The sequence below is a fragment of the Miscanthus floridulus genome, chromosome 10 (genome assembly GCF_019320115.1).
Source record: "Miscanthus floridulus cultivar M001 chromosome 10, ASM1932011v1, whole genome shotgun sequence".
Taxonomy (NCBI): Eukaryota; Viridiplantae; Streptophyta; class Magnoliopsida; order Poales; family Poaceae; genus Miscanthus; species Miscanthus floridulus.
Genome location: NC_089589.1, coordinates 7,675,896 through 7,746,429, shown reverse-complemented (window position 1 = coordinate 7,746,429; position 70,534 = coordinate 7,675,896). Strand labels below are relative to the sequence as shown.

At 43.3% G+C, this 70,534-nt stretch overlaps 6 protein-coding genes, 1 long non-coding RNA gene and 1 pseudogene across 13 annotated transcripts; 6 read left to right on the top strand and 2 right to left on the bottom strand.

The window, feature by feature from the left end:
• Window positions 1-7,770: 7,770 nt before the first annotated feature.
• LOC136487933 (GDSL esterase/lipase At5g03610-like) lies at window positions 7,771-9,321 on the top strand. The gene is made up of 4 exons (XM_066485020.1): window positions 7,771-8,044; window positions 8,180-8,457; window positions 8,618-8,897; window positions 9,020-9,321. The coding sequence occupies exons 1-4, from the start codon at window positions 7,771-7,773 to the stop codon at window positions 9,214-9,216; spliced, it is 1,029 nt and encodes a 342-aa protein (XP_066341117.1). The 3' UTR covers window positions 9,217-9,321.
• An 8,330-nt stretch (window positions 9,322-17,651) lies between these two features.
• On the top strand, window positions 17,652-18,726 carry LOC136487932 (uncharacterized). Its single transcript, XM_066485018.1, has 3 exons — window positions 17,652-18,387; window positions 18,465-18,545; window positions 18,634-18,726. Exons 1-2 carry the CDS (start codon window positions 17,652-17,654, stop codon window positions 18,527-18,529), a joined length of 801 nt encoding a protein of 266 aa, XP_066341115.1. The 3' UTR covers window positions 18,530-18,545; window positions 18,634-18,726.
• A 3,411-nt stretch (window positions 18,727-22,137) lies between these two features.
• Window positions 22,138-23,007, top strand: LOC136487931 (uncharacterized; annotated as a pseudogene).
• A 15,245-nt stretch (window positions 23,008-38,252) lies between these two features.
• Window positions 38,253-41,403, top strand: LOC136487580 (uncharacterized). Of its 2 annotated transcripts, XR_010767303.1 has the most exons (5): window positions 38,253-38,440; window positions 38,702-38,798; window positions 40,302-40,484; window positions 40,816-40,972; window positions 41,050-41,373. It is a non-coding gene; the product is annotated as an uncharacterized lncRNA (long non-coding RNA). The 2 variants fall into 2 exon arrangements; XR_010767302.1 differs by having other exon boundaries at window positions 40,302-40,972; window positions 41,050-41,403.
• Window positions 41,404-42,693: 1,290 nt separating this feature from the next.
• Window positions 42,694-43,409, bottom strand: LOC136487930 (non-specific lipid transfer protein GPI-anchored 2-like). Its single transcript, XM_066485017.1, has 2 exons — window positions 42,854-43,409; window positions 42,694-42,746 (listed from the first exon to the last, which is right to left on the bottom strand). The coding sequence occupies exons 1-2, from the start codon at window positions 43,407-43,409 to the stop codon at window positions 42,694-42,696; spliced, it is 609 nt and encodes a 202-aa protein (XP_066341114.1).
• A 3,169-nt stretch (window positions 43,410-46,578) lies between these two features.
• Window positions 46,579-52,945, top strand: LOC136486169 (stress response protein nst1-like). Of its 5 annotated transcripts, none has more exons than XR_010766693.1 (4): window positions 46,579-48,261; window positions 48,390-49,315; window positions 51,212-51,470; window positions 52,535-52,628. XR_010766693.1 is itself a non-coding variant. In XM_066482973.1 (3 exons), exons 1-3 carry the CDS (start codon window positions 46,933-46,935, stop codon window positions 52,707-52,709), a joined length of 2,430 nt encoding a protein of 809 aa, XP_066339070.1. In that variant the 5' UTR covers window positions 46,579-46,932; the 3' UTR covers window positions 52,710-52,945. The 5 variants fall into 5 exon arrangements, 2 of the variants coding, with proteins under 2 accessions (XP_066339070.1, XP_066339071.1); XR_010766694.1 differs by lacking the exon at window positions 52,535-52,628 and adding an exon at window positions 51,577-52,434 and having other exon boundaries at window positions 51,212-51,408; XR_010766691.1 differs by lacking the exon at window positions 52,535-52,628 and adding an exon at window positions 51,577-52,434.
• Window positions 52,946-56,880: 3,935 nt separating this feature from the next.
• Window positions 56,881-61,192, top strand: LOC136486168 (uncharacterized). Of its 2 annotated transcripts, XR_010766690.1 has the most exons (4): window positions 56,881-57,433; window positions 58,368-58,637; window positions 58,815-59,036; window positions 60,706-61,192. XR_010766690.1 is itself a non-coding variant. In XM_066482972.1 (2 exons), exons 1-2 carry the CDS (start codon window positions 57,275-57,277, stop codon window positions 58,482-58,484), a joined length of 276 nt encoding a protein of 91 aa, XP_066339069.1. In that variant the 5' UTR covers window positions 56,881-57,274; the 3' UTR covers window positions 58,485-58,752. The 2 variants fall into 2 exon arrangements, 1 of the variants encoding a protein (XP_066339069.1); XM_066482972.1 differs by lacking the exons at window positions 58,815-59,036; window positions 60,706-61,192 and having other exon boundaries at window positions 58,368-58,752.
• Window positions 61,193-61,870: 678 nt separating this feature from the next.
• On the bottom strand, window positions 61,871-64,568 carry LOC136486167 (CBL-interacting protein kinase 15-like). Its single transcript, XM_066482971.1, has 2 exons — window positions 64,432-64,568; window positions 61,871-63,630 (listed from the first exon to the last, which is right to left on the bottom strand). Exon 2 carries the CDS (start codon window positions 63,323-63,325, stop codon window positions 61,991-61,993), a length of 1,335 nt encoding a protein of 444 aa, XP_066339068.1. The 5' UTR covers window positions 63,326-63,630; window positions 64,432-64,568; the 3' UTR covers window positions 61,871-61,990.
• Window positions 64,569-70,534: the final 5,966 nt, after the last annotated feature.

The following is a 70,534-nucleotide window of genomic DNA, read 5'->3' as shown; positions in this document are numbered from 1 at the left end:
TTCATATGATCTACTGTAGAAATCTAATTGCTACCTAACTGACATAGTCAGGACGGCAGTGCCGCCCTCTGCTGTATCAGCCAGAGTCTTGTGTGCTTGAACTGATATAACCTGTCATATGCATCATGTTTATTCCTGTGACACTTTGTTCAGCACCCCACAGCAGGCATAGATGTAGGGGGAGGTTCCCATCACACCTAAAATATGAATCATGGCCTCTTATGCCAAATTAAGAATTCAAATCTCCATTCACATATTTAAGGGAAGGCTCCTACATCCATGATTCGAAAATCTCAGGTTAGATTTCATATCATATGTAAGCTTTAATTGGGTTGTCATCAATTACCAAAAAGGGGGAGATTGTAATTGCAATCAAACCTTATTGTGGGTTTTGGCATTGATGACCACCAAATTAGAGGACCAATGAGGTTTGTCGAGATGACAAGCAGGGAATCAAAGAATGAGGATGATGTACAGATTACAGGTGTCCTAATTATAAAAGGTTGCTAGACCCAGCTCAAAAGAGGTTTAAATTCTTTTATGTTTTGAATTTGAGTTTAGGGAAAGCCGTACTATTAATAGGGATTTTAGGACAGTTGGTCAACTGTTGAACCAGATGCTCAAATTCACAGATCTACATCATCTCACCTAGTCAAAACAACCAACCAAATTTCAGATCATGTTACCTATTTTGGCTAGGGCGGTAGTGCTGCCCTGTTAAGAGTGGCAGTGCCACCCTTAACTGACCATTGGGCTCGGGGGTATTTATACCCTTCAGGCCCGACCCACAATGATCATCTTCTCCACTGAGTCATTCAGCTCGAAACCAGACAGAACCAAAGCTCACCTCTCTCCTCCATTGTTGCTCCTCCATCCCTCAAGCAAATCCTTGATTCCAACCATCAAAACTTGAGAGAAAAGGTAGCAAAACTCGATTGGAGAGCAGATCCACTGATTGCTAAAGTCTAAGAGCATTTGGTTCACGTTTGGCCAGCGGTTCTAGGGTTTGTTACTCTTAGAGCTTGCTCCTAGCCGGCTAGGCGTTGCCCTTGTGCTTGCCAACTCGTGTGGCAGCCTTGGGAGGTTTGTAACCTCATTCGAAAGCTAAGAAATCACCCCTCACTTCAAGAGTTCACTCTCTTGATTTGAGAACGAGGGTAAGGTAAGCCTTTGTGGCAAGCTCAAGCCTTTTGTGGCTTCCTCAACAACATGGACTTAGGCAAACCTTAGTGGTGAGCTGAACCATGGGATAACTCTTGTGTCTTGCGTACTTCATCTTTACTATACTTGCTGTTCATATTATTGTCAGCTGTTGTTAGGGTTTAGTTGCTCGATTCACATTTGTGTGAAGTTTCTATGGTATCCAGTCTTCGAACTGGATCTTGAAGTTACATTGCAGGATTAAGCAGCTAGTGGGGTCAGGTTCATATCTGTTAAATCTCAACTATGTTAGATTATTTTTCGTATAGCGGCAGTGCCGCCCTGTAAGGCCAGCAGTGCCGCCCTATGTTCTAACAGAGTTTTGAGTTGAATTTTTATAGGCCTATTCACCCCCCCTCTAGGCCTTCTTTATCTTCCTGTAGACCCTACACCATGCTTCAAAATCCAAGAGCTTCATGGCGAAGAACGGCAGCAACAATGAAGGGAGTGGTGAAAACGCGTAGCTCCTGGATGGGTGTGCTCGGGATGGGAGAGACGAGGGAGGAGAGGACGACAGCTTTTTGTACTTCGGTATATCACTGTCGGCTTAAGCCAAAAACCGACAGTGATAGCACCACATCACTGTCGGTTTGTGGCTAGAACCGGCAGTGATATATCACCATCCATTTACTGGCGGTTCTAGCCACAAACCGACAGTAATGTGGACTTTTATTGCCAGTTTTCGGTGACCCATAATCATTTTATGATTTTGAAGCACAGAACTGGTAGTGAAGGGTTATCACTGTCGGTTCACTAAAAACCAGCACTAATGGTGCCGGCAGTGAATGTCGAATTTGTAGTAGTGGTAAGACAAAATCAATCCAATGGAGCCATTTTTCATGAAAACAACGTAGTATCAAACTATTCAAAATTAGTTTATTCTAAATTATAAGACATCCTAGGTTGACTAATAACTACCCCCCACACATTTATTAATGACCCAAATTAAACCCAGTCACATATATACATGCCATTAATATCTATCTAATATGAACCCAACCACGGCATGTTTCAAATTTGGTAAACATAATATCTCCTCATGACTAATGAAGAATTACATGCATCATTAGCTTTACCTTACCATCTGTGTCTTATAATTCTATTTCTAGGATACCTTATATTTAAGAATGGAGGGAGTATGCAAAGTGTAGCTTCAGAATGATAACTTCCCATTTTTTCTATTGTTGTTGATGAATGTACACCATTTGATCGAAGACAGGACAAACCAACAATCTGCACCCACTTGGATTATGGTCTTTTGTTGGGATTTATATTGCATGATGAGAAGAACTGAATTAAAACTCGGCAGGACCTAGTGACAGAAAGCATAAAATTATTCTTTTCATCTACAACAACAATATGAGTAGACCGTGCAATGCAAATAATATGTGCCATGGGAACACTTTGCCGAGCAATTTCTTCAATTTCTTGACTGAATACTTCCACATCGTGCCCTGTTCGTTTCGCTGAAATTTGCCTTATGCTAATTTGTTGTGTGAGAGAAAATACTGTTCATTCGCTGAAAAATACTACTGAAGTAGTGGTGAAGAAATAATTTCCTTAGGGGCGTCTCTCACGAGCACACGACAGACGACACTTATATAGTGGCTTCCGAACGTATTTAGTACGAGTGTTTACTACTACTCGTCTACTCATCCGAACTTGACTGCGTATCACATCCATGAACGACACATACGCAAGCACATATATATATATATATATATATATATATATATATATATATATATATATATATATATATATACGTCTACTCATCCGAACTTGACTGCGTATCACATCCATGAACGACACATAAATATATATACGTCTACTCATCCGAACTTGACTGCGTATCACATCCATGAACGACACATACGCAAGCATATATATATATATATATATATATATATATATATATATATATATATATATATATATATATATATTTTAACGAGACAAGCCTGTATATGCTTGAATACGCATGCAATGCTAGCTTGTTTCTTCTAGCACACCACATCACGTATGTAGGTGATAGTTCATACATGCATCTTGTCTCATTTCCATTCAGATAAACACGTGTGAATGCTTATGCGGTATTTTTTTTCTGGCGTATTATAATATAAGGTTATTTCTGGGTTCAGAGCCGCGGCCCGTAGCAAGGAGTTGGAGGCCCAGTAGGTAATGTGCAACTCCCCCTTAAGTGTGAAAAGAGTAGGGCCACTATGCCAGACCGCCACACCGGGGCTGGTCATCCTCCACCGGAGAGAGGGTGACACATGGGCTTGAGGGCCCCACCTGTCGTCCACCCTAAGGAAGCACGCATGGAGAAAGAGAGATGCACACTTCTTTACCAACATATCGTATAATGAACTGTCAGTGAGAATCATCCGCATTTTCACCAACAGTTCATTATACAAATCGGTGGTGAAAATCATCGCCAATCGTTGTTGAAAATCATTTTGAACGACTAGAATGAACCTTCGGTGCAAATCATTATACAAACCATTGGTGAAAAACATGTTAAGTATTTAGGCTTTTCATGTTAAATTTAATCTAGAAAAATAGTAGTAATTTACTAATTTCGTGACAACAGATATGTCTCCTGTTCGCTTGGTCGTATACGATCGTAGATTATAAGTTGCAACAATATTTTTCTCTCACACCAAACCAGCCAGCAGTACTTCTGGCTTATAATCCACGATTGTTTCAGCCGAAACGAACAGGCTAATGTGCACGTGTAAACTACCGGTGACAACTATGAACATACTGATCATGGCATAAATAGTATTAATTATCACGAATTTGGATAAGGAATTATACCCTACGGAGGGGCCCATGCTCAAGGCATTGGCGACTCCATTCACACGAGTGGCCATTGTGTGTTGTTCGGAGTCGTGGACCACAGTCGGTGCAGGAAGATGTTCGCAGTGCAGACCCGCCGGTGGACACCACGAAGGAGACGTGAAGACGATCCGGCGAGGTTGATCAGGACATGCGCTCGGGGCAGAAGGTGGACGACGATTCGGAGGCGAGCAGTCGTGACGGCGCTCCCTAAAAACCTGATCGCCATTCTCTGAAACATGGATGATGGGCAAGGGGTCCCTTCCCACTAGATTAACATTGTTTGTATTTGCAGGTTTTGCTGTTGGGCTATGTGGAACAACAGGAACAACATGTCCACTGAGCGCAAGTTTCCAAAGAACCCTTCTGACATCATGTATGTTGCGTTAACCTTCATGCAGAAGTGGAGTCTCTTACTCGAGGATGAGGATCGTCAGCGCATTGTCCAAGTGAAGGATGAAATCCTGCGCTGGATGAGGAAGTTCAAGCCTATGATGATGGTGTCCACCGACATTTATGAGATTTAGAGACTGTCTTAGGCTTTGTCTGTCAATTTGTGCTCTTGTGAAACTAGGGTCCCCAGTCTGTATCGAACTTTGCTTTCTTAAAAGCTGAGGCTTGCCTCTTTTAAAAAAAATTGATCGCCCGCACACACCCGAGCAGGTGTCGCAGATGTGGACGGTGGTTCCGGAGGCCTGCTTTCCCAATTTTTTGTGCGCGCAGAGGCTGGGACAGGGAAGCTCAGAGGTGGATCGATAAGAAGAGTTACGGTGGCGGTTTGTTGAGTAGCGTGACTCTTTCACGAGCTGGAGCATTGACTTAAGTAGCGTAGGAGTTCTAGGAGGAGAGCTACAACCGTGTGACCAAGCCGCCTCACCACGCCTCCGTGCGAGCGGAACCGCAGGTTACGGGAAGAATCCGAGTCCTGCGGTACGTATGCTGACTCAAAGGTGGCTCGACAAGAAGGGTTACGGCGGTGGTTTGTAGAGTAGCTTGACTCTTTCACAGGCTAGAACGTTGAGTTAAGTAGCGCATGAGTTCCATGAGGAGAGCTACGACCGTGTGACCACGCCGCCTCACCGTGCCTCCGTGCGAGCGGAACCATAGGTTACGGGGAGAATCCGCGTCCTGCGGTACGTATGCTGACTACCAGAGTGGCAAAAACAATTGTGCACGTGACTCAGAGGTGGCTCGACAAGAAGAGTTACGACGGTGGTTTGTTGAGTAGCATGACTCTTTCACAGGCTGGAGCGTTGAGTTAAGTAGCGCAGGAGTTCCAGGAGGAGAGCTACGACCGTGTGACCGCGCCTCCATGCGAGTGGAACCACAGCTTAGACAGGAAGAATCCACATCCTGCGGTACATATGCTGACTCAGAGGTGGCTCGACAAGAAGAGTTACGGTGGCGGTTTGTTGAGTAGTGTGACTCTTTCATGGGCTAGAGCGTTGAGTTAAGTAGCGCAGGAGTTCCAGGAGGAGAGCTACAGCCGTGTGACCGTGCCGCCTCACCGTGCCTCCGTGCGAGCAGAACCGCAGGCTATGGGAAGAATTTGTGTCCTGCGGTACGTATGCTGACTCCATACCCAAGTGACAAAAACCACCGCGCACGTGCACGGCACGCATCGCCCACCACGGCTCGGCGCGAGCGCACGCGCCCATGTGGCACTTCCTTAGCCTCTTTCAACTTCTCAATAGGTGCACGCGTGGTTGACTCAACAAAAGTCAAAATCGGATTAAAACTATGATACACCGAAGTGATTTACTATGACCCTAGAATTTATTAGATTATAAAATATGGGCCAGGCCCATCTATATGAAATCTAACAAAACATCACCAACGGTTGTAATAAAATCGGTGAGATTGGCTGCATCACGAACTACCGTGGAAATTTATTGTGCCAACTAAATTGATGATGACACATAATCATTATTGTAAAATAAGATTTCAAGATGGACAAAATTTACATTTGTTGTGGTGCCGCCTCTTTCCGGTATATATATATATATATATATATATATATATATATATAATAATAATAATAATAATAATAATAATAATAATAATAATAATAAAGAGGCAAAAATTCTGACTATTTTTTCGTCCATCCTTTTTTTCGTCCACCTCCCCCAAACTACCGGTAGTCGAGAGTTTCTTTCGTCTAGAGTTATATATATAATCCGTGCTCATACGAATTAGAATAGCTCTTGTCTAGCGTAATACGGAGTCCGATTTCAAAACGTATTGGATTGTGTATGGTCTATGTTTAACCAAAGAGTCCATATTCATGCGCAAAAAAAGTCCATACCCAATACGATTACTATATATAGTAAATTCGGTTTTTTTTGTTTTCCTATTCCGTCATCTGTTCGGCCTTTTCCGTTTTTTAGACTATCTCCGATCAGTTACTTATCGGATCCATTTTTCATTTTCGTATTCGTTTCACTTCTTTTCCAGATTTCCTCTTTTTGTTTTTTCTTCTCCTTTTTCTCTTTTTTCTTTTCTGGACTATCAGGTCCGTCTCATGCCCTTTCCCTTATTATTTTGCATGTCATTTTTGTTTTCCCGATTCTCTCATATTTTTCCTATAAACATAAAAATAAATAATAAATACAATATTACGTATCTTTGGATCCTTCATCCTTCCCTAATCCTTATATAATAATCAAATATTCCTACTACTAAATTATTGATGTAATTTGATTAAGAATAAAAAAATATTCTTATTATAACCTAGATCAGCTAATGGTCTAATTAATTAAATCATAAACAGAAATCTTGCGTAGTTTATTGTCCAATCTAACTAGGAAGCGGCAACGGGGGTTCCGCTAGCAGACGTGGCACTGCGGGAGGTGGTGGCGGTCGGGTAGCGAGGCAGCCACGACCACCTGTTGGGGGTGGGGAGGCGAGCGGAGAAGGAGAAGGGGGTGGGGAGGAGGTGGCAGACGCCGGCGAGGTAGTTGCCGCCAGCGGCGGCAACGGCGAGCAGACGTAGCCACTAGGGCGGAGCCCTAGTGAGCGAGGCGGGCTGACTTCATGGATTCCTCTTTACCACTGAACTTTTCCGCTCTTTCATGGATAATTAAATATGTTTATATATTTGATTCAAAAACAATATGATTTTATATATTTCTACTTATTTTGCATGACCTAAGGAATTTGCAAATTTGGCTGGCATTATTCCATATTGCACTTTTATAGATGGTCAATGTTCTAATGTAATTATTGCTTCATTGCCAATGGATTAAATGCAAAATATGCATATCTTTAGTAACTAAGTAGAGATATAAGTTTTGATTTTCTCCCGTTGCAACGCACGAGCATGTTTACTAGTAATGGACAAAGCACCACGGTCATGTTGGTTTGTACTTCCTCTATTTCAAATCGCAGACGTTTTGGCTTTTCTAGATGGGACTTGCTATGGAACTCTGAGATAACCCGTCGATCTTGATAGTTTTATTACATATCACATCGTAGGACGTGAAGACTCCCCTACAATCCTCAACGATATACGAGGACTCTATTGGAGATGAAGTGCTTTATCCGGCCAGCAATATTTTATTACATATCACATCGTAGGACGTGAAGACTCCCCTACAATCCTCAACGATATACGAGGACTCTATTGGAGATGAAGTGCTTTATCCGGCCAGCAATATATCTATATATACAGAGGCAAAGCGCAGGGAGGGGTATCGGCGCCCACCCTAACGCATCTGAACAAACCCAACCATGAGGAAAACCCTTTTGGTTGTGTGCTTCCTCCTCATCCTCACCGCAGGTAGCCTCCACGTTGAGTGCCGGCGCCACCGCGAACGGCGGCGGAAGGACTACACGCTCTTCGTCTTCGGCGATTCCTTCGTCGATGCCGGCAACCTCCCTAAATCATCAGGGAGGAGTAGAGTGTCGCGTGGGTGGTACTACCCCTACGGGAGCTCTGACTCGTCCCATGGCAACCAAGCAACCGGCCGCCTCTCCGACGGTCTAGTGCAGTCGGATTTCCTGGGTAAGTACATAAACGTTCACCACGTACGATCGCATCGATCTGCCATGCATATATATACCTTGTTAGATAACGTACGTACGTACTGAAGTAGATAGATATGATGGATGTTGGATGGATTGGTTTTCTTGTTTGCAGCACAGATGCTGGGGATGGATGAGTCCCCTCCGGTGTTCAGCACCCTACGCACCAGGGCTGAGGTTGAGAATGGCATCAACTTCGCCGTGCCCTTCTCCGGCGTCATGAACGGGCGACAGGAGGAGCAGCTGTCCCTGCGCGAGCAGATCAGCCAGTTTGGTGAATTTGTGGATCACGGATCCGTCGACGACAAGCAGCTAGAGAATTCAGTCGCGCTTCTGTCCGTCTCCAACGGCCACGACTACTCGCACGTCAGCGACACCACCAGCGACCGCCAAGTAAGTACTAGCTAGCTAGATCGATCTACTCTTACATTAGGCCTTAGTTAGTTTATATAGCTATGTGTGTGTTTGCTAGTAGCTATAGATTGATCTAATCTAATTTGTTTGCTTGATCATGATCATGATCATGACCATGGACGACATAATGTGCATGCAGCTCGACGCCTACATCGACGACGTGACAGACGGCATCGTCGAGGGCGTCAAAAGGCTACAGGAGATCGGTGTGTCCAAGGTGCTGGTGAACTCCATGCCCCCGCTTGGCTGCTCGCCATGGCGCGCCAGGCAGTCCGTCGGCTACGCGCAGTGTGACGGTGCCGGCAACACGCTCGCCACCACCCACAACAGGCTTCTCAGGCGCAAGCTGGATGGGCTGGAAGACGTCCACGTCCTCGACCTCTACAACGCCTTCAACAGCCTTGCCCGATCCATGTCCGGTACGTACGTTCGTGTGTTCTACGCTAGCTACTTCAATTCAATCAATTGTCAATTCAATGTATGTATGTAATCTATATATCTATGCATCAAGTCTAAAAACATGCATGTTGTTCGCATGCAGGCTCCACGCCGTGCTGTGACACCTCCGACCACAACGCCTACTGTGGCCAGCTCGACGGCAACGGCAGAGCTCAGTACACCGTCTGCGCCAGCCCCGGCGACTCCTTCTACTGGGACAACGAGAACCCTACCCAAGCTGGATGGGAGGCCGTAATGGATCGACTGCAAGCAAACATCCAGGACTTCCTGGCCGCCTAGCTGCTAGTAGACCTTGCAGTTTATTGCTAGCCTCTCTCGATCCTCTTATAATATAAGCTTATTATTGTTATTGTTAGTTAGCTACAACTACTATACTATAGTTAGTTAGCTTATTATTCTTTAAAATTTATTTAGACGTGTGTTTATATGAACAATATACCAGCTTGCTGTGTGACTATTTCTACAATCAGTGTTGCAAATAGTGGGACATTTAACGAAGCCTTCGGAAATACAATCTATAGCGGCATGAAGGCATTTAGTGTTTTCTAAAAAAATGCATATTATTGCTTGCGTTCACTGATTTGGATCTGTTTCCATTATCTGTTGTCACGTTGTACTATGGCGGTTGGCAGCGTAGTTTTTCCTAGTTTTTGCTAGGTCACTACATTTGGTAGAATTTTCCTAGTTTTTTTTAACATGTTTATACAACACGTATATATAGACTCCTTGCTTGGATAGACACCAATCTAGTTACGCCTTGTATGATCTTTTTTTTTTTTTGGGTTGCCGCCTAGATGGCACGCACATATAATCCATTCCGGTTACGAAAATTTTTCATTGCATTTTTGAACCATCTAGTCCACGCTTTCACCTGCATATGTCATGTTAAAAAATCTGGAACCTTAATCATGTAATGTACGCTTGCTAGTTATCATACACGTTTACATGTGACTAAACACATACAACAAAAGTCATATTAGGGTAAAAAAAGAGCCATATTTTAGTCATGTATTGCGACTCTACATAGAGATCACCTGTGCATGTCACGTAACATCAATGTACGCGTAACATCAAGATCGTGTTAATATGTCACTGGCACCTCTACAAAAGTGACGACACTTCAATATGCAACATATTAACATGTCAAAGTAACACATTAATTAGAAATAATTTTGGATAATTGATCTAATTGCAAGATATTTTGTCTAATAGATCTAATTGCAATATATTTCAGTTATAAAAAATTACAAGATATTTTCTATCTTCAAACTAAATAAATAAGTATGTCTTCTATTACCTCCTAAGAATTAATATGTGGTAATTACCATCCAAATTAACGGTCGACAATCATTTGAGAGTACTGTAACAAAACCTTTTTTCCAAAAATTCCTTTGATGGACAATTAAGTAGGCCGGTCAGCCGGGGCGCGTTAAATGTTGCTGTTACTTTGGCTGAAGCATCAGTGTGCAATGTTATTGTCAATAAAATTCAAATACATGCACCTTTCAAAGAAGATTAAAAAAATAATAAAATTGTACATATTGATTATCTCGGTATTATCAATCTCTATTTCATATAGGAATTACATAATTTGCATTGTAAATTATCCTAGATATAGACAGCAGCCACAAACTGATTATTAAACTGAAGATACGAACACGGATAATGGCCAATTAGAAATGTGCAGTGGTAGAAGAATAAAACCAAGGATCATCTAAAAATCAAATTTGGGAAGCATCGTCTTTTAGAACACATGACGCAATAACAAAGAACGCGAGGCGTGGAAAATGCCATCGAGGTAACGACAACCCTCGAGCCTGGCGTGTCCGTGTAACAAACACGTCTACGAACTATGAAGTCACGGTTCCGTTCGCCAACAGTAGTAGGAAGAGGCAAACAGAACCGGTAGAGAAGCTAATGAACACCGGCGGAGCAATGAAGGACATTTTTTACACTCAAAAGTGTCCCCACATGAAAATTGGGCTTTGTCAACAAATTCTTAACATCCCAGGTGTTGGATAATATTTGGTGCAACAAACGACGAAGAAACACGAAAAGAAGAAGGCGAGCCGCACATGCCCTGACCAAGTCGGCTTTGCCGACTTTAGGGGTCGGGTAAGCCGACTCCTCAGCCCAAGTTGACTTAGACAACTCCCCAAGTTGGCTAAGCTCCGGGCGAGCCACAGTGCTCGAGCCCGTAAAAACCGGCTAAGCTGACTCCTGAGTTGGCTAAGTCGACTTCACCTGTTCCGAGTTTGTTTGGTTTCCAAATCGGTTTTGGACCTATTTTGGATGTAGAAAACTTGGAGATTACATTTGTGACTTGTTTCTTACTAGGATAAGACCACTCCCTCTATATATACGAGAGAATAATGTCTGATTGAAGGATACAACACTCAATTGTCGTTTTTACATCTATTACCCTATTTTTACCCTTTTCCAACTCCTTTTCTGCTCGTTGCATCTCTTCGTGAGATCCATCGGCGTTCTAGGTAGCCTTGCTAAATAATATACCAGCTTGCTAGTTAGTTAGCTTATTTCATTATATATGAATAATATACCAGCTTGCTATGTGATTGTTTCCTATTATTCCTACCATCAGCGGCGCGAAGGCATTTAGTGTTTTCTCAAAAAAAAAAACATGCGTATTATTGCTTGGCGTTCGCTGATTTGGATCTGTTTCCATTATCGGTTGTCACGTTCTCCTTTCGTACCAGTGCTGGACTATTTGGCCACATAGGTGAAGAGGATGACTACGGCCACAACCTCCATTGTCAACACACGCAGCTGGCCCTGCAATCACTCTTGGCTGCTCATAGTCCTCGCTCATAGTTAACGGTCGTCATTGCCTCAACGCACACCATCACCGCACCGCCGCAAAAGGTTTAGAACTCAGAGTGAGGCCGTGGAGACAGAGGGGAGAATTGGAGATGCTAGCTAGGTTCTATGAACACGTTTATACACCATGTATAGATAGGCTAGATTTGGGCCAATGAGAATATTGCTAGGTCTCATTTCTTGGTAGATCGGCCGGCTACGCATTTAAAGTCGCTAAATTATGTCACCGTAAAGCGTTTAGCGCCGTTAATACCGAAAATAGTGCTCATAGCGGTAATATATGCAATATCTTAGCGGCACCTTGCTTAAAATGCTATAGTAGTGCTATAGCCAGCCCGCTGTTTACAACATTGCCTACCAATCTACCCATATATATACTTGCAGAACGGATGCCGTGACGAAGATTATGTGATGATGATCGATGAGCGTTCATGCATCTTTATCGTTTTTTGTGGTCATGATGATGATCAAATTGTTATATATTCCTGTGGTTTACTTTCGCAGTGATATGAGAACAAAGGATGTAAACTACATTTCGAGATGAATCTACTTACATCACTTTCATAGTTTCAAACTCAACCCAAAAGAATCTATCTGCAGTTAAAGTTTAAAATGTTTGACTTAAGACAATCTCGAAATGACATTCTTTAGAAACCGGAAGTAAGAATGCTACCTCGCCGATTCACCCAGGAATCACCGGTAATCTAAATACAAATCCCCCCCCCCCCCCCCCCCCCCCTACTTTTGTGTCACGCTCCGCCGAACTGTACCATGCAGTGCACTGCGAGTTGTAATTCTGGTAATCTGTAACCGTATATGTTTGCGTTACGCTGGCCGGTCGATCGAGACATACACAGAAACGCGCCGTGGTTTTGCATTGCAGGTGCGTGCTTTCACTTTCAGTGTTGTACGGCTGTGCTTTGGCGTGGCCTTTTTGTTTTGCTTTGGCCTGTGAAAGGAGGAGTTGATGCTGCTTTAGAGGAGCTGCCTACCTCAGCCTCACAGAGATCAATTTCTTACATTTGGCTGGCCTCAAAAGTTCTACTACTTATGCCCTTGGATCACAATCAGATTATGCTTGTGCCTCTAGCCACCGCGCAGCAGAATTGTTTTGTTGCTCCCCAAATCTTTCTCGGTTGCACTAGGTGAGTACCATGTGTGGCTGCCATAGAAAAGCACATTAGCTTATGCAAGTACCACTACCATAACAGAACAGAGTAAGAAAAAAAAAGATCGTATGTGATTGCCATAATTGAAGTAGAAAAACAGCAGCTGTATACAGGCAGCCAGAGAGATCGAAGAGTACAAGACTACCGGTTCATTGCTGCCAACATTTTTTCTGTGTTCTTCAAGTTATACACTCAGCATCCATGGATGACTTGACAGAGGTTACGATGTTGTGCAAATATTAGGAGATCATACACAACTCAGTAAGGTCGTTTAATTAATTGTATCCGTAAATTGGTTGGACTACAAATGGAAACAAGGAGTATGCATGCCCCTACTGAACAAGATCCACTTAAGTCTGAACCACTGAAGTTATGCAACATAACACTAGCCATCCCCAAATGAAACAGAGAGTTATCTGCAAAATCAACAAGTCAATTTCATATGCTCAAGGCTCATGCATAACGCATATAGTACACAAATTGTACAGAGCAAGCAGGTGAATAAAATTTAGTGTGATACTGACAAAATCGATCAAGTTAAAGGTTCTACAGTATGGTGTACAGCATTATACAGAATTACAGATAGATGCACATTGGAAACTCAAAGTATCCAACCACAAGCAGACCTAAGCCTGAAAGAAAACAGGTAGGCTGCATATCTGTAGCAAAGCCCCTGACTACCAAGAGTTGGACATCCCACTGAACACCGAGACACGTTTTGCAAACCATAATTCTTAGTTCAGTTTTCTCATTTACACTTGTTTATGTTCCTAATCCAGAATTTTGTAAGTTTCATGATGAGACCCTGTCGTGATTTTGCCATTTGCCAACCATACCATAATTCAGAAACCATTTGCAGATTTACGCAAGCATAACCCTCAAATCCACCACGGTGATTGGTCTACCCAAGCATAACCCTCGAATCCATCATGGGGAACGATTTACGCAAACATAAACTGAAGATCAGAATAGCAACATTGGCGACGAGAGGGTTAAGCATAAACTGAAGAACGGAATATGGTTCTTTGGTGATTTTCTGAACTCTGTGTAGGTCACTGATGGCATATTGCCCCGTCGTTTGCTGAAGGCCAACGGCGTTCCAAAATTTCAAGTTCACTTTTGGGGGAACTCACTATATATCTTTTGAAGCAGACTAATGACCGTAGGGAGGAGGCAAAGTTCATTGGCACTCATACCAAGGGGAAAGCTCCGATCCCTAAGAAGATTTTGGTCCCAAAAACTCTTGACGTCTCTACAAGAGTCCCAAGCTTGCTTGGATGCCAAAGAAGTGAGGGGCTCATGTGCAAGGGACATTCACACAAATATATAATTGGGGTGCATCAAGGTTCAAGAATCTTTGCCAAGCATGTGAAAGAAGCTCACATACCCAAAGCCTCCCGTCCCAAGCAAAGCTATGTATTCATTTCCATCCTTCTTGGGCTGTGAATGAGGAGTCGGCGAGATATCGCGGCCGTATTAGCCTCTCTATATCTGTTGCGGCACAAGAGACGACGGTCCATCGCTAATACGTGTCCATGTCCATAAGTATCGAGGAGAGATGACACCCAGTGCAAATACGTGTGACACATCTCTTATCACTGCACTACACACTCAGTTGAGAGTATAAGATGTTATTTTTTTTATTAGCATTTTGTTATCTTATATTGAATGTTTTGACAACTAAATAATTTTGAATGAAAAACATTTAACTACAAAGTTTTAGATCTTGTCAAGAACTACAACATAGGACATGTTTCCATTCGAGAGTGTTTTAAAATTTTAAATTTTTTAATCTCAAAACATGATAACTTAATGACTTCAAATGATAAACTTGTAAACTATGAAGTTGTAGATCACATCGGCCACCACCATAAATTTGCTATTGACCAAGTCAAACATTTGAAGTTGTTTAAAAATCTTAAAATTAGAATTTTAAAACCTAAGAACTTCGAACACATATTTATGACTCTAAATAACTTCAAATAAAAAAAACTTGTCTACGACAAAGTTATAGATCATTGAGAACTAAAATTTTGTTGTAGACTATGTCAACATCCGTGATCATTCAAAAAGGCTTGGATTAAATTTGAAATTCTAAAAAAATAAAACGAAGTCCTGTGACTCTAAACATTTTTAAATAAAAACTTGTCATCTACAAAGTTATAGATCGCATTGATTTCTATAAATTTTGTATAAAGTTCGTCTTCATCAACTTCATATGAAATTATGAATTATTTTTATGTAACTATTTCTAAAGACAGGTCTCTTATGAGTGTTGCCCTTATTAATCGATTTCTAGAGGCGACACCCTTAGAATTATTGTCTAGTTAATAGCCATTTTCAGATGCGGACATCACTGTTAATCGAATAACAGAGGTGATCTCCTTGGTATGTCCACCTCTATAAATCTCTATCTCTACCTAATATTAGAGAGCAAAGCATTTGTTCCGATCCAATTTTTTACTTCCCAAATTTTTTCGTCCTACTTTTTTACTTCCTGCAATCTGCCCTCGCACCCTCCGTATCTCATATATGACCCGGATTCATGACCCATATATGATCTGGATTGTTGATACATGCTCATACAAATTAGAATAACTTGCGTCCAATAATGATACGGGTCCGATCCCAACACGTATTGGGGTTCCATACAACGCACTTGCATTTTTTCTAGTGATTAAAGTCAAATGTTTGCCTGAGACTTGCCTAACCATCTATAGACTATAGAGGCGCAACTTCTAACAATATCAACCTCTAGTAATTAGGGGGTCTGTTTCCCTTTTTTGTAGTGGTGGTTTTACAACATTTCTAAAAGTGTCGACCTCTTTGCGTCCATGTGCACATCTTTTATCGGCAGCACTAGCGCCTAGACGTCTGGACGCCCACGGCTGCTCCGCCTCGTCCGCTCGGATTCGCGTACCGCCCGCGCAAGCTCCATTTCCCGTGCTCTCATCCAAACCATCCGCTTCAGATCCAGTGCCCACACTGCTCGGATGACTCGCCCCCGCCTCTTCCACACCCGCGCGGCGCCCATCTCTTCCACAATAGCATCGCACGGTCTGTGCCTCCTCCCCACACCGCCGGCGACGGCCTGCGCCTCCTCCACGTGTCGGTTGCCGCGGCTTGGCCCTGCCCGCCCTCATGGACACCAACGACGACGGTCTACACTTGCAACATGAAACACTCGAATGCAACATACATTTGAAACAGATGAAACATTAGGGACATACGCTTGCAACATGTGTGTGAAACATGTGCAACATCCAGAGAAAACAATTGCAACATGAAAAACACTTACTGCAACATAAGACTGGAAACATTTGGAACATACTGTTGCAACATAAGTGTGAAAACATATGCAACATCCAGATAAAAAATGATTGCAAAATACGTATGGAAACAAATGAAACATTTTGAACAAACGGTTGCAACATGCTTTATAAAACACTTGCAACATATGCAACATGTGCAACATTCCCTGATCTACTTTTGCAACATCCATAAGAACACAACTGCAATACCTTTGAAACGACTGAAACATACATTTGCAACATAGGGGAGGGGAAGCCTGGGCCGGTCGATTCTAGCCGGCCGGGTCGGAGCCGGCGGTGAGCGGCAGCGCATGAGCACCGCCGCCACAGTACCAGGCTTGGCTCAGCAGCGACGGTGGGGATGGGGGGGGGGGCGGGGAGCGCCATGGCCACCGGGGTGGGGAGGAGCTCGGTCGCTAGGTGAGAGAGGGCGCCGCGGGGAGTGGGGAGGGCGCCGCGCCGGGGTGGAGGAGAGCTGCCCACTTCCCTGCAACACCGTCGCACACCTCCATGGATCTCGCTCCTGCTCTATGGATCTTGCCGGGGTGGGGGAGAGGACCGCCGGATCTGTGAGCGTTGGGGGCTCTCGGTGGGTGAGGACGCCGGGCGTTGGTGCGCTACGGCAGGGGCTGACGAGCGCGGAAGGGGTAAGGGCAGGAGCGAAGCAGAATGTGGCGTGCGGAAGTTGATTTTGTTTTTTTAGGCGAGCGGCGCATAAGCAGTGAGTGGACGAAGTGAGGCCTTCGGCCTTCCGGACGCGTGTTAACAGTAGCATTACCTATCTTTTATATACCATCGTTTTCATCATTCACCAACTGGATTCCTAATCGCCGACAATATAGATCTAGACCTAATCGTTGTTTTACTTTTACTTGAGTTGAGATACTAACGCCCTCTTTGGCAATGTTTGGGGGCCCGGCCTGCTATATCGGCCTAGACCGCCCAGCGACGCCAAGCACGTGGGCCTGTACCATTGGGCTGGAGTGAAGCTGCGCGCGCGATGGATGGACACGTATCCGATAGAGAAGATTGTGCGCCATGCACGGACCAGGGATGGATGGACTCGGACCTGCATGCCCGTCTTATAAAGGACCTTCTTCATCCCCAAACCAACATGTACGTGCCAGTCTACAATCTCAAAGCACATAAATGTCCTTTTTTTTATCATGCTCTTCTAGAACTCTGCAATCTCTTTCTCAATACTCTACTCTAGTACAGAATTACCAATCCCCTACCTACAACGCAACGAAGCGGATGTAAGTAATCTTCATGTGTGCTCTTTGTCACCTGCTCAGCGTCTCCGTCTTCAATCCCTAGCTATATAGAACACACACATGCAGATGCAGCAAAACCTCACCGCCATCCAACACAGCAGGCGCAACCTCACCGCTGCGCTATGGCCAAAGTTGGAGTGAGCGCTGCGCTTCTGACCACAACAATGCTGCTGCTGCTGTTTCAGCAGCAGCCACTGGGCGCTGCCGAAGATGACGCTGCTGTCGACGACCTGCGCTACCGGCGGCATCGAGGATTCCGGCACCGGAACGCGCCCCAGACACCCACGGCGCCCGTGCAGCCCGTCCACCCGCCGCCCCCACCACCGCCGTACTGCAACCACACGTTCGCCCCCGAAGAGTCTCTCACGGCGAGCGGGGACGTCTGCGTGCCGGTGCCATCGCCGTCTCCGCCAGTGCCGCCTCCCCGCGGCCTGCGGTGCCCGCCGTGCACCTGCCCGAGGCCACCGCAGCCGCAGCCGCCGCGCCCGTTCCCCGGCTGGCCCGTGCCACGGCCGTTGCCGGTTCCGGGCAGGGGCGGCGGCAGCAACGCCGGCGCCGGCTACGACTGCGTGGCGCCTCTGGCGCCACTGACGGCCTGCGGTGACTTCGTGACGGGGAACGAGACGGAGACGCCGACGCCCACCAGCGAATGCTGCTCCGCCCTCGCGGCGTTCCTGCGCACGTCCAGCGCCGCGGCGGCTGCCGGAGGAGGGGACCACATGCTACGCTGCCTGTGCCCGGTCATCCTCGGCGACGTGAACAAGGTGTTGCACAAACCCGTTGACCCCGTCCGCATGATGTACCTGCCCATCGCCTGCGGCGTCATCCTCCCGCCGCAGGTTTTGTACGTTTGCTTCAGTGAGTGGTCCTCTGCTCTTGTCTCGGTTTCCCAGTTTTTCATCTGATCTGACGCGATGCATGGATTGCTGCTGCAGCTGGGCGTCCTTCCCCCACCAACTTCCCACAGAGTTCGGGGACGGGGAGTGACCCATCCCCATAGACCAATCGAAGCAGAGGTCATCACCAACTTCAGTGATTATTTCTTGGTAGTTTGTAAGAATGCTTCTCACTCAAATCTTATTACTCCACATTGCACTATTGCAGGTTAGTGGCAAACCATGTCAAGATCTTGCAAGGCTGAAGTATCTATTTAGGAGTACAAAGTGACTCCCTAGCTGAAGTGATCATGGATACACAAAGACAATATGTTTGAGTTTAATACCATTTTACTCCAAATCGATTACAAATTCTAATTATGGCCTTGTAACTGAACATCTGTTAAGTTTGTAGTATGATATGCTAATTCAGATATCCATTTGTTTGATTTGCGTTTATGATTCTATTACTCACTCAAAACATTTGGAACTAGTCGCCCTTTTTCATTTGGCTTATAAGCCACTATACGTAGGGTAGTCAGTAACTGTTCACCCTTTTTTTTCAGCTTGTTGTTCTGAACTTGTGAATTGTGATGACACTGCAAGGTTACAAGTGCCTCATATTTATATTTTCCTTGCCTTATTCTATCACTCACTCAAACATTTGGAACTGTCCCTTAGAATCATGCAGGGATTTCCTTTTTAGCTCAAGAACTCAGAGCACTGAATTATACTGCAGTCAGCAGCAGCTCAATTTTTTTTTCTTCTTTCAACTTCGTGTTCAGAACTCGTAATTTTAGACTGACCTGAAAAAAGAGCATTCTGCTATGTGCACTGGAACGTGGTGGGACATGCAGATGCAGGTGCTTGTCCTGGACGTTGCCTGCGACTGCACTGCCTGCGGGCACGGCGAGGCAGTGAGCCAGTGAGGTAGTCTGATACTGTGCTTCCAAACAACATTTTACAAGAGCGGATAGTTATTGATTGGTTTTCTTGTTCACATCAAAATACAAATGTAAACACTTTACAAGTGTATATATTTTCGTTACGTCTAAATAGGGCATGAACGCATGATGCAAGCTGCAAGCGCGAACATGAGATCTTATCCAGAAGCTTGTGAATTGTTCCCTACTTGTTGATTGGATGGATTTGACGAGTTTGCCTATGATCTTGAGGTTGCTGCTCTTCGGGCATGAAGTGCAAGGACAACAAAGGAGAAGTGAGAAGCTACAGCATGCCTAATTACTTTATTTTCGACTGAATGCACTGCTGCTATGACTTGCTTATTAGTTATTACGATAGGTTTGTGGTGATACCCATCCTGCAAAAGATGTGGTAAACCATGCCCTCTAGATGGAAATTGATACCGATGCCAGCATTTACAATTGCGATGGTTTCCAGTTCAAGTAAGTTATCCACCAAACATAATAGACCCTCTCACATTCTGCACTGTATCATTTTAAAATAAAGAGCTCATGCATTATTCATCTGTAATATATTTACAGGTACTAGGTTGCAACTGATGGCACTGCCAACGCAGAGATGTTCTGTTCTGTTGTGACGACATTGCTCACCGCATTGTAGAGGCAAGGACTGATGAGAACAACCAGCTAGGCGTCCGGATTGACATTATTAGCAAGCAAAATAGAGAAACAAAGGCCTCGTTTGGCTGGTCTCAAACTTGGCTTGTTCGGCTTCTTTTTTCAGCTGGAACAGTGTTTTTCTCTCACAACATTTCAGCCAGAGAACACTGTCACATAGTGTGTGTTTTAGACTGCTAACTCACTTGTGAAAGTCAGCCATCCACTCGCAGGAAAATTGTTCAAAGGCAATTCATGTGATGGGGCAAGGCTATGGCCCATACACATCCATTCAAGCATAATTTCCATTTCCCATCATATCTATCTCATTCTCCTGGTAGTACACAAAACTAAACCAAAATAACAGGCTACACAGGGAATGTACTTCTTCGACGATACAAAAAACACTGCCTATTTGTTGCGCCATCTTACACAGGAAGAAACATAGCAATGATCTTACCAAGACACAAAGTTCAGAAAAGAAACATTGTTTGAAGGTCAACCGGGGGAATAAACCCCACCTGATTTGTTATTTCCTGGCCCAAAGCGGCCCGCTAGATCGTTTTACATGTTCAAATTTTGTACAAGACTACCACTCAGATGGTGGTGTTGCAGAGCAAACTTCCTGCATTCAACAGGAAACTGGTAACTGGACGCCTTCATGCTTGCATTGCAGACTCAAATACTTGACACCATTTGTCGGCTAGATGCCTCTTCCTTCTTGGCAACCTCACGCGCCATGTTCTACGTGTGTTCAGCTACACTCTGTTCGGTGTCACGTCGGGTGTCACATGGAGGTATCGCATGGGGTGTTTGGTTAATAAAAAACAAATTACAGAATCTGTCGGTAAACCGCGAGAAGAATATATTAAGCTTAATTAATTCGTCATTAGCACATGTGTTACTATAGCACTTTATTGTCAAATCATGGAGAGTGTTCGGCTGGCCTTAAATGCGCACTGCAGCAGCTGGAAAACACTATAGCAGCTGAAATTCTGTGAGAGAAAAATACTGCTCCGACTGAACCAGCCAGCCGTTTAAGGCCAGCCGAACACGCAAATGGACTAATTAGGATTAAAAAATTCGTCTCGCAAAGTAGTCGCAATCTATGTAATTAGTTATTTTTTAGTCTATATTTATTTAATGTATAGAACATTTGATGGGATAAGGTTTAAAATTTTGTGCGAGTAACTAAACGTGGCCGAGAATCGAAGAAGCTGCACTGCTGCAGCCGCGACCAAGAAAAAGTGCAGCGCCCAGAGGACTGCAATCGTCCACCGAGACACCTCGACCTTGCCACTCGAGTCTCCGTCATTGGCTGCGCACCCTCTAGATCGGACTAGGGTTAATATCGGTGGGGCGACTGTGGCTGTTCACGGTGAACCTCGTGACTCGAGCTGCCAGCCCCACCTCTATATATAGCGCAGTGTGATGGGGGGCCACCAACCATGTAGGGTTGGGCGCCCCCGATCAGGGCAGGTCAAGGCCCAGCTCGGCCCAACGGCTGAGCTGGAGAGATCACCACTAACATGGTTAACCAGAACAGGTCTATGGTGTGCCTTGATTCTTTTTCTGTATCGTATTAGCAGGGTATGTATGCTCTGCAACGGGAACCAATTACGGTAGTTGTTCAAACGTGAAGTCTTGTGCTTGAGAACTACTTCTAATGCAGTTTTTTTTTAATGTTTGGAGCTCCATATGATTTGTGTCAAGTGATTTGGGTGGTTTGTGTTCTGGCAATGTAGGATTCTAGTGCTCATAGCAACGCCCTGGCATAAACGTGTAATGTAACCTGGTGAAGTGCTACAATCGCACAAAGAAATGGCGCTCATGGGCTAATACACATTTTCAAATTTACACTACCGGCAGATATATATTATTAGTATTATGGGATGGCACAGTCTTTGCCCGCCGACTGTACGGGATCACGAATCTTTGCCCGACGAGACTCAAGCCCCCGCTTGGATCGAAGGAGAAAGACGTCGGACGGTTGTGCTGTGCATGCCTGGGAGGTGATCTTTGTGCGCCCGCAGCGCGCCGGCCGCCGCCGAGGAATCATAAATAGACAGAGCAGCAAGCTGCAAAGGGCAGCCAGGAAGCAACCAGTCCAAGTTCGCCGGCCGCCAGCGTAATTGAAGCTTGAAGATCGGAGCATGGCAAGTCGCGGACTTCTGACGACGGTAGTAGTGCTGCTGCTGCTGCAGCATCAACCACTGGCCACCGCCGGCGGTGAAGCGGGGGCCACCGAAGAGCTCCAGTACCGTCGCCATCGCCGTTTCCATCACCACCGGGAGACGCCACAAACACCGACGGCGCCGGTACAACCGGTGCAGCCCGTGCAGCCACCGCCGCCACCACCGCCGCGTCGTTGCAACCGCACCTTCGGCCCGGAGGAAGCGCTGACGGTTGGCGGCGACGACTGCGTTCCAGTGCCGGCGCCGCCGGTGCCGCCTCCACGAGGCCGGTGCCCGCCCTGCACCTGCCCGGCCCCGAAGCAGCCGCAGCCGCAGCCGCCGCGCCCGTTCCCCGGCTGGCCCGTGCCACGGCCGTTGCCGGTTCCGGGCAGGGGCGGCAGCAACGCCGGCGCCGACAGCGGCGCCAACATCGACTGCGTGGCGCCTCTGGCGCCACTGACGGCCTGCGGGGAGTTCGTCACGGGGAACCAGACGGACACGCCGATGCCCACCAGCGCATGCTGCTCCGCCCTCGCGGCGTTCCTCCGCACGTCCAGCGCCGCGCCGGCTGCCGGACGCGGCGACCACATGCTGCGCTGCCTGTGCCCGGTCATCCACGGCGGCGTGAACAAGGTACTGCGCAAGCCAATTGATCCTGTCCGCATGCTGTACTTGCCCATCGCCTGCGGCGTCGTCCTGCCACCGCAGCTGCTCTAGATCTGCTTCGGTAAGTGTCCTCTGCCCCTGCTGCTGCTCTCTTCCTCTGTTTTTCGGCTGACCGATTGCGGACGATGTTTGCATGCAGCTGGGCAGGGGCAGCCAACGCCGGCGGTGGACAGTCAGCCCTGACGTCTGGGAACAACCGATCTCTTCGATGCCGGGAAGGACGCCTAGTTACTACTACTACATCAGTAAAATCGTGCTGTATGTCTGCATCTGTATGAAACTTGTCAAGCTACAGGAACTACATCAGTAAAATCGTACTGCTTTACGTTCAAGTCCACAGTGAACTTGTCAAGCTAATGGGTGAGGTTTGAGCCGCTGGAGTCCTTCATCCATTGTGAAGTTGTGTCAATGCCATCCGCGGTGATTAGATCCTAAATCCACTTTCGCGGACGTTCGCTCAAAACCAAACCAGCGAACGATTCTTCGCCGACACAATGTTGGAGCGCCCGCTGACGTAGTTTAAAAAAAAACAAAACATTTATTCCAAATTGCTATAACTTTTGAACGGTTGTTCAGTTTTTAATTCCGCCCGCACCCCTTGTTCTACGCGATGAGGCAAATAAAACTAGATTCCACTTGCATATATTTTGAAGAATTTTTTTCTAATAACAATTTATGTATATTAACTTATAACTTACAACTTACGCACATAAGTTGTATTGAATAACTTATGTACAAAAGTTATATAGAGTAACTTATAAACATAAGTTTTGTTTGATTACTTTTGTACATAAGTTGTGTTTTCATTACTTTTGTATTTCTAAGTTTTGATATAAGTTATAAGTTAATTCGTTCTTTTGTGGGTTAATAACTTTTGTGTTCGTAAGTTTTGGCACAAGTTATAAGTTAATGTTTAATAACTTTTTTGTAAATAAGTTATGTTTCGTAACTTCAGTTTTTAAGTTTTTCGCATAAGTTATACGTTATAAGTTATATGTTATAAGTCGGTACACATAAATTGCTACTAGAAAAAAAATCATTGAAACATACGTAAGTGGGGTCTTGTTTTGTTTGTCTCGTTACGTAAACGGAATTAAAAACGGATACACTGTTTAGATGTTAAAGCAATTTGAAAAAAAAATGTTTTGCTTTTTTCGCCTATGTCAGCGCTGGCGTCAGCATGCAAGGGGTGAGCGTGAGCAGCCAAAAGAGAATGAGCACGCTGCGCCATCTATAATAGGAAAGGGGTGGAATTATTATTTTTTTTCTAAAAATGTAAAGGGATGCATGTCGGAAATTCGTTCGCTAGATTCAATTCCAATGGACGTTCGCCATTTAGTGTGCCTGGTGTTTAGATCCCCATCCACCCTATTTCACATGCACAAATACATATACACCTAGCTCTGCCAGTGTGACCTCACAGATACTCTTGTGGCCATCAGAACCCTTGTCACTGGCCTAATCCATGATAAATTAAAGCTCATGGACACGTATTTGCAGCGGAGTCGCTAATGAAGCTACATATGTAGGGTACAAATTTTAGCTGAACTCAAGGGCATTAACAAAATACAAAGTTCCCCTAAAACAGAGTATTCTATTTTACTGCAAATATGAAATAGTGACCGACCATCCTTCAATCATCAATTGTTTTTACAGATTCAGGGGTTCTCCAAACTCCTATGTGTTTTTAAGTTATCACTTATTGTTTGGCTCTAACGAACTTAAAAATACATCACATATAAGTTACCACTAAGAAAATTTGACAAGAGCAAACTGATCGAGGGGGAAACCTCTAACGAACCTATACATTGTATAGGAAGACTTTGTACATCCTCTGGACATTTCCTCTGGTGAACCTATCCTTTCACCAACTCATATCAATACACCTTATATACAAATTTTGTATTGCTTAATGACAAAAAAAGCAATTTGCACACCTGAGAGAAGCAATCAAAACAACAACATTAGAAAATTCCAATATATTAACAGCAGTATCCCTGTCAACCAACATAAAAAAAAACTTTGCACCTTTTAAAGAAAATTAAACGGCCAGCTATTTTCATGTAGTTATCATAAGAGATATTGCACAAGGATCCAGGCGTAGACCTTTCAAATATTTTCAAGAACAACATGATCCAGAGTTTAACTTAATAATGCTATACTAATGGTGACTGACCAGCTGACTCCTGCGCAATCTAATTTCCTCTGTCAGCATATCTGAAAGGATATGCACATATGGATTCCTTAAAAATTCACTAACATTAAGATAAAGGTTTTGGGGGTGGTGATGTCAATGCCATAATGAAAGGCGTGAACACTGCCTGTGGGAAATACCAATGACAAATGGATGAGATTGATACGAGGATTTAATTGAAGGGGCTAGATTCCTCTGTCTGAACAAGCTTATCAAGAATATCAAAGAATGCAAGATTACATTAAAAAATATACAGGTTCAACAAGATACAAAAGACTCTTGGCACTATATTTGGGGAAGCAGCATACATCTTCTAAATTCTATAATTTCTCCTACAGAAATGTTCAGCCCCCTGCTCCTTTTCTGTGGATTTGGGACTCAAAATCCAGTAACAAACTTAAAGTCTTCTCCTGGCTCATGATTATGGATAGGCTAAACACAAGGAACCTTCTTAAAAGGAAAAAAGCACAAGTTGGAGGGCAATAACTATAACTGCATTCTCTGCAATCAGAATATTGAGTAAACTGCTTTCCACCTCTTCTTCAGCTGTCCATGCAGTAAGGCTTGCTGGCAACACTTGAATATGCACGGGAACTTTCAAAGTGATTTCTTCCAAATGATGATGCAGTCGAAGCAGCAATACCAAAATCCCTTCTTCATGGTGACCTTCATCATTGCTGCTGGCACATATGGAAGCAGCGAAATAACTTTATATTTGACAGAGGACGGCCCTCCTTCTCCTCCTGGAAATGCTCCTTCTTTGATGAGGCTAAACTTCAAGCTCTTAGAATGTCTGAAGACAAGCGCTCTGCTTTCCTCCTTTGACTCCTTTTCTTAGTTCTTAGCTGACCAGTGGCTCCCTCAGCCTCTTGGGTGGTTTTTATTTTTGTTGTCCTCTCTTTGTACAGTTTTTGGCTTTTCTTTTTAATAAAATCTCACGGTTTCATAAAAGCAACTAAGAAGAATGGATCAGCTTACCAATTGATAGAGCATGTTGTTCTCTGAAATTGAAAACTGAAGCAGTAGCAGGAAATTGCATGTTCAGTTACCTGCCATTCTTCTTAGCCCCTTTTTGCTTTACCAGGAGCGATCTAATATATTCAGACCTATAATTATTCCAAAAGTTGAAAATTGTGAGTTACCTAGGCAACAAAGGGGTCCAGAGAAGGCTTCAGAGATTGGAAGGTGATATACAAGAGTTAATAGAGAGACTTTGTAAATCCAATATATAATTGGTAATAAAATGCATAACAAAACAACAAGTCCCCATGGAGAGCAGAGGAAGCCGCAACGTGATACAAATCTGATAAAGAACAGAACACAGTTAAGGAAAAGAACAAAAAAGCAAACATCCATCATGCAGAGAGCAGCTTCTGTCTCACCTTCTGAAACAGAATAATGCTATACCACTCCAGATGATCCAGAGTAGTATTTAGAGCCAAAGGGCAAATGTTTTTTTTAAAAGGAGGTTAAAAATACAATAAGTGACGGTTCTCTCTTCTACAGATAAGAGTAATAGTGATTGTGTTAGGAGTTGATCTCCTACTGTAACTATTAGATAAAAGAATGAGGGGAATGAAGAAAATAAAAAAATGAATAAATACCATGCATCTTTTTATCGGGATAAAATGGGCCATACACCTCAGGGTTTGATAACACAGCAACAAAAGGCAAATAGCCGAAGGCCAGTTGGTAGCTCACAAATTTGGATAGTCAAATTTTTTAGAGAAATATTATCAAGAACTTGGAGCATTTATTATAATAGAACCTAACATATTTTTGTCTTCTCTCAGTGTAGGAGCAGAACATTTTGAGATGGATGAAAAACTTGTTTTTGCGTACTTCCAGTATAGAAACAGCACATATATGTGACGTGTACGTGATCTTGATCTTGGGAACATGATAAATCTCTCAACAAGGGTCAACAAGACTTGACAAAACTCAACACAGAGCAAGAAGCTTATGTGGAAGGTTTTTAATGAGACTAATATATGGCTCTGGTAGGAAATTCAACATCATTAAGGAGACAAGCTATTGATTTTGAATTTTTGTAAGAAAATTTCCCAAGTACTTTGCAAAAATAAGCAAGGTTTCTTTCATCATACTATATCTCATTCATCAACTATTTAGATAGCATGCTTTTCCTATGATAGATTGTTCACAAGTGACAGGAAAAGCATGAAATAAAGAATATGCGTACCTCCGCTTTGAACCGATGAATGCCTTTGCTCGAACTTTCTCCTAGCATGTATATATCAGCTTGACTTCGTCAGTCTTATGATCTCTGCCTTCTCAATCAAACATACGATATGGCATGACCGCACGTACTTCCAAGATCTGACTCATCCTTTTTGTGCCCACGTACATCGTGTATATATATGCATGGAAATCTGACTTGCATGCACTACATAAAGGGCTCTATCGGCTTGATGTCTTGATCTTCCAATTCTGAGCCGATTGCAAGCAATCTTTCATTTACTGCTTCTGACTTTTAGTAAGGCGATTGTCAGTTTTAGAAGTCCCGCAATCAGATCAAGTTGAGAACACAGAAAGAGCACTGCGAAAAATTCGCTTGCCGAAGCCACAAACTGCAACAAAGGTCAGGGCTGGCCAAGTGGCTTCCTGCGTTGGCCGCTGAGCATGCTGTAGGTACATCATGGCAGTGCAGACGCCTTTGTTGTCGTCGGACATGTCCTCACCAATGGAGCGGCGGTCGGTCATGTTGGCGTGGGGCTTCATGCTAAGCCGTTTGAAGGGCGCAGCGGTAAATGCCGAGGATCGGCCGAGGAGCTTGACCACTGTGGCAGTCGGCTCGAACAGTCTGCTGATGTCGACTCTGCTGCACTGCTCCGAGAAGGACGTGGATGCGTCGGACACGGCACAGTTGAGGTCACTCGCCATATCAACGAGACTCCGTGTGGACAACAATGAGCAGCATTTGTCGTGTTATGGCCCAGACTCTTCTACGTCCTTTGCTCATCCATCGGTTATGCCTCCACGAGAGAATATAGTCGATGTAGAGGAGGAGGTCTACAACCTTGTTTGCCAGCATCAGTTCCTTGTCATCGCCGTCAGCCGTGAGTTCCTTGATCTTGTTCCACGGTAACTTATTGCTGCTGCCACTAACCTTGCGTCGCCACACGTACATAGCAGTCTCTACCCGGTTGGCCATTGCCAGCAAGTCGTGCTCCGACGAGATGTTGAGCGTGTCAAGCAAGAATTCCAGTGAGAACTTGTCGGCGCCTAGCATGACGTGATACACCGGGTCCTCATGCTTGTTTATCCACTATTGGGGAACAAATGGTTCATAGGCTTGGGGGCAGCCGATTCTACTTCATTGGAAGATGGCGTCCAGGACATAGGGCATCGGCAGCCATCACTAGTCCTCGCTCTGGTGATCCGACCTCCTAAATGACAATGGTGTCCTCGGCGACGACGATGAAGTAATCAAGCCAGATGACCTTGTCCTAATATCCTTATCGATAGCTAATCTCCACCGTCTTCTGCATGTCGATAATAATTTTCAATCGATGGTCTCCTATCAGCTGTCAGGTTGTCAACATTTTCCGTATCTCTAATACAACCTCCCATGATGACTTTTCCTTCTTATCGAAAAATATACTGGGTTAAACAGCCGATGACAATAACCCATGGAGGAAACTCAATGTGACCTCGACAATCGAACTAGCGACGGTCATCGGCTATGTTGATCCTCGTTGGCTCTATGTGATTATTCTTGAAATTCCACTGTTGTACCAGAAAACTAATATCTCACTAGTCTTACACCCTTATTGATCGGCTGCAGACTCCGTCAGTTTGAAGGGTAAGGTCTTGAACCAACAGCCGATTCTATCTCAAGAGAGGTGATTGGTCTTTGTCAGCTTGGAGAGTCGATGCGTCATCGACAAGGCCTTCCTCGCATGGAAACTTAAAGAAACAACAATTCCTTGCTTCTTGGTCTGCTTTTCAATAAAGGCCACTGACAGTAAAACGCCTTCATGCGTATGTAAAATAGTTGATCTCAATTAATCCATGTCATGTATGCATCCATGAATAGTAAGCCAATATAAAAATAGCCGATCTCCATATATTAGAATAATCATTATTAATTTGATCTTCTCTTGCTTGCATCGGTTGGCATAACAATGATATACTCTGAGCATCTTATCGGCTATTGACTTGATACCTTTGTTCTTGGCTACCACAATATTTCAACAAACTCTAAGAACCTTTCAATACTCGGAGCCGATTTTTTGTATGTTGATAATAACTTTCGGCCGATGGTTATTGCTCAAAATCACTCGGCCGACGATGGGGTAATTTGAAGAAATATTTCCTTAACCTATCAGCCATTTATAACAGCATGCAAACCTGACCTGCAAAAAACCTGAGTTCGGACTCCACCTCTTTTTGTAGACGCACACATGCAAACTTTCCTTTTATTTATTTCTTCATATATGCATCCCGTGTCACAATATATTTGGAGTCCTGATTCTCGGCCATCATATCAATACTTGCATATGTGATAGTCCTCGGTAGATTCCTGTTTGCACTCTGATCCCTTCCTTTTTTTGTTTCAATAGCAAATTTAGTCGATTGTGGCTGCATCGGCTCTACATAGCCGATTGTGCATTCAAAACACTATCTACGTATCCGAGCTCTTCACGTCACACACAGTCGTCCACTGCTGACGTACCTTTGCTGTCGGTAGCTCTACTTGAGTCGGCCACGTCGTGTCTGCCAGGCCAAATGGCTTCATCACCTGATGCATCACTTGAAGTGGAAACTGAGCCAGTACTGGCCCCCAGCCGATCTCTATATATCTGGACTCTTGATTCTTGGCTACTTGTAGTAAAAGACCTCATCGGCTTTTATTGACATGCGTGCCATCGACTGTCATAAGTTAAAGTTTTTTAGCTTGACGATGAATTTGTCGTGCACCTTGAACGTGTGTAGCTCCCTGGACCTGACTACCTCGGTGTACTTTATGACCTGCTTGTCGAGCTCTGATAGCTCGTGGTGGTCCTGGTTGTCGTCGCCGAAGGAGTCGGGATTGGCGGTAGCCTGGTTGAGGTCGTGCGACATCCTTTGTACTGCACCAACGCTTCTCATTCATCCTCGCCGTAGTTGGCAAACATGGTACTCAAGATCATGCTCAACCCGAATTCGTCGGTATGATGTCCGACGCACTCGGAGCCGTATCCATCGTGTCGTTCACTGCGATGTTGATGTCTATCTTCATCAGCGTCGACGTGTTGTTCACGCCATCACTGGTACGCCATAGATGTGTCTAGCCACTTCATGATCTCGTACCTGCACTTTAGGAACAACCCGGTGGATCTGTCTACCTTGTTGATTGGACCGTCCATCGCTGGCCTTGTTCTCCGTGATGTTGTGTCGCAGTGGATTGAACCATGGCAGGAGGCCAATGAACTGCCATGGTTCATAAGCTCTTTCCTTTTCCCATCCAATGTAGCTGTGGATCTTTTCCTTCGCACTCTTGTTCATCTGACACGGCTAATGATCTGCTCGGGGTCCACATCATTCTCCTTTCGAACTTTGTTACGTGACCATGCTTCATTGGCTATTAGTTTCTCAATAAAATAACTCCATTTAGCTAATACTCCATCAGCTATTTAGTTTTTACAGCCGATGAGCTATACTCATTTTATGCAGGCCGATAGGCAACCTGGAGGCCACTTAGGATTTCATGCGAGCTGATGAGTCGATAGAATTTATCCATGATCTTCCAAGCCAATATCATTATTCTAGAATATAATCATCAGCTGTTTTACCCTTGTAAAATGAACCTTCAAAAACACCTATAGTTAGATGCGTCCATAGCCGATGAATTTACTTCTGTCATAAGCTGATTCTAGATGTATATGACCATGTCAATAGAGTCTTCTCCTGTTCCGATCTGATTCCATAGGAAGTTTGCTGGAGAACCTGAGGAACTGCTGGCGTGATCTTGGATCTACCCGCACTCTTCATCCACCATGACTCAAATATTTGGAGAATCGACGTGCATGAGTTCAGGCCTGACAGCCCCCCCCCCCATTGATGCATAGTCGATGCGGGGGATTGAGACGCTGGGCATGTTCATCTCTAGGATCTTCTCGACGTTGGCTCCTGTGATGAGCTGATTGTATTGTTGGTGACATCTGGCTTGGCGAGGAAGCTGGAGAAGAAGTCACCAGGGGTGGCCGCTTTCGCCTTGTATGGGACTCGTACATCCTGATCTTGCCTTGTATCTTCCTACATAGCTGACTATATCGATTGTTTCATAGGCCGATGTCCCAACAACTTTCACGATATATTTTATATTCTTTTTGATCACCAGATCATCAATGTTGTATATATATATTCCAATTTCCTGGTTGGTGACTTGTTTCTTTTGGGTTCTTATACCAGGAGTCGATGAAGGTTTAATGCATCGGCTCTTGAGCAGGTATTGATCTATCATTGTCTTGGTAGAAGATGCTGACTTGTCGAAGTAACTAGTTGCTATCTATCAAGAGATCCTCGACAAGGGCCAAGAACTAAAGAATCTTTCTGAAGCTATCTTATAGAACTTGCACCAATCAATGTTGCTTGATAAAATGCCCAATCAACTATTAGCCTAATCTTTGCATTCTGAGCTAATGAGTATCTTTGTATCTTCGATACATACGTCAAACTTAGCCGATGGTGTCCGGCATTTGTTTTCGTCACTGTGCCAACAGTGGCATGGCCTGTAGTTTTTTCATGAGTCTGATCAATTGGGGATCCTTAGTACTTTAGTAAGTCCATCTACCACTTGATCTGCTGATGTCCTTGGTGGCGTTGTGGCATCAGCTGAAGTACATAAACCACCATGTGTTGGCAATGTGTCAACTTCTGATGCATCATTAGGACTTGCTGACACGTATGTGACAAGAATTGAATTTCTCTCATGCTGATCAGTTGGGAAGCCCAAGACGGTAATCTAGTGCAACAACTTTTCATCCAAATGCATGTCAGTGTCATGCAAATTTTCATCCGTACTTGCCTCAGCCCCTCCATCATCGGCTTTATTTAGCTGATTGGCTGTAGACATGTATATGCTTCCCTTTAGACAACTTCTCCTTCTTCTTAAACGTTGCACCTTTGTGATCAAGCGAGTCAAATAATCCATAGTATGTGTTACTCATCTAGCCTGTCCCTTGTTTATTTTACGATGATGAATTAACTCGTAGCGTCTTGATGATGGCTGAATAAATACTAACATCGGCCTCTGACTTCTGATCAAACGATTGTGGTCCCACCAGGCATGCCAAAACGCATGTCGGTGCGAAAATGTGGTAGCCGCGTCGGGTGGACACACGACAAGCTGAAACGATCTGGATATCTACCTAGCTTTAACGTAGGACCAGTCGATCCTACGACTTCCTAAGGGCGTGCCAGTCAATTTCACCTACAATTGATAAGGAGAAAAAGACTTATCAGTAGTTTAAAGTGGAACATGCTGGTTTTGCTCAGACAGTTCCAAGTGTGCCGGTTCGGGAGCAGCCAGACGGGAAAATTGACTAAATAGCCGATACGAGAAGAAATCGACTGTTAAAGACTGTGATGTTCGTAGGTCACGGCTGATTTATGATAACAAGTACAATGCACCCAGATATAAGTAACATCATCACCTAGGTGGATATAACTAGTGTAAAGCATTGAGCCGATAAATTTAACGAGAAGAGATATAACATGCGAACAAATCGACTATCTAGTACAAATGAATCTACAAACGCTCTAAATCTAATTTGTTACCATCAACAATGAGGTTCGACCGGATCAATACAGCTATGATAATGATAACAAACTAAAGCCAAAGAATCCATAAAACCATCTATATATTGACATGTTCATAAAAAACATGCTATATGTGTGAAAGCATAGGCTAATCGGCTAAAATAGCCGATTCAGGTAGAAAAGGGATTATAGCATGTGAACAATCGACTATTTAATATGAACAGATTTATAAACTCATCAAATCTAACCTATTATCTTTAACAGTGGGGTTAGACCGGATTGATGACAGCCATAATAAAGATAACATATTAAACCTTTAAAGTAAACAGATCTATTCATATTTAACAGAATCATAAAAACACACTATAAGCATTAAAGTACTGGCAATCGGCTATTTAGCCGATACAGGCATAGCAAACAACCAAGGTCACGCCTGGTCGAAAGCAAATCTACCAACTAGCATACTCTGATTTAAAGTGGTAACAGTGGGGATCGATCGGATCGTTACAGCCATAATAACGAGCTATAGACCAGATCCAACTAGCTAGTAGACCTTCTCAGGATCAGACATGCCTTAGCCACGTACTATGCATGATTAAAATCGAAGTAGAACGACCGATAAAACATAATCTATCGTTTAAAGTAAGAACCATCTCAATGTGACAAAATAAATGATGGACTAAAAGGATGTGAGGCCGATCTAGATCGATCTCGATCGGGCAGGTTGATATCACTGAAACTAATGACAACAAGAACATCAGCAAGATCGGTAACTTAATGAATCTACCTAAAGGAAGCCACCCTTAGGTAGAGCTAATAACTTGACCTTAATCTAATTCGAGCAGTAGAGGTCGAACTTAACCGATGCAGCCGTACTTGAACTAGATAAGGATCGATAACTAACTTATACTAGAGCTCGTAAGAGGTCGGTCGGACCGATGCAGCCTTACAAACAAAAGTATAAGCCATGATGGTACTCATAGACAAGCCGGAGGTCAGCTAGATCGATGCAGAGCCCTGTTTGTTGAAGAACTCATCGAGATCTACATTACTCCTACTCCTAAGGGTTGGCGTGAAGCCAAAAAGATAAAGACTATTTTGATTGATTGAGAGATGTCTTTGATAAAATGGCCAGGGGTTTATATTTATACCTTGGGCTAAGGACTAAGGACGTGCAAAACTTGCCTCATAAGATAAATCTAAAAGAAAAGATACATGGACTCTAGTTTCTCTTTTTTTAGAATCCTTGCTAACAAAGCTTCCTTGACCGACGGCTTTTCATCTTGAATCCACAGTCTTTGCTAAACTAACTAGTTGTACATATATGTAACAGCTGGACTATTTTTGCGAGCACTTAATTAGTTAACCAAATAAACAATTCAGGCACATTTCTGCATTACGTGACCATCAACCATTAATAATGCTGCTCTCAGACTCTTCTTGTCTCTTGTTGCTTTCCCATATCTTCACGTGAGGAGCACTTGGTCTTCACATTTCTTTGATCAATACATGGCATATCTAATCTGGCCAGATACACGTACGTTCGAGTCCCAACAAAGAACATGGTTGGTCACGTACGTATTTCACATATATTCCAATCTCTCCTTCCAGCAAATATGGATATTTTATTTCTTGAACTGCCTTGCTTGTATATGGACCACATTACCTGGTCGATCAATTCCATTTTTTGTTCTCGTACATCCTTCCATATGTGCATGTGTCATACTCCTTCAAATGTCCAACGTACGAGCCTCTTGTCGTTACATGCAGCTAGCGTGTCGCAGTTGGATTCTGATTTATCCGCTCAATCTCTTTCCATCCATTAAACAATATCTCCTGATCAGCAATTGATACCGATCTGGCTTCAAAAACTGATATCAATAGGCAAAAATGCTCTATTATCTTGTTTTTGACATCATCGGCCGATCTCTTCCTTTCCAGAGTAAGCTTACCAAATTTTGGTGTCAACACCCACCATAACTCCAGTTTCTGATTCACTCCTGTCCGGCTTTCATCAACTAGCACTACATCGTCCGAGAAAAACATACACCAAGGGATGTCCCCTTGTATGTCCCTTGTGACCTCATCCATCACTAAGGCAAATAGATAAGGGCTCCAAGCTGACCTTTGATGTAGTCCTATCCTAATCGGGAAGTCATCCGTGTCTCCATCACTTGTTCGAACACTAGTCACAACATTGTTGTACATGTCCTTAATGAGCCCGTCGTACTTCGTTGGGACTTTATGTTTGTTCAAAACCCACCACATAATATTCCTTGGTATTTTATCATAAGCCCTCTCTAAGTCAATAAAAACCATGTGTAGGTCCTTCTTCTTTTCTCTATATCGCTCCATAACTTGTCTTATTAAGAAAATTGCTTCCATGGTTGACCTTTCGGGCATAAAACCAAATTGGTTCATAGAGACCCGCGTTATTGCTCTCAAGCGATGCTCGATAACTCTCTCACATAGCTTCATAGTATGGCTCATCAACTTAATTCTCCGGTAATTAGTATAACTTTGAATATCCCCTTTATTCTTGTAGATTGGTACCAATGTACTTCTCCTCCACTCGTCAGGCATCTTGTTCAATCGAAAAATATGGTTGAACAGCTTGGTTAGCCATACTATAGCTATGTCTCCGAGGCATCTCCACACCTCGATTGGGATACCATCCGGTCCCATCGCCTTACCTCCTTTCATCATTTTCAACGCCTCTCTGACCTCAGATTCTTAGATTCTCCGCACAAAACATATATTGGTGTCATCAAAAGAGTCATCCAACTGAAAGGTTGTGTCCGTATTCTCACCATTGAACAATTTGTCAAAATACTCTTGCCATCGATGTCGGATCTCATCCTCCTTCACCAAGAGATGCTCCCTTTCATCCTTAATGCACTTAACTTGGTTGAAGTCCCTTGTCTTTCTCTCACGAACCCTAGCCATCCTATAAATGTCCTTCTCTCCTTCCTTCGTACTCAAATGTTGGTAAAGATCCTCGTACGCTCTACCATTTGCCACACTTACAGCTCGCTTTGCAGTCTTCTTTGTCACCTTGTACTTCTCTATGTTGTCCACACTCCTGTCATGGTACAAGTGTCTATAGCATTCTTTCTTCTCCTTAATAGCCCTTTGGACTTCCTCGTTCTACCACCAAGTATCTTTAGCATCGCCTCCACTTTCTTTGGTTACTCCACACACCTCTGAGGCCACCTTCCAAATGTTGGTTGTCATCTTCTCCCACATGTTGTTTATGTCCTCTTCTTCCTTCCAAGAGCCCTCTTTGATAACCCTTTTCCTAAATACCTCTGACGTCTCCCTTTTCAGTTTCCACCACTTTTTAAAGAATATTTTACAATGTTTTATAAAGATATTACAATGTTTTAAAGATATTAGATATACAATGTTTTATAAATTTTTAAAGAAAGTCACAGATCATGATATTTAAGTACCAACGCATGGATAACATGAATATTAATGTTATAAATTAATAGGTCAGTGTGCATTGCAATGTGAGAAAAAAAGTCTCTTAAGGTTATTTAATTTGATACAAATTTATAGGTTACCAGCATTAACTTAGATTATGAATGCAATGATCACCGTAAAATAATAAAAATAGAGCATTAATTAATAGATCTCCCATTGCAACGTAGGGTGACAAACTTTAGCCGGTGTCAATGAAGAGGCTAAACATTGTATATCCATAGGTAGGCAAGCACAATAAGAATGATAGAGGTCGGGGGGGGGGGGTTTGAGAAAACTATGAGCGAGCGGACGCTGACTTTGAAGACAAAAGTGGGTAACCATCAGTTTTAGCCGGTGTCAATGAAGAGGCTAAACAATCTATGTTCATAGGTAGTCAAGCACACTAAGAATAGTAGAGGTTAGGGGTGAGAAAACTATGAACGAGCGGGCGCTGACTTGGAAGACGAAAGCAGGTAACCAACCGTTGCAACGCACGGGCACTTTTGCTAGTGAGAAAAAAATGTGGCATTATACTGATGTAATAGTCTGTGTTAGGTTTTCAGCGCCTTTTGGATTTCATGGAACCTTTTCCAGTTAGCATCTTGTTATGCTCAAGAAGTCATTTAGTAGTACAAGCACACATTTGAAAAGCTGATATTCTTTTGTGATCATGTTTTGTTGTCCTAGTCAGCGATAAAATTCTCTAGTTGGCTGCAATGATAATCATAAGACACCAGCAAAAAAAGTTATTTAATTTAGACATTGGCGATAATGCTTGTTATCATAGGCAACCATTAGCTAGAGTGACAATGACACCACTAATCTAAATATAGGCTATATACTGATGCCTCTTAATTTTCAGCGAACCAAATGCATATATGCATTGTTATCATCGATCGACATGAGGCAAAGTATGCAAATTACTTAAATATGAGCGCGCACATCTATATATGTGTGTGTCATAGACATATAGGTACAGGTCCTGCCGTCCTGTTACGTCTAGCTGCAAAGTATCTCTTTCATCTTCTGCACAGGTTGGCATGTATTTTTTTTATTTGTTACTTACATACTCTGTGTAGTTAGATAATGGTTTCGATTATGACATCTGCCTAGGCTTATAGAGCATGATATTGCTTAAAAACAAAGCAGTCTGTTTCTAAGTTTCAGTGAATTCAGTAGTTGTCTACATTTATACACATTGTTAGGTGAGCTTTACCAGTGATGGTATTAGTGATAGCTAGTTTGTTTTTCTGGTTTACAATAATCTTCACAAGTATGCAGCTTCCGTAAGTTACAAATTCATATGCATATATCTGTAAAATAGCCCTGGGTTAGTTTCGGGAATGAAATTCTTGATTCTGTAATTACCTTTTGTATAGAATCAGAATGTTCAACTGTGCATCAGTTCTGAGTTGTTGGCATTATTGACATATCTGTTAAGTTCTAAGTTGACATTATTGTTTGGCATTATTGACATGTGTTGCCATTATTGACATGTCTGTTAAGTGAAATTGTGAAAACATGCTGTTTGATTTTTGGCCTTTGTGGTTTGGTCTAGGATTGAGCTCACATGTACAGCTGTTTTATTCATCTCTAGGGTGTGATTGAAATTGGGTCTATCTATCCACACAGCCAGTAGTTATGATTACAGCTATGTTTCTGTTTGGTAAATTCATATGTCCATGATGTTAATGATAAGGCTGGTTTCTCATCATTCGCAGTAGTCAGCCAAGAGATTTCGCCCTGTCAGGCTTGGTAGGTACTATTGTTTAGCTTAGTAGTACCTATGCTAGCAAGATCTGACCTTGTATCTGAAGTAACATATAGTTTGTTTTTTATTATAAAGTATCAAACTGAGAAGCTCATGTTATTTAAATTACTTTGTATGATACTCTACCGGCAACTGTGACAATTTTACAAGTCTAGGTTCAATGTTGAACTTCCAGCTTTGATCTAAACCTCTATTTTTAAACTCTCTCTACTCCTAAAAAGAGAAAACAGGAGACGTCAACACCACTTCAACGTGGCTCCCAACTTCAGCGTTCCCTCCCTCGCGCCCCCCTCCCCGCTCTGGCGAACAGCGCCGACAGGTCCCCTCCCCCCGGCTCCGCAAGGCGCTCATCCACCGGCGCTGCCGCGCCGGCCGGCGGCCGTCCAGCAGGGGCGTGGTGCCCTGTGGCCTACTGGCCTCTCGTGAGTGTTTGTTCTTCTCCATTCCAGTGCTTTCCCCCAATTCCCAAATCTCATTCTCAGTGTTAGGGTTTGGATATCATTAGAGAAGGGAGATTGAACTGTAAAGGCTTAGGGATTGTGGATCTGTCATCTGTGGGCCTAGAATTGAATGGAATCTGTTGTTATTTTTCAGGAATTTATAGTCATGCATGCCATTTTTTTTTTTTGGATTTTACCATATTGCATAAATTTTTTGACTAGGACTACCCTGGTGTGCTGCAGGAGCTGTTCGACGAGCAGTGGTGGACAAGGACGGAGTTTGTGCTGCTCGTCACCGCTGTCTTTATTTTGCTGCCGCTTGTGCTCCACCACTCTGTCGGTAAGTTCACATTTCAGTTGCGCCGTGCATTGGTTGAGATTACTCGCAAAGAAAATCAGTTCAGTTGAGATTGTGTGTCAGCAAGATTAGCAAACCACCCAATCTGATTTAATATTGCAGAAATAACCTTTATGATAAAGTGGTAGTATAACGCATGTGTAATTGGATGTTGAATGTGACCCCAAGTTTTTTTTGTTTTTTTTTTAATCACAACTAGAGATCTGTGATATCACACCTTGCTCCTGAGAGAACTCATGAACGTCTCTGGCAATGTCAAAGACTACTTCTTCCCCAGCCAATTTCAGTGCGTTTTCTAATATATGTTTTTCGATTCGTAATCTGGACCAAATCAGCAAGCAACAGGTTAACAGTTTTCTTAGGGCTCTTCGATAACACACTTGCACCATTGTCGACAACATAAGAGACTTGTGTGATAGAAAAGATATTTGCTAGCCAATAAAACCAGCATATGAACAGCAGGAGTGAAGAACAGAAGCTCATGTCTTCAGTGAGCTTATCCTTTTCCTAACAATGTAGATGTGGTACTTATAGTGCAAATAAAACTTTTCAAGCAATGACCAACGCCACATCAGAAAAAGGAATCAAACCAAGTAGTTGGTTGTACAAAGTAATGTTCAAGTCTAAATAATGTTGGTCTCTGCAAAGGAAAGGAATAAATTGCAAATGATGGGCATCTGTTCTATATACTCCAGCAAACATACTGTACTGCAGTCTCTAACAAGTTGTAGGAGAGGTGGCAAAAATGAATGCCCTCCTGATTAATCAATAAATTGATTGTACAGTGGTAACTTAGTTTGTACTTTGTCCTACTTAATATTCATCAGCTACTGATTCAGCTTATTGTTTACATAATTCATCTTCCTCTTGTGCAATTCACTAACTATTAACAAATAGAAACATGCACTGTACTTTAGCAAACTGTTATAGAGAAAAAAAGTTCAGTTTACCAATTAGTTAAATGAAGCAACATTATTCCTTCACTATCAGGCAAATAAAACATCCCAAGTACTTCTAGATTTCAGTAAATGGCAATAAAGCTGAGGGCGTACCCAGTGCAGAGAGCTCCTGCTCTGTGCGGGGTCTGGGGAAGGGTGTTAGTGGTAAGCCTTACCCTCGCCTGTACAATGCGAGGAGACCGCGACTCGAACCTGGGACCTTCCGGTCACAGGCGGTAAGACTCTACCGCTTGCACCAGGCCCGCCCTTCCGGTGAAATGGCAATAGAGCTGAAATTGTGTGAAATAGATGTAATCTCTCTCTTTTTTTTAACAGCATGATAGACAACTATACTACAGAAAAGAATGTAAAATTAGGACTGAATGTGTTCCTTCCTACCGTTTGCTGCAAAGTTCACTCTACTGTTTGTTGCAAACCTCACTATTCTCCAGTTTTCAACTGTTTAAATCAGATAAAAAACACTTATTTGAGTAAAAAACTCCATGCCCCAGAGAGGTGAAATGTCATGTCCTATTTCCACTCACAGATCTGGAAAACGGAAAACATTATGTTAGGAGGGGCATCAGTATGATAGAATTAAATCACAGACCTGGAAACCTGTATTCAAGAAGGATCGTTCTCTTTTTGCAATTGGAGGCCCTTGGAATGCTGCAATAGATGGTGGTGACCCATCAGTTGACTGTTCTTGCTTGATTCGAACCGCCATCAGGTATGCTGTTATCAAACAAGGTATGATGACCAACTGTCAGTTGTACTGTTTTTTAGGATTGTACTGTTTTGCTCAGTGGTAAAGATGAAGCTGGTTCAATGAAGTGTTGATTTAGCGACTCAATGGTAGCACATGGTTAGCATCCATAAGTTGCAACCAGAATTTTAACTAATTGTTATTGCTTTCTTCTTATGAAAAAACTGTTGAATGGAATTGATTCCAGTGATTACTGACATGTGTTTACTTATTGGTTTACATAAATAATGAAAAATTGGATCCTGTGTACCTGTCTTTGATCTTTTTTCTGAAAGAACTATTTTGCCTAGATCAGAAAACTTTGTGTACCACAGCTAGATCAAACATCAGGATCTTGGCTGTCCCAGCTGTTGAGAAGGATGTGAAGAATGGAAAGAAAAAGTTCACGAAGGTAAACGGTACATACACGAAGAATATCGTCTATAAAGAGGTGCTAACTCCCCATAGCTAAGGTAATGTCCCTTGTTTATTGCATTTGTTTAATATTTTATTTTATAAATGTTAGTGCTAAGAAAAATGGTGGTGGCAGGATGTTAGGGCGAGGCTGCACTGAGGGGCACAAGGTAGGGGCTGCAGTTTCTTTTTTTGAGAAGGTCACGCCGATTGCATGGAGCTGAAAAAATTGAATGCGTGGAGTGGGTAGCTTTTTTGTTGCCGAAGATGTGTGTTGGCAATTCCTTTGGACCCTTTTAAAGAGTAGGAAAGTTCTAGCCTTTGGCTATTACCACACTTAATATGTTTTTCCAATTAATTTGGTCTCAATTATATATTTTTGTTTGCAAAATAATGCCCCACATTTAAAGAAGTGTCGTGGTGGTGTATGATTCTTCGACCTACTATATCTTTCATACTTTTATTGTGTTCAAAATTCTGAAGCTTTAGATCCACTATTTTTTTCATACTCTTATTGTGTTGAAGATTTCGAGGCTCCCGTAGCAACGCACGGGCATTTGCTATCCAGGTTAGAAGAAAGAAGGCGCAGGAGGAGGATGCTTTGAAAGCCTCTGCTGTTTTCTTGTTTTTATTTTTGTGGGAGAGTGAGTCTCTATTCTGACAAAGGAGAGGGGAGAGAGCACTTGTATCTGTAGAGAAGCTAGTCCTATGTTTCACGTTATACACTAGTATGTTTGCAGTTATAGTTCAGTTTGGGTATGAACTATCCTAGTTTATATGATAGTTACTAGTATAATTTTAGCCTTTTTTATTTTTGTAATAAAGCCAGTTAAGAGCTATCTGAGTCACATATATCAGATTTTCTATAATTTCTCTTTTCTAGATCCGTTTCTTATATGACAATATTATATGGTTGCTGAATCTCTTTTTTTTTTTAAAAAAAATAGAGCTAGCTAAGCTTCAAATAGTCGGACATTATTTTAGTATAGAATGTGATTACTTTATATTATATGATCCGTATACGCATTTGCATACGTATTAACCATCGGAGGCAACAAATACACGTGAAATCAAATCAGCAAAAGCATATACACGTTGCGAGGGGATTGGTGGGAGAGGGATTAGCAAAACCAATCCACGCGTGGGTCTGATCACTCGTGGACGAGTTCCACGGGCAGCCAAACGAAGCCTAAATGTATTATCAATGCATTTTTTCACGAACCGGCGCCAGCTGTGCCAATTTCTATCATTGCATATTTTAAGATTAACTTAATAAGCTACTTTGATATGCTAGATGTTGATTCATTCTCCTGTGAATTTGGTCAAATTTAAACGCAATTTGATTTGGGACAAAACTGAAACAACGATGACGTACGGCAGCAGTGAGGGTCCTGGTAGAAGTGGGCTCACCGACGGCGGAGGTGGGCGACGAGCAGAAAGAGAAAGACCGACGGCGGCACCTTCCCCATTCCCACGCCGTCGACTTGAAACAAGACCTTGGGATTGAGATACCACGAGAAAACGAACTCAGGAGCATAATAGTCTTTGTATTGAGATAGTACAACTTACTGGCTAGTGGATCCAAACAGGGTTGGACTAATCACTACTCAGCCAATCACTAGTCCTCCTAGTCCACCAAAGGTGGTGTTTGGTTCATTTCAGGAAGTGGTAACGTTAATATAAATGGATCACCCTGCTATCGGTTTCAGTTCACAAAAATCCAATTTTGTTTGGTTAGCTCCAGCGGATCAGTAGCCTTGGCGAGGCGCCCGCCGCAGGTTCAGTGCAGAACGCCTGCTGAAGTGAGGTTGGCGATGGTCGGCATACGCTCTCCTGCAGCCATTCACCCATTCAATGTCAGTGTCATCAATGCCAGCGAGTTCAAACTGTTCAAAACATAGGGCGACAGAGGAGAGAGATGAAGGGAAAGCACCGCGCACCGAAGCAGATTGGGATGGTCTGCGGAGGGAGCGCCAGGCCGCATGCCACCGGCAGGTACAGCATGCGGACAGGGTCGACGGGCTCGGGGAGGACGGCATTGACATCGCCGTGGATGATTGGGCAGAGGCACCGGAGCCTCTGCCGCCCAGCGACCGGCGCTGCAGCTCTGGCGCTCGAGAGGAACGCAGCCAGCCCGTTGCAGCAACTGGACTGCGGCGTCGGAGGAGGACCCGCGCCCCCCGTCAGGAACGTCCCGCAGGGCGCCAGCCCCGACGAGGCCGTGACGCAGTTCACGGGCGCTGGCACAGGCGCCGGTGGAGACGGCGGTGGGGGCAGGATGGGCGCCGACGACGAGGACCCGCCGCCTGGAACGGCCAAAAACGGCCCCGGCACTATGTTGCATAGGTCGCAACATGAGCACGGCTCCGGCGTTGGCGCCGGAGGTGTTAGGACTGGAGGGGTGGGAACGACCGCGGAGCTGAGCGCGTCTTCTTGGGAGGCCACCGCAATGGTAGTGATGGCCAGCACCGCGAGAAGGATGCGAGCTTGCGACATTGTCTTTGGGTGTTCAGAGCGGATAAGGATGAAAACGGTCGAACTCGGTCGAAAAACTCCTCAACCGTTTTCTACTTTTACATTTGAAATACGAAAGCGAAAGCAAAAGCGGACAAGCCGGACACGAAAACGAACACGAACTTACGGAATATCTAGAATTTCGAAAACGAACCAATTCGAGCGGAATTATGTCGAACACGGTCGGTATGCGAAAATTCAATACGAAATACCGACCTACAGTGCATAGCATTAAACAAGTGCACGGCCAAATACATAAAGTTCACAAGTAACAAGTGCATGACCTAGTTCAAGTGCATAGCATTAAACAAGTGCATGACCAAATACATAATAAGAGAGATGAGGCTGGGCGCCGTCTATAAGAGAGGGCAGCTAGCCACCAGTAGAAAGAACACAGCTGCGTGGTGAGCAGCCTGTAATTGGGCTGTATGACCTGTGCAGTTGGCCAAATTCGGTTTAAACCGAATTTTGAATTCGGAATATTTCAAATTAAAAGTAGAAAAGTAGAAAACGGTCGAAAAATGTATAAACCGTTTTCTACTTTTACATTCGAAATACGAAACATCTCAAATGCGAAAGCGAAAACGATAAAGTCGAACAAGAAAATACGGATTCGGTCGGATTAAATATAGAAAACGATGCGGTTCGGTTCGGGATATTTCCGTTCCGTTTTCATCCTTAAGAGCGGATGCTGAAGCTGAATTGGGTGTGCTTCCATAAGAGTCGTGCGTTTTATAGGCGTGGCAGCACACAGAAAGGCTGCGGCCTGAACTGACACCAAAGAATTTGGTTGAGGGGTGAAAGAATGCGGAGCGGTGAGCCGTCAGGGAACTCAAAGAAGTGAGGAGGAAGACGAAGATTGTGAGCGGCGCGCCCGAAAAACCTTTTCTTAAACGGGCCAGACGGCCAGGCTGCGTGCCACATGAAAACCGTGGGCCCAACAGATGGTACCTCCACCCAGAATTCTGCAAGATCAGGGCCTCCATACTTTTAAGTAGAAAGGGAGCTGAGCCATCTTCTACACGAGTTGAGGCTGGAGACATCCCCTGATGACAGGGTTTGTGCTTTCGCCAAGAACGACAACAAGCTGGCGGCTGATTTCATTTACAAGCAGGCGTCCATCAGGGGCGAGCAACAGCTGCCTTCCTTCGACTTTGTCTGGCGCAATTTTGCCCCACCACGAGTGAAGTTCTTCGCCTCGCTTCTAGTTCAGAACAGGATCCAGTGCAAGGCAAATTTAGCAAAGATGGGGCTGCTGTCGGATGCAACTTTGTGACTTGTGCAAATGACAAAAAAAGATGCGGATCAGGGTGTTCCTTCGCCTGCAGGTTCTGGAACAAGATAGGGTGGTGGCCAAATGCAATCGTCGCCGTCGACAACCTGTGGACAGGGATGAAAACGGTACGGATATTTTCCGACCGTATTCGAAACCAAATCCGTTTAGAGGGGTTGGGATCTGTCCATATCCGAGTCCGGATATCCAACATCCGATACCGTATCCGTATCCGAATACTCAAATCACATATTTATGATGTCGATATCCAATCATATCCTATCCGACATAGTTGACACTATCCGTATTCGAATCCGAATCCGGACAGAAATATGAAAACAAATGTAATATTGGTGATATCCGTCCGTATCCGATCCGTTTTCATCCCTACCTGTGGACGACCAGTGTGCCGGGACGAGTGCCCAAGGAAGCGGCCTTAAGTTTCCTCCTCTTGTGCTGTTGGGAGCTATGGAAACACTGACATGATGTTGTTTTCAGAGGGTTGACGCCAAGCGTGGAGAGACTAGTGGTCACCTGCAAAGCCACGGCCACCCTATGGCAATGTCGACTTCCCAGAAGCTCCGTCGCCTTAGCTAATTTCTGGAGTTCCATTCGCCGATGTAATTGCTCCCCCCATCTCTGTGATTTCCCTTGTAATTGTGGTGCCAAGCCAAACTTTTGGGGCATTTGCCCCGTCACCCACCAGAATTTTCTGGAATCTGTGGTAATATAATCATGTGAGCATCGTTCGTCTCCCCATTGCATTTAAAAAAAAATTAACTTTTATGGCGTACGCATCACAAAATGGGGGCTCAATGCTATACAAAATATGTTACTTGGTCTTATTTTCTCATGGTGATGTACGCCTATATGGATCCACCATGAAAATTTTCATGGTGTTCGGCTGGTAAGAATTTCAGCTAGTTTTGACTGATTCAATAGTGTTCTGTGAGAGAGAATAAGCTAAAACAAGCCAAGACTATACAAGCCGAACAAGCCGACTCCCAAATGTTCGATTTCCAACACCTAAGTCTAGATACATCTGTAGGTAAAGCCCCTTGCAACAAATGTCCATTTAAACATGTCCTATATGTGAGCTACTCCCTCCATCCTAAATTATAAATTATTTTAACTTTGTTAGGGAGTAAAAGCATCTTAAATTTGATCAAATTTATATAATTGTAGTAACATTTGTGACACCAAATAAGTATCACTAGATTCTTCATTAACTATATTTTCATAGTGTACATATTTGATGTTATAATAAATCTTTATAATTCTCTATAATTTTGGTCAAATTTGAGAGACTTTGACTCTAATAAAATTAGAATGACTTATAATTTGGAACGACATGAGTATTTATCTATATCCAAACATGGCCTGCATTTGAGTTTTTTTTTATCTCTACCTATATGTCTAGGTTATTTTTTTAGAACTGTTCAAGTTAAGCTACCATTCAGGATAAAGTCATGTTTATCGTTTTCAGTCACTTTAGGCCTTGTTTGGTTTTCATAAGTCAGGTGATTTATTAAGTCAGGTGACTGAAAACCAGTGACTTATAAGTCATGCCTGTTTGATTGTAGATGACTTATAAGCTCATTAAAGGTGTGGGGCCCATGCGAAAAAGGGTGACTTATAAGTTTTAAGCAGGGGTGAACCAACTTAAAACTTATAAGTAGGGATGACTTATAAGTTGGTGGTGTTTGGCAAAATAAGTCACTTTTTCTACTTTTTAACTTATAAATAGATGACTTATTTGGAACCAAACAGGGCCTTAATGTCAAAGCTAAAATTCTATAACTGTAGCTTTACTCTCAAACTGCTTATGGCTTTTCCTCGAAGGAAGGAAAAAGAAAAGAAATTAGAAAGAAAAAAAAATGGCGTGGTGGCTTTACCTGGTTTTCTCACGGCCACGGCTTGCTGCTTCGTCTCCCTTCCGTCGCCGACCGAGGAGAGGGAAGAAAGGGATTGGAAAAGCTAGGGTTTTCGCCATGGCCATCGCCCACCTCCACCTCCCCTTTCTCGAATCCATTCTCCCCACGCTCTCCTCCTAGCTGCCGCATCTCGCATCGCCGCAAAAAAAGGGCCCGCCCGCTTCGATTCCGCTCCCCCATTCGAGGGTTTCCCTCCCCTTCCCCCAAATCGAATCGCAGCATTACCCGCCCTTCAAGGCTTCGACGGCGCTGGCGATCCAGCAGGGGGCTTGCGCAGCGGAGGCGGCCGGATAACCCAATGTGTATGCTCTGCGCCGTGCAGCGCTGGTCGCGGCGCGTCGCCACCATGCTCCCGTGGCTCGTCGTCCCGCTCATCGCCATCTGGGCCGCCACCCAGCTGCTCCTCCCGGCCGCCTACCGCTTCGAGGTCACCTCCTCGCGGCTCGCCTGCGTCTCCATGCTCCTCCTCACCCTCTTCTGGTACGAGATCCTCCTCCCGCGGCTCTCCCTCTGGCGCGCCCGCCGCTCCGCGCGCCTCCGCGAGGAGCGCCGCGCGCACGCGCTCGAGCTCCACAAGCTCCGCAAGACCGCCACCCGACGCTGCCGCAACTGCAGCAACTCCTACAGGGACCAGAACCCCGGCGGCGGCAAGTTCATGTGCTCCTACTGCGGCCACGTCTCCAAGCGCCCCGTGCTCGACCTTAATTCGGCCGGGAAGGCCCCCTCCAGGTGGCCTTGCGCTCAGGATTGTGGAGACTGGCTCGACCTGCGCTGCTCCTCCGGCGCCAGTACCTCCTTCTGGGGGTTCTCATGGCACCTGCTGTTGCCATTTTTCACAGCAACAGTGAGGTGGCCATTGAGGAAGATATTCAGATTTACATCGTCAGGGGACGGTGAGGGCTTGGGCCCAGATGGTAAAAGGTTGGCAAAGGGAGGGGAGAATGGGGGAAAAACTGAGGAGAGCAGGGTCGAGAAGGCGAGGAGGAAGGCAGAGGAGAAGAGGCTGGTGAGGCTGGAGAGGGAAATGCTGGAGGAGGAAGAAAGGAAGCAGCGGGAAGAGATGGCAAAGCTGGTGGAGGAACGTAGGAGGCTGAGGGATGAGAAAGCTGAGGCCGAGGAGCGGTCCAAAAGTGCTACCCCTGTTGGGGAGAAGGATGCTAGGAGGGAGGCAGAGAGGCGGCGCCAGGAGAGGAGGAAGAAAGAGGACAAAGGGTCAAGCAAGAGTAATTCAGATTGTGAGGACATTGATAGACGATTGGGCCGAGAAGGCGACAGGAAGCGAGCCTTCGACAGAAAGATTGACTCTGGCAGACGTGAGGGTTACAAGCCTCATTACTTTGAAGCTAACAATCGTAGTAATAAGACAGTGGAGAGCAGAGCAAAGTACTTTGGCCGTATGACGGGTGGTTTCTTATCTTCGTCAAGAGGGTTTGGCGGTGGTTCCTTCTTTGGCAGAAGTGCTCAGGCCCCTGCTCCTCAAGTTAACAAGGTTAGCAGACCCGTAGTTCCTGCAACTGACCAGGGTGATGCGGCCAAAAGAGATGTCCAGCATGCAGCCAGGCAAGCTGCAGCCAAATCCGCTTCAGCTGGGGAAACCAGAAATTCATGGACTAATTTTAATCGACCTGTGAGTAACAAGGGCATTGCTACTTTAATGACAAATCTGGTTGTCAGAACCAATTGCATTAGTTGTTTTTAGTTTTTACTTGAATTTCCATCTTAAATCTTCCACCTTTTGTATTTTGCTATATGCAGGTTAGTCCAAATGTGCAGGCAGCCCCTACCAGCTTTAAAAAGTCATGGCATCAGCTGTTTAGTCGTTCAGCATCAGTCTCCCCTTGTCCTGATGCTACAACTTCAGCTCGTGATATGAATCGGAAGCCAGAACCAAATGGAGCGCAAATAAGCAATGCTCATACATTTCTCTCTCAGTATCCTCCTCTGGACAGCAAGCCAAGTTCGAGCCAGTCCATGCAATTTCCAGGTTTTCCACCGGTTAATGGAGTACCTCCCAATAAGCCACTACCTCATTTTCCTGCTGGACATAAGCCTTTCTATGATGATGCAGAATCTGCTGTATTTGAAGATTCAGAACAGTTTGAGGACCCATGCTATGATCCAGATGCAATCGCATTGCTTGGGCCAGTTTCAGAGTCTTTAGATAACTTCCCTCCAGACTTGGATTGTGGTTTCATCTCGAGTGATGTCGCCAAGAAATCACATGGGAGGCCTTCACCAATTGAGTCGCCTCTCTCTAGATCTCGTATGGTTGAAGAAAAGCCTGTCAAGCCCCTGCACTTATTAGTTGCAAAACGGCCTGGTGGTCCTATTCAGCCTGAGGCTAGCAGTGAGCAAGGCACATGGCAAATGTGGAGCACGCCATTGGTTCATGAAAGTTTAGGTCTGCAAGGCCCTCAGAGTCAGTGGCCTCGACAGACAAATCAATTAAACTATAGTGCCAATCTTTTCAATGACGGAACAAAAGGCCCCCTGGGTACTGGTTTGAATGGCACTGATCCTTGGCTGCAGAAAGCTCCTTTCCAGCAATTGCCACCTGATACACCAAGCCTGTTCCTTCCACATGAAATACCAGGGAAATTACGCAATGACTTGGTTTTTGGGTCTCCAAATAAATCAGCACGTGAACACCCCTTTGGACCACCTGGTCCTTCTTGGCCCAAGTAAGTACTTTCCTATCCCCTTTTATTTTCAGAAAATTTGCTGCAACAAAGGCTTTCATGACCACTGAACATATAATTTTAACTTGAGCTAGAAACCTAGTATAATAACTCATTATAGAATAGTTGTTGGCCTTCCCCAGATGTTGACAACTGCTAGTTTCATGCTATTGTGTGAGTCATTCGAGTTTTCCAGTTAACTGCTTAGTATAGTTCCATGCATCAATCCATTTAAGCACCAAATTATTGACATTTTTTTATGATAATCATTTGACGACATCTGCTTAAATTTGCATGAACATAGTTACACGAGTGAAGTCTCCAAGTGTGATTGTGGATTACTCCGTACTTCAACGAGTACATTTTTATGTACGGAAATTAGAGACCGTTGAAAAGCATAGTGAATTATCGTGGTATTTAGCATTGCTGAGTTTTTAATTGATACTCGTCTTTATTGTTGAACCCATTGAGTGTGATGCTGAGTGTGTATGGATCATCCTTTCTTCTTTGAAAGATTCAAGGCAGCAGTGCTCTTTATTCTCTCCAATCATTAGGTGGGAGTTCTCTGTGGATCTTATTTATGAGAATGACGTGTAATCTGGGGCAGGGCAGTGGTGCTTCTATATATATTTTTTTTTGCATATGTTTCATGAGTTAGTCACGCCAATTTTGGTCTTTGCAGTCACTATGTGTCCACCTAGATGTTAGGCAACACCATCCTGCTTACTGCTTAATTGCCACATACTCTACCCAGAGTGTCTGCCTAATCCTAGTTAGTCTCTCTAGTGACTAAAGCTTTTTGGAACACTTAATCGGACATGTGCGTTTCTGATATTTCGCACTTTCATGGATCATGGTTCATTGATGTTATGGCGTTAAGTGGTCTACTCTGCTCGTGAATGACGATGAATTGACAAACTGCCATAATGAATAAGCTAGCTTGGATATGTCTGGTCATTTTGCATGATTCGTTCCACTGTTCGTGATTGTTGAACCTTAATACTAAATGTGTCGCCAGTCAAGATATGTTACAACAATGGCACGGTTGACCAATGATTTAACCATGGGTTTCTCTCAGCCCAGCTAGAAATTATGTGCTAAGTAAATACCTTTTTCTTAAGGCAGTTCAGAGGCAAATTCATTGCTAGGTCTAAATTGATTAGAAAGAAGGGTACAGAAACCGAGGAGAGATGGGTAGTTGTCATCATGAATTGTCGGATTATTAGCCAATGTTTTTATCCCTGGTCTTGATGATGTGCTCCTCACATTTAGTGTATTAGATTTTGTGGTCTGGTCAAGATTTGTTTTAGTAACTTTTATTTTCAATAGCTCAGGGGTACTCAAACATCTGATTTCTGATAACTGCCCAGGTTCTGTGTTTACAATGAGAAGAAGTTTTGGAGGGGATAAGCAGACTAAACACTTGATTTTATAGGATGCTTCCTGCAACATCATGGTCTTCTACGTTCATATCATCCATTGTTTGCATTGATTTTTTGTATTTTTAAATAGTGTGGGCTGCTGCTTTTGAGACATAATTAGAGGCTAGACTTAGATGGTGCAAAATCAGAACTTGCCGCAGGCTAAGCTGTTCTGTTGCAGGCAGTTTGATGAGATACGTATAGGTTGATAGCGAGTGTTCTAGTTTCATTTTTATGTCTAAGGTTGGGATGGTCTTATGTCCAAGAAATGCAATTAGATGAGCTGGAGATTGAATGAAATTCGGCTGATGCCAAAAGTCCAAAATGGATGATTAAATATTTGCTATGGGTTGTGGGGTTGTGCAAGGCCACAATCCTTGAACATATGAATGCATGTCTTTTTTATAAGAGCAACTGTTGAGCTAACATTTTTTGTTCTCTGAAATATGTAGTTTGATAGCATTGAACTTCTGCACAGGTGGTTGGATTCTTGGAAATGCTGTTCATCAGTGGTGTTTGGTTACTGCATCCTGTTTGACCTTGCTGTTAATTATTGGGCGTAGCTTTAATTGTTACTTCTGAAGGGCGGGCCTAGTGCAAGCGGTAGAGTCTTACCGCCTGTGACCGGAAGGTCCTGGGTTCGAGTCGCGGTCTCCTCACATTGCACAGGCGAGGGTAAGGCTTGCCACTGACACCCTTCCCCAGACCCCGCACAGAGCGGGAGCTCTCTGCACTGGGTACGCCCTTTTTTTAGTTTTAATTGTTATTTCTATTAGACATACGATGAACATTTTTTGCAAAGGTGGTAACTGTTACCTTTTTTTGTTTGCATGGTTGGGGCAGGCTCCTCGCATTGCGGTTGCGGTAGAGTCTTACTGCCTGTGACCGGAAGGTCCCGGGTTCGAGTCGCGGTCTCCTCGCATTGCACAGGCGAGGGTAAGGCTTGCCACTGACACCCTTCCCCAGACCCCGCACAGATCGGGAGCTCTCTGCACTGGGTACGCCCTTTATGGTTGGGGCAGGCTCCTTCATACTTGGAAAGCATATGTAAAGGTGCTGTGATGAAAGAGCAGGCAGCCTAGTCCATGTGCGATGAAAGTTTTAGTCCAGTTAGGATACAACTAGAGTTCCCGGAGGATTCAAAGACAAGGCCCAATGGGGTGTTCAGTCTTATCCCATGGCGATGTCTCTAGGAGGAGAGACATCCACACAATTTACGCAAGTGGGCTGCTACCCACAGAAATTTGGCTCAAGGGAACGTGGAAATTGGGTTATCAGTTTTCTTAGCATGACTAGTTCATTTGAGTCATTTTTTAATACTCAGGTAGTATGACAGACCATCTGGTTCCTACTTCCTACAGGCCAGAAGCACTTTTTTTTTTGACAACACAGGCCAGAAGCACTTGACCTATCAACAGGCTCCAAGCTGATGGAAACTTAGCATACAAGATTCGATTGTTTTTGTGTTGGACTTGGTCTATTGGCGTTTGAATTTGCTTGTTTCAAGTTTACAAGACTTGTACCCTGGAAGCTGTTGGCTTGAAATTGAGTTCATTTGGTCTGCATGGCACTGGGTGCCTGAAATCTTTTACTTTTACCATGGGTTGTGCCCTTTGGGTGTTGTCTGCATGACACAGCTTGGTTTCTGTTTTAGGCCTGACAAAACATTTGAACTATCCATGTCTTATTTGATTTCATGTTTTTTTGGTTAGTATTATCATCATACGTACATTCATACTACCATCGTTGATAAAGTGAAATGCTGGATCTGACGACTCTGTTGGGGTTATTATGTATGCAGGGGGGAGCTGTCGCTGAATGGAGCCCAGGAAGGTGGTGGCCATTTTTCATTGCCGTCCAGCGCACCAGTCAGTGGCGGAGGAGGCTTATTTTGCTCGACAAGTCCTGATGTCCAGTCCTCCGTGTGGTCTTTCAACGAAAAAGAGACAGCGCAGCAGGGACAAACCTTGTTATAGAAGGGAATGGAGGGTGTCTGAGCCAAAACTTCCTTGCCTCCCCTCTGAGTGTTGCAGGGGGTTACTTAGCGAGGAGATAAGGCTCTCCCTGTTCATTGACCCAAAAAAGATATGGGGTCATTTTGTTTAGTAGCACTCTCACCTGACCTGTTAACATGCGCCACACCGCCACCTGATGCATTGCATCAGGTGAAACTTACTTTCACCTGATGTGTTGGCACTTCTCGTCGTATGAACTCTGGGATTCAGTGAAAAATGGGCATGGGGACTTGCCCTGCACAGGTGCGCTGATGTCTTGGGTCGCCGCTAACACTGGCACAGCTCCCTTTGGCAATGCGCAATAGCGCGTGCCTATATGTGACTGATTTGTTTGAAGGTGGTTGTTCGGCTGTACTAATATATATGTAGGTCGTTCTGTGCAAGTGGTAGTGGATAGCAGCATACCATGAAGGGCTCGCTCGTATACACCCTGACGATTGGGTGGGGATTCCAATCTGAACAAACCTGTAGGTGGAAGATATTTGGTACACGATGGGAGAAGAGAAGATGGTGCTTGTTAGTATCCAGTAATATTTAGGAATCATCTTGTTTTGGTGATGCTGGGATCAGCATATGTTTCCACTTTTTTTTTCTGAGAATAGCAGGGCAAGGCAGGATGGTGTTATCTGATGGGTGCAGCGGCCATGCAAGTGGTTTGGTTCAGCAGTCGGTAGTCTTTACTCTTTACTGTACTGGGCAGTGGCAAACTGGCAACTACCCAGGCCACCACTAGCAGCAACCACCGAACTTTGCGGTGCTGTGTTGCGAAACATGCGTGTGCCGTTTGTCGTGCGCGTGCTGCTTCGGCGGCCTTGCATGCCACCGCAAATGTAACGAACGAAGCTCAACTATTCTTGTTCTTGGAAACGAAAGACGCCGATTGGATCTGGAGGGAGGGAGGGGAGGAAGAAAAAACCGCGTCCGTTCCCTGCACCGCTGCGTTGCTTTTGACTTTTTTTTTTTAAATGCATCACATGTATTAACATCTATGCAAAGGCAAATCGTCAGATACAATATCCATTATATAGGCCATTTGTCTTATAATATATACTTTGGGGCTTGTCTTTTCAGTCAGAATAATGTTTTTTTCTCACAACAAATCAGCCAGAACAATGTTTTCGCTTTTTTTTTCAGCGAAGCGAACGGAGCCATACGATGGAACTTCTCATGTAAATACATGAGCCAGGATCTAAAACATAAGCACCGTGGATGGCTAAACAGTCAGCTATCTTATTACAGCTTCTATTACACAATGAGACATTACAAAAAAGAAAACTCTGATTGCATCATGTCTCGAATATTGAACACCAAAGCCCCAATGCTACTTCGATCTATATTGTTGACTTGAGGGCCGTTGCCAGAACCATGGCATCTGCTTCTAAAATGATTTGCGACATACCTAACTGAGCTGCATGAATAATGCTCTTATAGGCCGCAATTGCCTCAGCATGTAAGGCCGATGAAGCATGCCGAATATTCCCAGCCCCAGCTGCCAATCGCCCTGTTCGCTTGGCTTATAAGCCGTATTTTTTCAGCCAACGAATAATATTTTTCTTTCACAACAAATCAACCAACAATACTTTCAGCCATGGCTTATCAGCCAAACGAACAGGGCAAAATATCTCTCCATTCATATTTCTCACCACAAAATCCCATCCTCCAGATCTTTTATCTAGGTCAAAAGAACCATCTGAGTTGATTTTATAAATGTTCTCTGGGGGAGGTGTCCAGGAGCCTTAAGCTACAGATTTTACCCTCTCTTTAGTCTCACGTAGCTTTTCGAATTGCATGAGAAAGAAAGAAACAGATCCACTAATTTCAGTTGCTGTTGGCATCCTCCCATCATCAATGGCCTTATTTCCGCCGACCACCATCTTCAAAGAAAAACAAACACTATTAATTGTATATTATTCTATAGCATCCAGATCTTATTAATGACTTCTAAACCGGATTGGCAGCTTACCAATTCAGATCTGATGTCTTCCATATTCAGGAAGCGCCAGCACATTTTTGTAAATTTACATTTAAAGAAGATGTGCCCACAGTCCTCGTCCAATCTTCTACAAACAGGACAGATAGTATCCAATTTCACCCCACGTCTGGCCAAATTTCTTCTGACAGGGAGGCTGTTATGTGCTAAACACCATACAAACATTTTAACTTTATTAGGGACTTTGAGTTGCCAAATCTTGATCCATTGAAAATCCTTCTCACCTCCATTTGCACTTACAGAACTAGAAGCATCCTGTCCTATCTGAGCATCTCTTCTCGCCACAGCAAGTTTATAAGCTGATTTGACTAAAAATAGCCCTTTTGCATCAAAATGCCAAGCAAGCCAATCCTCCGTATGTTCATTAATAGTAGGAATTCGTAATATCTCATCAGCATCTTGTGGCCAAAATATATCACGTATTAGTTGCTCATCCCATTCTCCTGTTGTTGGATCTATAAGCTCTAACTCTTGTCAGCACACAGGACCTCCTAGGTGTTGCTGGTTTTCTTGTTGAGCCTTTGGGCAGCCATGAGTCTTCCCATATCTTCACTTTCTCTCCATTCCCAATTCGCCATATAACTCCTTTCAAAAGTTCAGCCCCTTTCAAAATGCTTCTCCAAGAATATGAAATCCCATCCCGAGGAGCACAATGGAGACTATCTGAATTTGGAAAATATCTTGCCTTTAGCACTTGGCCACAAAGGGTGTTAGGGCTTGTAAGCAATCTCCATGCTTGCCTGCTGAGCATTGCTAAATTAAAAAGATGTAGATCACGAAAACCTAAACCACCATTCTTCTTGGATCTTGTTAATTTTTCCCAACTCAGCCAATGAATTTTGTTTGTTTTGTCTTGCTGGCACCACCAATATCTTGCATTAATCATACTGAGATCATCACAAAAACCTTTTGTAAGGTCAAAACATGACATCGCATAAGTGGGAATAGATTGCGCTACCAGCTTTTGATAGAAGTTTTTCCTGCCAACCCTGAATCCTGCTCCAAACCTTCTTTTTGATGTATTCAAATACTGCTTTTTTATTTTTTATTTTCCAATTTAGGTTGGTAAACCTAAATAACGTTCACTCATTGCTTCACAATCAATAGAAAGATCAGATTTGATTTGGCTCCTAATTTCTTGACCTGTATTTGGGCTGAACATAATTGATGATTTTTCTCTGTTAATTTTTTGACCAGCAACCTGTTGATACAAATCAAAAATATGTTTAAGTTCTTGTGCATCATTCGCCCTTGCTTTCATCAGTATCAAGGAATCATAAGCAAAGAATAGATGGTTTACTCTTGGTGCACGTCGGACAAATCTTAATGCCTTCAATCTTGCCCCTTTGCTCAGCTTTTTGCAACATTGCTGATAGGCCTTCTGCACATAAAATAAATAAATAAGGGGACAACGGATCACCCTGTCTTAAACCTCTTTGAGGAAAAATACGATGGGTATAACCTTCATTAACTTTGATTTTATAAGTAACTGAGGTAACATAATTCATAATAAGCCGAACCCATCTTATATTAAAGCCCATCCGAATCAAAATATTTTCTAAGAAAGCCCATTCCACCTGTCATACGCTTTGCTCCTATCTAATTTGATTGCAACCAGCCCCTCTTTACCTTTCTTTTTATCGTTTAAATAATGTGTTAACTCATAAGATAAAATGACGTTTTTTTTTATTGGGTACAACTTTGAACGTACACACACTCCACGTTCACATCATACGCACAACACACGTGCGTATCTAAATACACGCAAAGAAGAGATTGAAAGACTCTTTAGGGTCTAGTGCGCGAAAAATGCGTAGTACTATCGAACGCATACACGTATGTGTACCCTAATTTGTCTGAAAAAATTCCAAAAGGAAAAAGGACGTTGCTTTTGACTTGGACAGACAACAACAGACGTGCTGACAGTCGGAACCCAAACACAACCCAAGGCAAATCCGGCGTTCGCTGCTGCTGCGTCGGTGTCGTGCCTGCACGCCTGGAGAAGCTTCCATCCGCCGACAGGTGGGCCTGCAGAGACGGCGTCAACCACCGCGTTCCTCGGCGCCTCCACAGCCAAGTGGGCCCCGCCAGGCTTCGCGCATGACTGACGGTGACGGCCCGACCGACGGGCGGACCTGTCTGTCCTGTCCTCCCTCTTCTTCGTGGTTCCACTCTTCCTCTTCCTCCCAACCTCTCCTCGTCGCACGAACAAATCCGTTCCCGACCCGTCCGTCCTCCTCCGGCTTCTTCCTCCCGCCCGCTCCGCTCCTGCCTCTTGCCTCTGCCGGGATCCTATTGCAGCCTCACCGGTTGCCCTTTCTTTCTTTCTACCCACCTGCCCCGCGTGGCACAATTTCTTCCGCTTCCGGTCCGGATCATTTTAGGGGAGGGAGGGAGGGAGGGGTCAAAATAAATTCCTGCAAGTGAAGGACGAAGGAGACGGGAGGGCGCGAGGGGACTAATCCACCCACACCAGCACCCAATCCAGCCGCCGCCGCCGCCTTTGCTGATCCATTTCCTTGTGCTCTGTTCAGAGATGTGCCCGCTGCGGGTGATCCTCATCTTCCTCTCCGCCACCGTCGCCGGCTTCTTCCTCGTCCGGGGGCTCAACGCCGACCCCGCCGACCAGTTCGACGCCGACGCCGACGCCGACGGCAAGGCCTCCCCCAGGGCACCCGTGCCCCTCCATTCCAAGGTAACGCGTGTCACCCTGTCTTGCCTATCTCCTACCCTCCAGCCCGCTATTCTTAGCTTCTTACCTGCTGCTGCGCCGCCGCTCACGAATTCGTGCTTGGAAAACTAGGATAACGGTATCATTAGCATTCAGCAAATTCCTTTAGATTAATGAATTTCAGGCTCAATTGAACCACTCAGTCATCGCTAATATGCCAAGGATATACAATACGCTAGTCCTGCAAGAAAAAAAAAATATTGCACAAAGTAGTACCTTGTTAGCACGCTTACAAGTTACATTTGCCCAACTTAAAAAACAATCTATTGTACACCGGAACATTTGCCACTAGAGCTTCAAACATTTGCCATCTTGTGACGTTCACAGAGTACCTTGTTAGTAAGCATACATTTTGTCAACCTTTTCTGTTCAAAAGAAATAAGATAGCAGCTGCTCAACTTAAAACAAACAAACAAATAATGCTACTATGAGACGTCGGAAATGCCTTCCATTTATTATAGCTACCACGAGTTCAGGTGAAAAAAAAAATCGTGCCACTTCATTTAGCAAGAGGCTTGGTAGCCTTGAAACTCACTAGAGCTTCAAACATTTGTCATCTTGCCCAGCACTCCCACAGTCCTCTGCTCAAACAAAAGATCATGCTTTAAACTTTTGGGATCTAGCATCTCAATTTGGTTACAAAACTAACTCAAGTAGAAACATGATCTGAGTGGACTCAAGTGATTAAACAGTTGCATCTTGCACATGAAAACGCATATGAAGTTACGTAAGATATAACACTAAACCCCTGCACAATCGATGATCGAACTATTGCTTGGTTCAAATTTGAAACCATCGGCTCTTTGTTTCCCTTGTGTGCAATTCTGAAAGATACAAAATTGTGCCTTTAATAACAATTGGTCCAGAATCTTAAGGACTGTTTTCTGCATGAATCTAGGTTGGATCAGCAGTGAAAACCGGATTCTGGACTATGGTAGACATGGCAAGTGGGCGGTACCTCTGGCGCACCCTTGTTGCACAACCGGCAAAATTGGAATCTGATAAGGCCCGGTGACAGAATGTTCATAACTTATTTTGTATTTTGCTGATTGAGTGTCAACAGAGGCGGCGAAGATTGGCACTATCCTGCTGTCCTTACATGTGTGTGCTAATGTATACTACGGTGGCAAATGTAACATAGATGGGGATTGATTATATATATGCTAAGGTAAATGTGCAGAATTGTTGGTGTTTCAGCCTTGTGTACTATGGTAACTGTAAGTGGGTGCATTGCTGGGACTATGGAATTTGGACATGACATTTTTTGGCTAAAGTTCGCATTATTTTTATGTTCAACTTAAACCATGCTTATCAGTGCCTGAATATGAGACTTGAATGTGGGCAGCTGAAATCTGGAAATTTCATCGGCTGTGTTCGCTTGTGCTGGCTGATATTGTTGGACTGCAAATCTGCAACTTTCTGTTGTTGAAGTGATGTTCTGTTGGCGGTATCTACCTTCCAACAAGCGTTCAGCTTTCGTACCGTTCTTGTGATCTTCCTGTTGGGCTTCTGGTAATCGTGATGCTGCTTGAAAAGCAAGAAGGCTCATCATTGTAGCATGTTACCGGTGAGTTGTTACCTATTAATCTGGTCTGGTAAACTGTTATGTTGGATTAGTGTCACCCCTGTTAACAACACCAATTCCATTGCTGTAGTAGTCTGAGATGTTTTCTTGATGAGAAGAGATGGAATTAGCCTGATTGCCTGAAGATGGTAGTCAGTATTCAGCGTTCAGTAGCATCTCTGTTAACCCTTGATAGAGGAAAACTTTTCTCAGTATACTAACCTTGACGAAATCACAAACAAAAGCCACACTGTAGTAATTAACCTGGATACAACTCATCAGAAATATCATGGTTTACAATAGACAACTTGTACAATGAAGTGTTGCAATTTTGTACATTATTCTTTGTATCTGAAGACTCATGATCACAATCAATTTTGCATCCATGCAATTTTGCATCCATAGCCTCATGTTTAATAACTATATGCATATAAATACCTGCATAAAAAGCAAGTGAAGGTGGCAAAAGCAAACCGTAATGGTTGGCAGACGCAGAGCAGAGTGACAAAAGTAAAAATGAAACGGTTGGCACAACAGACCGAGTTGGAGTTGGGTTCAACAGAACAGAAAAGACTGAAGCGGTAGTTCAGCAACCACCGCTGCTGAAGCGTGCTACATTCATTCCCTCTGGGGCCTTGTTTAGATCACCTCCAAATTTAAGTTTTTTCACTTTCTCTCTATCACATCAATTTTTGGACACATGCATAGAGCATTAAATGTAGGTAAAAAAAATAACTAATTACACAGTTTGGTTGTAAATCACGAAACGAATCTTTTGAGCCTAGTTAGTCCATGATCGGACAAAGTTTGTCAAATACAAACGAAACGTGCTACAGTGTCCAGATTGCAAAAATTTGCAATCTAAACATGGCCTGGATAACATGAGCAGAAGACAATTGTAAATGTCAGCGATTGTTTTTTTCCCACTCCACTCCACGCCATCTGTAGCATCTTAAGGGCTTGTTTGGATGCACATGTATCCACCTCAATCTATATGTGTTGCAGTGGGTTAAGATGGAATTTAGTTTGAATTCCACCTAAACCCACTTCAGGACACATGGATTGAGGTCGATACTCTACTGAATGATAATTTGGTTTCAATCAGCCTCTCTTAGCATTCAAGATACGTATGTATCAAGCTAGTGAGCGGATAATATTCTTTGGTTGCATAATTTTATGCACCATAAACGTATTATTAGATTTTTTTTTGCTGGTTGGTTACGGATGTGTGAACCATTTGATATTCTGGATGATTAGGTCTCATTCCTCTGTTTTAGGGCTGTAATATGTATAACCTGTTTGACAATACATAGCTCTGAAACTAGACTTTTGGCATGTGGCGTAGATGCCAAGGTCAGTTAATTTCACCGTGACATACAATATCTGAAACTCCAGTTTCACCTTTTGCTACATTTCCAGTACAAAGTTCAATACAAGAAGGTCGTGCAAGCAGTAGCACTCTCTGGAACTCCCACACCAAATTAACAATCATTATGCTCCAATCTATGCATACACAAATGCCACATGGAAGCTAATTAATCAACACTAGTAACTAAGGATTATATTTGATCATTATCTGCTCATAGAAATTTTTCAACTGCACTTGGTGCCGCATGTTTACCAGCTGTCAGTTGCTGTCAATCGGCTTGACTTCTTTGCCTCTTGCCGACAGGTACAATACAACAGCTGTGCAGATGAGCGAGCAAAGCCATAGAAAAAAGGAAAAACGATGAACAACTCAACTTTGTATGCTGAAAGCAGGAAAGATTTATCTATATCATCACTTTAACACTTTTGTCTCTTGTTTGTGGGGAACTGGAGATACATCGCATCAACAGCAAAAGCACAGATGTTGAAAATCAGGAGCCCACACAGTTTATCCCATAATTATGCACAACTTGGCATAGCGGCGATTGGTTGTCTAAAACTAATCGGATTGGATCGACGCTTGACCCACTTGGGAAGTCATTCCGGTGGTTGATTAGGAATGTGAAAAACGAGCTAGTGGATCTATCTCCCATTTTATGGAGAAGATTTTTTGGTTGATTAAGAATGTGAAAAACGAGCTAGTGGATCTATCCTTAGTCCCATTTGATGGAAACGAGTTCTTTGTTAGTGCAAGTGGACTAGTGGAGTCCAAACATTGCCTGAAGAGTGTGGAGTACATTTTACCTTGATTTCTTTGTCAGACTGTTTCTTTTAGCTACTTTAAAATGAAAGTGGTACCTCTACTTCATTCTTTGTCTAACTCGGACTTTTCCAAGTTACCTCTATTTATGAATATGGAGACTGACCAAGTGGCAAAGAGTTACTAGCTCATTCCCCACTTGAAAAGCTAATCTACTGGCAGTAAACTGAGATACAGAGCACAGCACCATCCGGTTTACATGCAAAATATTTTCTTTAAAATTTTGGTTGACAAACTCTGAGAGAAGAAATGAGAGCCTAATAAGAACAAAGATCGGTTCTTTAGATTTAGTGGGTTCAATCAATTTTAATCTCAAACATAATAAATAAAAGAGAACATATAGAGTATTCTTGAAGCAATGGCAAATCACTATTGGAAGTTCTTTCTGCTGTTATTATGTGCTGGAATGGCTAAAATCAAGTGATTCCATATGCAAGTGATGAGGTGCATATCTCTTGCAAATGTTTGGCACATTTCACCAAAAGAAACTATTAGAGAAGTATACATGAAAGCTCAACCTTTTTTAAAGGATCAAACACAATTATTTCATTATTGATAGGGACAACCATTACACATTACAGGACAGAAACAGTTTTCAGAATGGAACGACTGGACAACTCAGCCTCTCAACAATTATTGCGCAACGGAATGGTTCACAGAGACAAAGAATGCAATTACTAAAAAAGAACACATACACATGTCGAACAGAATCACTCTGAGCTGAAAAATCTAACAAATTTTGGGAACAAAACTGAGACATCCAAAGGTACTACTCCTTTTGCTGTCGATCATCTCCATGCCTGGCCCAGACTATGGCCTTCAGTGCTGGCCGGATGTCCTCTTCCAACAGTTTCTGGTACTCAAGTGAGTCACCGCCTGTTTGTTTCATCTCAATCAGATGGTAGGATTCTGTGATCTCAAATATTTCTGTGTCAAACTGAAGAACACCATTCCTTCCCTCCTTCCTCCCTTGAATCTTGATTACACCATTATCCTTCTTCCTTATCCTGAGATTCAGTGCTTTTGCAACATCTTCAAGCTTCGAGATGATGGCTGTGGCAGGCTTATCAGAAGTGAATCGTGTCTCCTTTTTGCACTCCTTTTTGATAAATAGACCAGAGAGGTCAAATCCTGTGGAGAAAGATATGATTTCAAAGGCATTTAAGTTTGTGACAGCCAGGGGCTTCACATCTTCATGAACATTTTTCTTGCGCCTCATAGCAAGTGCTGGAGCAGCATTTGTGGTGTCATTCTCACTTGGATTTTTCTCCTTTACTGTATGGGTCTCCCCAGGACCTTTTCGGAACCAGGTAGACACTTTTATCTTCTGGACTGAAATTCTTGTGTTTGGGTTGGGGTCCAGGATCTTGTACAACAGCTTCTTAAGTTTGTGTGAAAACCAACTGGGGCACCTGAAATCACCATTCTGTATCTTACGATACATCTCCATCAAGTTTGGGCCTTTGAAAGGAAGATAACCAGCAACAAGTACAAATAGAACAACCCCACAAGACCAGATGTCTGACTTTGCACCATCATAGCCTGTCTTGCTGATCACCTCTGGAGCTACATATGCTGGAGTTCCACAGGTGGTGTGGAGCAAGCCATCTTGCCTCTTCGACTCTGAAAGTGCGCTCAGACCGAAATCTGAGACCTTCAGGTTCTCATTCTCATCCAACAGCAGGTTCTCAGGCTTCAAGTCCCGGTGATACACACCTCGGCTGTGGCAGTAATCCACTGCACTAATGAGCTGCTGGAAGTACTTGTGTGCAATGGCCTCTGTGAGCTTGCCACTCTTCTCAATCTTGTCAAAGAGCTCGCCACCTTTCACATACTCCATGACGAAGTAGATCTTGTTTCGTGTCGCCATGACCTCATGAAGCTCAACAATGTTCTTATGAGCCACCAACCGCATTGTTGTGATCTCCCGCCTTATCTGCTCCGAAAGCCCGACCTTGAGCACTTTGTCCTTGTCCATCATCTTAATAGCAACACTATGGTTGGACTCAAGGTTCCTTGCATAGTGCACCTTGCCAAATGTGCCTTTCCCCAGCAGCCTCCCCAACTCATACCGCTTCATCAAAATCTTTCCTTTCGATTCCATATCTTTTCTTTCTTCAAAAGTATAAATCACTGGGCTACACTTTTGGCTGCCAATCAGGTGGACTGCACAAAGAGTTAGCCATCCTCCCCCATGTCATGATCCATGATGGTGAACAGTATTCTTATGGCTTGGTCGTGTCGCAGTCTGAGCGTCGTAGAATTGATGCAGGTCAGATCATCAAGAGTTGAGCAGATCAGCAGCCCTTGCGGAGCAGCAAGGTCCTTGATGGTGCAACAGGAATCTCTTCTATGAAAGCACATCTTTCAGCATTCCCTGAGGCTTTAACTTCTTGTGATTTCTGTTATCTGCTCAAGAGAAAAGAAACATTAGATTCAGCAACGAATGGATCAGGATATGCACAAAAGCTAACACTTTTTTGCTACCTAGGTACTGTAAGTAAGGACTAACCGACTAATAAGAACCAAATAAATGCTTCACAGTTCACACAGAATGAAAAAAAAGACTTACTGTACTAAAGCAAACACGCTATGTGTGTATTAGTAAGACAATATACAATGTTCCCTGCTGGAATGAGTAAGAAGATTCCAAATAGCGGGGAACTAATAAGATAAAACAGAGGTACACAGAACGGGAGCTTTCTGCACTGGGTGCGCCCTTTTTTAAGGTACTCTGCTTAAGAAACAAGGCCTCCATAGTGAGGCATATCACATTATCACCAGCACATCTGCATATGGCATTCTAAAAAGAGTAAAGCCATCCATGGCAACCGTGACAAGATGCCAACTTTCAGAGTTCATCTATTCCACATCTGACAAGAACTTTGCTCAGACTTCAGGGGAAGCAAGTGGCGACGAAATTCTTCATCAGGGGGCAATAACCCAGCAAAAACCTCGCCTTTATTTACAAACCTAAACGCCTAGACGCCGTAAGACTGCACTGCACAGGAGACCAAGAACAGGCTTCCTAATTCTACACGGATTACCAGGGGTTCGCTAGATTCCTTGGACAACCAATGCCATTGGCCTGCAATCTACAGCGATTGCTAGCATACAGAGCGGCGGCGGCGGCGTCGAACTAGTATACTGAAATCTGAAACTGCAATGGGAGGCAGGGCAGGGAGACGGATGGACGGTTGCTCTGCTCACCTTGCGACGGCGCGGCCGCGGACGGACGGACGGTCGGAGAGGGAGAGGAGACTGCGGGGGAGGCGACAAGATCAGAGCTTTGCACGTTTTGGTAGACTATGCTGCTGCTGCTGCCTGAGTTCCTCTCGTAGGGAGGGGAGGGGGAGGATGCGATGCGGGGACAATGAGGAGAGGAGGCGCCTCTTATACCAGGGGAGGAGGAGCAGGGGTGAACAGGGTTAGCCGGCCTAACCGCGTGGCTGATTTGACGGTAATGACCCTGGATGGCTGCAGCTGGGAGCTGGCAGAGCTGTCTCCGGCGCCGCGTTTCCTGCGCACCGCATCACAACACCACACGACCGGATATGCTTGCTACCGCTGCCGTGATTGTTTGGGATTGGCAGGCGGGACCAACCAACTTGGTTAGGGCAGCTTCACAGACGCTGCAACCTGCAATGCAACTTTGTTATAAAAAGAAAAAAAAACTGCAATGCAACAGCTGCTGGCCACCTCCATCTGGCCATCTCTCCAATTCCATTTTTTCTTCTCCGTCCAACGTTTAAGTGCTCGCTCAGTTTCTTTTTGAAGCGCCCTTCTCGCATGTTGACGAGTTAAACATACTTAACTTTAAAAGACAGGGTTATAGGGCGACTGGTTGCGCATTGGGGAATAGCGCAACCCGCGCGGTTCATCTTCCACCTCACGCGCCCACCTTCGCCTTCGTCACCCACTGTCCCTAGTTAGCGGCTGTGCCCCCACCTCCCGCCCCCGCCCTCCTCCTCACCCACACCCACGCCGCCGCCCCGCCACCGTCCCGCTGCGGCGTGGTAGGGTTCGCCGCGCACCCGTGGCGGCCTCCTTCTTCCCTCCCCCCTTCCACCATGGCGAGCTCCGCCCATGGCACCCCCGCCCCAACTTGGCCCGGCTGCCTCCGCCAACGCCAGGGCCCCTAAACCGCCCTACCGCCGTCCCCAGCGCCTGGCCGACCTGCCTCCCCCGAGCCCCTTCTCTTCTAAGCCCACCGGAGTTGAGGAAGAAGAAGATGGCCTGCCTCTCCGGAACCGTAGCGCCTTCTTCCTCTCCTGGCAAGGGCGCGGGCGCAAGTGGTGGAGTGTGGGGGAGGGGGCGGCGGAGGAAAGGCGCACGGAGGAAGAAGAAGCGGGGAAGAGACCGCGACGTGAGGAGGAAGACGGGTCGCGTGCTCAGGTCACGCACGACCCGTCACTTAACAAACTTTGTGTTAACTTTAACCAGATATATACAAGGCATTACTAATATTTATGATGTGTAATACTCCGTCCGGTCTATTTTATCTGGCGCACACGCATATCAAGATTCAAACTTTAAAAACTTTGATCAATAATTAGAATAATAATTTTTAACTATTATAGTACAAACTTTATATGATTATATTTGTAAGGAATTATACTATCCAATGATTATAAGTTTATAAGCATAAATAATATAATATAAAGCAAATAAATGGTCAAAGTGTAATTTAGAAGACCGTGTCATTCTAACTTGCGCCAGATAAAATGGAACGGAGGAAGAAACTATTATTAGAGATCAATGATTAAATACATTTCTATAATATATATTTTTTTTATAAATGTTACTAGTAGTTTTTATAAATGTAGTTAAAATTTTAAAAAAATGTTTAACATGAAAATCTAGACACTAAAAAAGGGACGGATGGACAGATGGAGTATAATAAATAAATGGCTGATGTGAGGATCTCATCCTTTTGCTGAGTCAGGTAGGGACTAGGGAGGCAGGGCAGCATGTTCCATGGACCATGGACCTTGGAATTGATTGGACCACTCTCCAGATGATTCATACCTACGTGGCGCATGGATCTTGTGTGGTGGCGATTCAGTAACCTTGTTTGTTTGGAATAGTACTAGTTAATTAGTAGGCATTGTGGGATCCTCATTAGTTTCAACATCATCTGGTCTAGGCAGTTGGCACGGAGACAAACCATGGTGCGTATATAAAAGCTAAAATATTTCTTTACTTATTTTGTTGGAATAACCTTGGTTTATTATGTACTCCCTCCATTTCAAATTTTAAATCGTTCTTGTATTTTTAGATATACAATTTTTACAATACCCTGCTATATTCTAAATTATAAGTTATTTTAACTTTTCTCAGATGTATAGCAAAAGATGTTATGACTTAAAGATATCTAAGGCTCTGTGTTTGGATCCTTGAAATTGAATTCATTCTAATAATTATAATTTAGACACATATTAATTAAGCTAATATGGTTGTATATAGAATATATTTGTATATTATTGTTAGCTATGCAAGAGAGATGCTTATATGTTGCATTTCTACTATAGGGAAACGAGTTGAAGAGTGTGCTATAAGTTGTAGATTAGAAACATAGTATGGTGATCTATAGAATCGATTTTCATCTCCCACCCTATGAATTTGAGATAGGTTTATATGTGAACTTTGGAAAATTGTGGAATCTAAAATTACAAGCCAAATAACGTACATAATCTATTAAGTATATTTCAATTTCTATTTCTCTAAAATGAAGTGATCCAAAACGGCCCCCGAGAGATATTAATGTCATCCATTGAGTTACTTCTAAATTAAGAATTCAAAAGCTGAAAAACACATCTTTTATTTCTGTTTGCATATCTCAAGAATCCTACGTTTTTCCTCGAAAGGACGGTAGCACAAAAAATGTAACACGCCGATCTTTATCAGAAATTATATGATGAGGACAACAGTCTCGTGTTGCGTAATACGCTGTTGTTGTTATATATATATATATATATATATATATATATATATATATATATATATATATATATATATATATAGGGAGAGGCTATTCAGTAGCCGGCTACAAAATAAGTTATTCTGTAGCCACCTCCATTTACTATAATTTTATATACTAATTTACCATAATGTCAATACATATTTTACAATAGTTGGGTTACTATAACACATGAGGATATTTACCATAACGTTATATTAAACCACTTAGTAAGGAGTTACTATAATCTCGTAAATTAACATAGTAATTATCGTAACTCAAAGTGGCTACAGAATAAGTTATTCTGTAGCCAGCTACAGGATAGTAGTTCTATATATATATATATATATATATATATATATATATATATATATATATATATATATATATATATATATATATATATATATATATATATATATATATATATATAGTGTGTGTGTGTGTGAGAGAGACGATAACATAAATATAATGGAACTCAATAATAGAGGCATGAGCTAGACAGCTAAATGTACACGTTACTAGATGCTAGCAACGTCGTGTCGCCACATGCAGTAGCAATCACTACGCATATTCCAGCTCTTCTAAAACCAAGAAAAAAGGAGACACGCCGAGTCGCCGGAAGTCAGAATGAAGTGACGTGATGAAAGAAAAGATAAATAACTTTGTTACAATTTTATATATGACATGTTATGGGTGGTAGAGTGAGAAATTAAACACGTTACCTTGGTTACAGCATGGTGACTTTTGATATCATGTCATCCACCCGTTCATCGATCTATTGTATCTATACAAACTAAAATGAAAAGTTCTAATTCCTAAAGGTACTAAAATTATATCTAGTATGTTCAAAAACTTTGGAATGTGTATAATATAGTGTCTGTGTCTGTATTGTGTAATTTGCAAAAAAATAAAATCAACATGATGTATGCTCACATTAACTAGTAATAACTACGTACTCCCTCCGTTCTAAACTAAAAGATATTTTGATTTTTTCTAGATATATTTCCATTATTATATATCTAGATATAGTATATATCTAAGTGGATAGCAAAAGATAAGGAGTACTAAGTACCATCTTTTCCTCAGATGATTTTAAATTTTAGTATGTACTTCATGAGCTGCAATTTATATATAGCCAGAGAAATGGAAAGGAATCCTTTTTTGTTCTTTTTATAATGAATAGAAAACTTTTGTTAACTTCAAAACCATGTATTTTGGTGTATATTTTGATTTTGTCCCTCTAATAGTTCATTTGTTAGTAGTGTTGTCCCCTTATGAATATTTCCTGACTCCGTCCCACAAACTTGAACAATGCAAGAGGAACTCCGACTAATAATTAATATCTAATATTAAAAGGATAAATTTAAATTTATTTCTTCTGTCCCTCACTATCCCCCCGCTCATCCATTGCCCCTCTTTAGTCATTCGGTCTAACTCATCGTTGTCGCTTTTATACATGGCAAATGTAGACCCCTATTACATGAGTTTTGAGAGTCTTGGCCACTTGGCTAGGCCACCTGACCCCACATGCGTCGCAGCACGCATCTGGGTCTTCAATCCTTTTTTTTAAACCAACAACATGTGACACGATAGCCACCCCTTTAAACTAAGTCAGCCTCCTACCAATTTTGAATACGAGATTAGTCCTTTATTACACTAGCATTTACTATAGGTCTTATAATTTATTTGATTTAAGGTTTGGTTAAGTGCAACATTCGGGCATCTTTGCTACCAATGAATATATATCAATAAGAAATATGACTTATTTGATCCAGTGGCACATTTAAATTTTTAGTTCCTAAAACAAAACAGAGTTATCATATTGTACAATGGATACATGGAGACCTTGTTTGTCTTCTTCTTTTGATGCGACCCTTATTTTCTGTCGCTTATGACTCAGTTATGTTTCCTTCACTTGAATTTAGTACCACAATGAATCTTGTCTAGAATGGAGGCTGCATTCATTTTCAGGATGCATGTGGTATATTTTCTTCACACAATGACACCTCATCTAGCCCAAAGTCGTGGCTTCATTCATCTATTGGTGCATCAAACTTTGCAAAGATCAGCCATGAAACAACATGTGGCAATACTTGTTCATGGATAGGAAATTAATACTTGAAGAATGAATGGTCTCAAAGTCCAAATTCATCCCAAACATGGCAGTAGTGCATTTCGAGAGAAACTCACTCATTCGAATCAGGGCCTGTTCAAAGCAACTACTTGGTAAAATAGGGACATGCTTATAATAACCAAGCAATGTGAATATATAGTTTACCTATATATTTCTCTGAACAATAGTACGTATGTTGAGTACCATTTATTTTCCTCCAAAAAGTTTAGGGTTAGGGAATTATTGAAGCGAGGGGGCTATCTTCCCTATAGTTCACAAAGCATTATTCCTTTTAATGAATATGCCTACTTATTAGTGTAAGGTCTGATCATGAAGTGATTTGGGTCCTACTTAATTATGGACAAACAATGAATAATTATTTCAATAATAATTAGAGATGTTCCTTGCAAAAATAAAAATTATTTAGAGATGTAAAATGCCAATGCTGGTCCATTCAAAATAAGTTTCAAGAGAAATTATGTTTAAAGTTTTAAAAAGGAGAACAATACACTATTGGTCGTTGAACTTGTCTCGAGGTGTCATTTCAGATCCCTGAACTCTTAAAATGCATTTTAAGGTCTATGAACTTGTCTTCGTGTGTCATCTAGTTCCCAAACTTTTAAAATGCTATTTTTAGTTTCCAGATCTAGTATGTAAACATGTCATAGTATGTCACTTAGATCCAAATAGACCCAATATACTCCACAACACGACGCCACATGCCATAGCGGTTGGATCCTCACATCATTCTTGACCGGGGTAGGAAATTAATGGCAAAGCAATAGTTCTTTTAAAACTGTTTATGTAGTAAGCACCTCTACCTACGGAGCACTACCTTTGGTCTTGCCGCCACCACTACTGATGATGTCGTGACATTTAATGAGGATGATGATGAAGACATGGGTTGGAGATGGCTAGTTGGCGATTGCGAGGCGATGCTACACTAGATTGGAACATGGAGAGAGAGAGAGAGAGAGAGAGAGAGAGAGAGAGAGAGAGAGAGAGTAGATAAGCGCTAGAGACCAACATGTGGGCTGGTTGGAGCTCGTTTGGACCTAGATAACACAATAGTTCAAGGGCCTAAAAATAAAATTTTTGAGAGTTTTTTTGTACTAGTTTCATACTTTTTATTTAAAACGAATTACTTTAAACTTTTAGACTTAACCGTTTTTTTGTTAATTACAGAAAATGGAAATCGTCATGGTAACCAGCTAGATGAGTTATAATATTTCAACAAA

Coding starts and splice junctions, on each gene's coding strand:
- LOC136487933 (XM_066485020.1), top strand. CDS start 7,771: ATGAGGAAAACCCTTTTGGTTGTGTGCTTCCTCCTCATCCTCACCGCA. Junction 8,045..8,179: donor AGTGCAGTCGGATTTCCTGG/GTAAGTACATAA, acceptor TCTTGTTTGCAG/CACAGATGCTGGGGATGGAT. Junction 8,898..9,019: donor CCTTGCCCGATCCATGTCCG/GTACGTACGTTC, acceptor GTTCGCATGCAG/GCTCCACGCCGTGCTGTGAC.
- LOC136487932 (XM_066485018.1), top strand. CDS start 17,652: ATGGCCAAAGTTGGAGTGAGCGCTGCGCTTCTGACCACAACAATGCTG. Junction 18,388..18,464: donor GGTTTTGTACGTTTGCTTCA/GTGAGTGGTCCT, acceptor TTGCTGCTGCAG/CTGGGCGTCCTTCCCCCACC.
- LOC136487930 (XM_066485017.1), bottom strand. CDS start 43,409: ATGTCGCAAGCTCGCATCCTTCTCGCGGTGCTGGCCATCACTACCATT. Junction 42,747..42,853: donor GACCATCCCAATCTGCTTCG/GTGCGCGGTGCT, acceptor GAATGGCTGCAG/GAGAGCGTATGCCGACCATC.
- LOC136486169 (XM_066482973.1), top strand. CDS start 46,933: ATGTGTATGCTCTGCGCCGTGCAGCGCTGGTCGCGGCGCGTCGCCACC. Junction 48,262..48,389: donor GGACTAATTTTAATCGACCT/GTGAGTAACAAG, acceptor TGCTATATGCAG/GTTAGTCCAAATGTGCAGGC. Junction 49,316..52,534: donor CCTGGTCCTTCTTGGCCCAA/GTAAGTACTTTC, acceptor TTATGTATGCAG/GGGGGAGCTGTCGCTGAATG.
- LOC136486168 (XM_066482972.1), top strand. CDS start 57,275: ATGTGCCCGCTGCGGGTGATCCTCATCTTCCTCTCCGCCACCGTCGCC. Junction 57,434..58,367: donor CCGTGCCCCTCCATTCCAAG/GTAACGCGTGTC, acceptor GCATGAATCTAG/GTTGGATCAGCAGTGAAAAC.
- LOC136486167 (XM_066482971.1), bottom strand. CDS start 63,325: ATGGAATCGAAAGGAAAGATTTTGATGAAGCGGTATGAGTTGGGGAGG.